The sequence below is a fragment of the Xyrauchen texanus genome, chromosome 11 (genome assembly GCF_025860055.1).
Source record: "Xyrauchen texanus isolate HMW12.3.18 chromosome 11, RBS_HiC_50CHRs, whole genome shotgun sequence".
Classification (NCBI taxonomy): Eukaryota; Metazoa; Chordata; class Actinopteri; order Cypriniformes; family Catostomidae; genus Xyrauchen; species Xyrauchen texanus.
The window spans coordinates 14,340,460-14,395,516 of record NC_068286.1 but is presented as its reverse complement, the minus strand read 5'-3'; the positions used below and the strand labels follow the sequence as shown (position 1 = coordinate 14,395,516).

The window sequence follows — 55,057 nt, the reverse complement described above, 5'->3', positions numbered from 1 at the left end:
AAACTTTCCCAATTTTAGTGTCTTGCTTCTGTACAAAGATGTGTATTTTCCAAATAAAAAACAAAACAACCCCCTTTTTTTGTTTTTTAACATGCACACACATAAATCCATTGTAGTCAGTGTGACACCCTGTACACAGATTAATAAATGCAGAAGTATTTGGAAAGCAAGGCAAATGCTTGAAGTCAATCCACAAGAGAGAGCCAGATGGCCACAAGATTTAATCATAGATTCAACCAGTCAAGACAGATGTAGGTCAGGAATTACTAAGGGCATTATATAGTTTACCTCGACTGGTCTTGCCTAACCTTTCCCAACCTCAAATTTCCAAACAGAATGCAATGATACAAAGCTTCCTTTAATATAGGAGTTCCCAGAGAATAAATCTTCCATCCACCTGCAGTGCAGTCAGGGATGTTCCAAAGCCCACAATCTCAAAATAACCCTTTATAGCACACATAAAACAAAGAATTCGCAGTTGTCACTTGTGATTATCTTTGACGGATTGTTAGGTTCATGAACGCACATACACCTGCACAGGTTCAGTTACTGTACGGCGTGCTAATGGGATTTACAACGCACAATTGTGTCTCGAGACTGGAATGAATATGTCTACATAATTCAAAAGGTTTGCGTTTTATTTGAAATGTAACTATTTGAGGCAAATTTATCATTAGCTATCTCGGATATTGTCTGTCTTGTAAGGTATCTGTCATCATTTACGTTTTCTAAAGTACAAGAGGAATTGTGTTGTTTTTGTTAGAGAGATTATAGCGCGCAGACATCGTAATCTGGATTAGTCAACTGTCCACAGAGTGCGCGCGCGTGTGCCATCACTGAACGAATTCAGTCTTGCCCTAATTTACATGAACACAAAATGACATTGGAAAAGGCTATATCGTAAATGCTAAATCAAATATAGGCAACACAACAGGTAGGCTATATTACAGATGTATTTTATCCCAATTTCTTTATACTGACTGTAAAAGTGATTGTGCATTTATCAAATGTAGCCTATGTTAACATTTTGCCTGTCTCTTCCCACAGTTGTATAAATCTCAGTCACACATAGCATAATGGACAGGTTAAGAGGGTCAAATATTTTGCGTTTTGAACAAAATTACAGTAGAAACCCAGAAGACAGTAGCATATACAAATTGTAATAACAAACATGCAACTATGCACTGGAACACACAATTAGCACATAATCCATGCTTCCTCATAATGTTTTCAACTGTGGATCTACAGCTCCCCCCCCCCCCAGAAGAGCATGCATTCTGAACACGTTGAGGGCTTGTTTTATCTCTAGCAAGCATATAATATAACTGGCTTACATCAGTCTCTTTCTGATCATAAATGAGCAGGCGGTAAAACACAAAATAAGGAGAACAAGATATTTACTTGGAGAGAAGGACATTTCATTCAAGATAGAGAGTAAGATACGGGGGAAACTAAAAATTGTTCTATCCGAGCGGACAGTTCAAGAGGTGTCGTGGTGTGGATTCAGAAGATGCTAGGATGTGAGGGAGCATCTGGGATGGCGGTGAGATACAAGGTGACTCTGGCTACAGGACTGCTGGAGTGCCTGTGTTTTGCTGGCGTTGTGTTTGGCTGGGCATCCCTTGTATTTGTCCTGAAGACAGATGGCTACTTCAGTGATCTGTGCATCAATGGGACAGATGCTAGTGGAGAACTTAGTGCAGGTGATGTCATTTACAAAGATGTAATTGTAATATATTTCATGTAATTTTATTTTAATGTTATATTTCTCAATCCTTTTCTCTTTAGATTGCAGTCTACAGGATGAGACATTTTCCTTGGTGTTTACTGTAGCCTCATTTATGAACAACTTTCTCACTCTGCCCAACGGGTTCTTATATGACCACTATGGCACCATGGTAACAAGATTTTTGGCTGTGTGAGTTGGTGCTTCCTAGCATGTTAAATAGAGGTCAGACAAAAATTAACTGCAACTAAGTCTCTCTGCTCTTGAGTCAAGACGTTTATCTGATTTTGAGTTGGGTGTGTTTCAAGTAGATAGTAGAAATCACCAGGGGCGTTTTGACTAGACTACAAAAACAGAGATGTGCATTGCAGCCCTTGAAATGGGAGCTCCTGAAATATTCATGGATAATGTCTTGAGAAATTGGAAATATACAGTATAAGATGTTATGCTCTTTTGTCACATACTGACATTGAACCAAATAGACAATTATTCTGCCTATTGAACATGGATTTTTTTTTTTGGATTGTTTTATAATTTGTATATACAGTAATTTAAACTGTAAGTCTTCATGTCCCCAAAAAACAAGAATGTTTTTGTGTGTGTGTGAAGAGCTCCAAATTAGCAACAAACACACATTCTCAAAATTTATTCATACTTTAAGTGCTGTATGTAGTTTGTTTAAAACTGGTTGACAGACAAACAGACAGGCCATTATGACATCAATGTGCAAAATATATTGTGTACCATTTTTATACTGATTCTAGTTGTACACTATTTTATTCATTTATTTTTTAGATTTCTTTATACCACTGGATCCTTGTTAGTAGCATTTTCAAATGAAGGTATGGACAACAATGGTTAATAATAATAATAATCACACACATGTTCTGGGCTACTCGGTATGACTAATTTTCCTCTCTTTATCCTTCAAATAGCTCTCTCTATCATGCTTTTTCCTGCTCTATCCTTCATAGCTGTGGGGGGCATTTTATTCCTAATGACAAATATGCAGGTATGATCATGAGCGTTTATAATCACTTGTTTGTGTTGAGCATATCACATATTGAGTTCACATAATAAGTGGGTCTGATGAAATAATTGCATGAGTTACTTATCTACATCACAGGTTGGGAACCTTTTTGACACTCATAGATCGACCATTATTACTGTCTATAATGGTGCCTTCGACTCTTCATCAGTGATCTTTCTCATCATTAAGGTAAGTTTTAACTGAGTTACACACTACTACTACTTTAATTGAGCTAAAAATAGTTTTGCTGATGCAGGAATAAAACGCACTGTATTCATTGTAAATCTTTCACAGTATTTTTAAACGGTGTTTATCATCAGTTTAGCATTGAAATGCATGATACACAACCACTCTACATAATCATTTCTGAAGGTGCTTTTTGAGAGAGGAGTCTCTCTCCGCTTCTCATTCCTCTTCCTCTCGGCCTGTAATCTCATTCATCTCCTTCGGACACTTTTCCTCATGCCAAAATCACACATTCCCTATCCCATCCCAAAGAACTACAAATATGGGTGAGTGAAACTATGAATACAATATAAATAAAAGAATTATATTATTTGTGATGGAAATGTTTTTTATTTTACAGATAAATAGTGCATCAAGTTTAGTACTGTTATTATAGCCTTAAAATGAATAATTCACCCCAAATATTAAAATATTAAAATTGTCAATTGTCATTTTCTCACCTTTGTATCATTTCAAACCAACATTATATGACTTTCTTTTGTCCATAGAAATTATATATTTAGCAGAATGCTTGCCCATGCAATGAAAATGTAGATGGATTTGCATTGCTGAGCTCCAAAAAGGACAAAAGGCACCATAAAAACTTGTGTGCTATAATCCAAGTTTTCCGAGACCATATGCAACACTGTAATAAGTGGTAACCTGAAATTGCTACCTTAAGGAGTATTTCTACCTTATCTAACTCTTAATATTAATTTCGTTTGTGTTACTTTAATTACTGTGTAATTTTGTTATAATGTATTGAAGTTGATTCAGACTAAATATATGTATATACTGTATATACACTCACCTAAAGGATTATTAGGAACACCTGATCAATTTCTCATTAATGCAATTATCTAATCAACCAATCACATGGCAGTTGCTTCAATGCATTAGGGGTGTGGTCCTGGTCAAGACAATCTCCTGAACTCCAAACTGAATGTCAGAATGGGAAAGAAAGATGATTTAAGCAATTTTGAGCGTGGCATGATTGTTGGTGCCAGACGGGCCGGTCTGAGTATTTCACAATCTGCTCAGTTACTGGGATTTCCACGCACAACCATTTCTAGGGTTTACAAAGAATGGTGTGAAAAGGGAAAAACATCCAGTATGCGGCAGTCCTGTGGGCGAAAATGCCTTGTTGATGCTAGAGGTCAGAGGAGAATGGGCCGACTGATTCAAGCTGATAGAAGAGCAACTTTGCCTGAAATAACCACTCGTTACAACCGAGGTATGCAGCAAAGCATTTGTGAAGCCACAACACGCACAACCTTGAGGCGGATGGGCTACAACAGCAGAAGACCCCACCGGGTACCACTCATCTCCACTACAAATAGGAAAAAGAGGCTACAATTTGCAAGAGCTCACCAAAATTGGACAGTTGAAGACTGGAAAAATGTTGCCTGGTCTGATGAGTCTCGATTTCTGTTGAGACATTCAGATGGTAGAGTCAGAATTTGGTGTAAACAGAATGAGAACATGGATCCATCATGCCTTGTTACCACTGTGCAGGATGGTGGTGGTGGTGTAATGGTGTGGGGGATGTTTTCTTGGCACACTTTAGGCCCCTTAGTGCCAATTGGGCATCGTTTAAATCCACGGCCTACCTGAGCATTGTTTCTGACCATGTCCATCCCTTTATGGCCACCATGTACCCATCCTCTGATGGCTACTTCCAGCAGGATAATGCACCATGTCACAAAGCTCGAATCATTTCAAATTGGTTTCTTGAACATGACAATGAGTTCACTGTACTAAAATTGTCCCCACAGTCACCAGATCTCAACCCAATAGAGCATCTTCGGGATGTGGTGGAACAGGAGCTTCGTGCCCTGGATGTGTATCCCACAAATCTCCATCAACTGCAAGATGCTATCCTATCAATATGGGCCAACATTTCTAAAGAATGCTTTCAGCACCTTGTTGAATCAATGCCACGTAGAATTAAGGCAGTTCTGAAGGCGAAAGGGGGTCAAACACAGTATTAGTATGGTGTTCCTAATAATCCTTTAGGTGAGTGTATATACTGCCTGACCCAAAAAAAAAAAAAGAGTCACATACTAATACACATATTTAGCTCTTCAGCACACATTTGTTGGGGCATTGTTTCGGGGGAACCTTTATTTTTCATCCATATTTACATACATTTTTATCTGAGATCTTGTATTGATGATGGGGGAGTCAATTACTCCATTGAGTCTTCTCTAGCACACCCCAAAGACTTTTAATAGGGTTAATGTCAGGACTCTGTGGTGGCCAATTCATGTGTAAAATATTTCCTCATGCTCCCTGAACCACACACACACACACACACACACACACACACGTTGTGTTTCCATGTTTTATGGGGACTTTCCATAGACATAATGGTTTTTATACTGTACAAACTTTATATTCTATCCCTAAACCTAACCCTACCCCTAAACTTAACCCTCACAGAAAACTTTCTGCATTTTTACATTTTCAAAAACATAATTTAGTATGATTTATAAGCTGTTTTCCTCATGGGGACCGACAAAATGTCCCCACAAGGTCAAAAATTTCGGGTTTTACTATCCTTATGGGGACATTTGGTCCCCACAAAGTGATAAATACACGCACACACACACACACACACACACACACACACACACACACACACACACACACACACACACACACACTGTGTAGCATATGTGTGGAGCAGACAGAGTCTATATAATCATTATTCACTGGAAATCTCCTCCACAGTATCTCTCAAATCTCATTTGTGCTTATTTATATATAATCTAATTTGCACATATATTCGAACTTGCCGCCCAAGACATGCCAGACAGGGTTTAAACTTTGATGTCTGAAGAAAATACACTTTAGAAGTGGTACTCTGTAATAACTCAAACACTCCTCAATCCTTCATACAGGATGAACTGTGCGAAATCAAACAGCTACAACGTTGAGGAATACGAGGTAAAGCGAGAACAGAGTATTGTCAGAGACAGTGGTGGAGATGATGAGCTACTGGAAAATGTAGACTCACTACAGCTCACAGAGAACACTGAGAAAGGTACTGCTTGCTTGGCTATCATAGTTCCTGCCATTGCAGAAAATGACAATGTATGATGATACTGTGTATGGTTCAAAATGGATTATTAAGAAATGAAAGTGCAGATTAACTAACATAAAGTTTGGTATTGTTTCTGTAGCCAGTTTTAAGAGCTGTGTTCTGTCCTGGTTCTTCCTGTGGCACCTGATATGGCTGTCAGTCATGCAGCTGCGTCATTATTTCTTTATTGGAACTCTTAATCCAATGCTGAACAGACTTGCTAACCAAGACCCAGCCATTGGTAAACATACTAATTTATAAATACATTTACATGTTGATTTCCTGTGTGATCAAGTTGACCCAATACCCCAATCTCTTTTATTTCTCTCTCAGTGAGCAAGTACACCAATGCCTTTGCTTTCACCCAGCTCTGTGGAGTTCTCTGTGCTCCCTGGAATGGCTTGCTAATGGACAGACACAAAAGAAAACCCCTAGAACAAGGTTAGTTGACTGAGAAACGTGAAGACTTCTAAAATCACGTTGTTTACCTAAGTTCTCCCATTCAGATATTTATTTTGGTAGGTGTGTCAGAACGGGAAGCAGACCTGCGCTCGTCCGTCCTGTCTCTCTTCCTCACCTGTCTCCAATGCCTCCTTTTCTCCATCTGTGCAAGTGTTCCATTCCTCCCTCTCCAGTACCTTACATTCATCTTTCAGGTCCTTAACCGTTCCTTTCTGTATGGAGGGAATGCTGCATTTCTCAGCCTTGCGTAAGTAAAGATGGAGAAAATATCTTGATTGTCGATGTGAATGACATCCTGTCCACTTAACTAAGTGCAATGAATCTCCTTATAGGTTTCCAGCCCATCATTTTGGAAAGCTGTATGGTCTTGTGATGTCCCTTTCAGCTGTGCTGTCATTGCTGCAGTATCCCTGCTTTGCCCTCAACAAATTTCTTGGAGGAGACCCCTTCTATGTAAATCTATCATCTCACACAGCTCGTTTTAAACTAGAAAATAGCTCATGTTAGAAGTTAGCACAGCTGAGTATACCTGCAACTGGGTTATACTCCAGTATACTACTGAAATACTCCCAAAATGTGTGAAAACTAAACTCTAATAAGTAACAAGGCTAATGGAGGATAAGGAGGATGCAGGATAGATACAATTATTTCTAAACACCAGAAGAACTAATACCTTTAATCAATGAGCGAAAGTGTCAAATAACATGATGGTTACTGAGATGAAGTGAATAGCATTCAGCTGGTCATGTGATTCTAACATGGCAGTCCTCATTTGCGGACCCTCACCATGTAAAATAAAACGGCTTTTATAAGATTACTCATTTTAATGTGAGTGGCCATAATTTCCTACATTAATTGCAAAACTATAATTCATGTCATTAGGAGTAAACATAAATGCATTTTTAATTTGAAGGATGGTGAAGTTAAAATCTACATTTGTCCCAATAACAAAGCTGCATCCCATGCGTGAGAGCTGCAAAGCACTATTGCTTATTTAATATGCCATGTGGGACATTTCCTAATGGCACAGCAGCATGAATGTCTCTTTTAATCTCAAAGTCCAGAGAGATGGGGGAAATTGTTCATGTAAAACAAATTATGACAAAGTTTTTTGGTGCAAAAAACTCGATTAACATTAGAAGTGGACCTTATGGAAAAACATGAAATGACAAAAACATCAATAATATAACCCCTCTTTAGATTGTTTGTAACTTCTAGAAGTGTTTTCCTCCACATTTTAGCCTAAATTGTGTTGAATTCCATTTATGTTAATTGGTTGTAATTGTTAACATGCATCCCGCAGTTTTTCTATTATCAGCACTGTATTTCTGTATTTCTCTTTCTAGGTGAACATTGCCTTGACTGTCTTGACTCTGCTGGCCTTCATTCATCCTCTCTATGTGTTCCTTCACTGTAGAGAGCTGGTGAAACAGAGAGAGAACTCAGCGAGCATGTCAGAATCCTCAATGAAGGAAACATCAATGTATTAATTTCAATTAAATCATCTATGAAAGTAATTTTGTTAAAAATTGCCCTCAGGTAAATATGAAACAAAATAAATTCATGGGATTTCACTGGATGATTATGTATGTCTATGGATGCTTCTGTAAGTTTCAAATGACATAGGGAATAGTAAATATTGATTATTGTTATACCACTGTATTTTAGAGATGAAAAAACTCATAGTCAGCAATTAAATTTACTTTGTATTGATTATTTACAGCCTTTATAAATAAAATACAATAAAAATATCAAACAAGTATTTTTGGATTTCACTGCAGTCGGAATGAACAAAGTGATATTTAGAAAAATAAACATTGGTTTACACAAAGATCAAGGAACATATGTTCTGTGGAGATTATATGGGTGTTAAAGACACAGGTCCACAAGGGAAGGGATCTCCAGGCAGCTGTGAAGTGACGTCCAGTTTTGCATGAGGATGAATACTAATACCACTGCTTCCGCAAGGAAAGCATCTACACAGTCCTATCAGCAACATTCAGGAACAAGACCAATTAGCCTACGGTCTACTGTCCAAAACACACATAATACTGTTATACAGTATTATCCCCATTGCACTGTCAGCCAACAATGACCATGCATATCTTCGATAATTTTGATAGTGACTGTCCAATTCTTTTATGGTGTCTTTGGATGGAGAAACAGCATGTTAGTTATTTAAAGGAGATGCGTATTACAACAATCTTCACATTAGGAGGCAAACTGATCGTTCTCTTCCTTTTTCAGATGTTCTCAAAATCAGCGAGACATCATTCGCACAAACTCTGTGAAGGAAAAAGTGAAAATAGATTTAGCTGTACAATACTTGTGCAAAATTCACTTCACACGTTTCACTCTTTATGTTAATAGAAATATTTTAAATAACTTATTCTAGACTAATTTTACATACATTACAAATCAAATCAATAAGCAATACCTATTAGGGGTAGAATGTTTTTGGCACAAATATCAAAAGTACTTCCGTAGCTTTACAAAAATAGATTATGTCTTTGCCAGAACATCCTCTTATAACTATTGTAATCTTCTAGAGTGTGCATCTATTACACTGTCCAGTGGACTATGTGTTTGGAAAGCTCAAGTAAGACCATTATATTTATTTACAAAATAGATTACTCATCCTGTAAGCATCTCATTCGAAGTCATTATATATATATATATATATATATATATATATATATATATATATATATATATATATATATATATAGATTCTATTAGATTCAACTTTATTGTCATTGTGCAGAGTACAAGTGCAAAGACAATGAAATGCAGTTTGCATCCAACCAGAAGTGCAAAAAGCAGGTGCAATGTGATATTCATGATATATATATATATATATATATATATATATATATATATATATATCATATATATATATATATATACATAAAGAGTTTCCATGAATGCATAAGCGTTATCTAGCAAAAACATGCACGCATTAAAGAAATTCTGTGAAACAAGACTAATTTGCAATATTGTCAGATTGGCTCACATCAAGTACTTCTCAGTTTTAGCTTCATCATTTTACTTGATTGCATTATGCAGAGAAACAAAATATACAAAGCCCCATAAGATATCTGTGGTAATTATTTTGCTGACTATAGGAACACTCCATTGCAAACTTTCCATTGGTCACAAAGTTTTAGCCTTTTCTCGTTTTGTGTTCAATAAAAAGGGAAATTCTCACCTTCAAAGTCAACCAGCCCATCTCCATTAAGGTCAACATCCCTAAGGATCTCATCAATCTCTCTGTGGTTGAGCTGCTCTCCCATCAGCTTCTTCATGGCTTCCCTCAGTTCAGCCAGACTAATCTGACCATCACCATTAGAGTCAAACTGAGAGACAGACAGATAGACAGACAGAGAGAGAGAGAGAGAGAGAGAGCGAGAGAGAGCAACATTGTTGTATTTATGGGACATAATATATTTATGGGACATTAATGTTACATTAGATAACATACAATATACTTAAGATAAACATATTAGATCAACAGGTCAGACTTGTATTTTTTTTCCAAGTTATTCAAGTGAAATCATCCAATTACTGGGAATTATGGATAAATAAGTAATATCATGGTCCATTTTAAGACAGATCAGTCCACTCGGCTCCTATCTTGGGAGCGTTCTCTGGCATGGATACAAATGGCATACAAGTACAGATCCTGTCTAACTGAATGAGGAAAGACTAGAATCTCCAAAATAGTTGGTCAAGATTTTGATCAAATAAAATCTGTCAACAATCTGTCCTCTTTAGCTCAGATGAAATAATAATAAAAAATAAAAAAAGATTTTTAAAGCGCTTTAAAGCTCCATAAATCACAGACAGTCGTAGTAAAAGTACGTGGTTAAAAGAATGTCTTCTAAAGCGATGTGATCACTTTGGGTGAGAAACAGATAAATATTTATGACCTTTTCACTATAATTGTTTACTTCCGGTTTATCTCCAATGCCTAATAATGGGAACCTAGCCATGGATTACTTTTGCTACAACTGTCTGTGATTTTTGGAGCTTTCAATTTCTGATCACCGTCCACTTGAATTGTATGGACCTACAGAGCTGAGATATTCTTCTAATAATATTCATTTGTGTTCTGTTGAAGAAAAAAAGTCATACACATCTAGCACATTTAACACATAAAACACAATAATGTCTGACTTAATAAGTTCCCTATCGATTCATTTCACTCGACATTGCATTTGAACGCTATTATTTTCCACAACCTAGTTGAAGCCCTTGTATCATAACAGCAATCTTATGATTGGCAATGGTGTTTGAGCCCCGCCCATTTAGGCACGCATTTGTCTCATATAAGCTGGCGCTCAAACAGTATTTCTTCAGAATTTTCATCCTTGAAGACCGACATGGTCTCGTCTTGACTACACATCTGGATCAACCCTCTCTTCACCATCAACGGACACCCACCAGCAGATGGGATTACCTCCCGACGCATCAGGATGTTCTTCGCCTGACTCTCTGAGCCTGCAGCGAAAGATTCACCTGTCCCCTATAGTGTTCCTGCGAAGAAGTCGCTCCACCTCGCCACCGGATTGGTTTCTTCGCTGAGTGAGTCATCTACCCACTTCCTGCAGCATCGAGGTTGGAGCTGTATCATTTGATATATATATATATATTATTTTTTTTTAATATTCCATTCAAGTGACAAAATCCTCTATAAAACAGCCGATTGTGTATACACGTCTTTTTAAAGATATTGTATCGCAAGTGTTCCTGTGAGTGACAAATCGCTCTGTCAGACCAACATGAGAGCTGCGTTCGCTGCCTGGGCCACACCCACGACGAAGCAGCTCTCATGGGGACAGACTGCCATCACTGTGAGGACATGAGTCTCAAGACCCTCTGTTCTAGGGTCAACCTCTTTCTGAGGGACGATTCCACCTCCAGTGCCCTCCTGACCACTTCCTCTGTGTTAAGTCTCGTGGGACCACATGAGGAAGCACACCAGGGCCACGAGGTAGAGATGAAAGAACCCGAGGAGGATCTCGTGCCAGCCCCACGAGCCCCTCGATCTTCCTGCGCAGCGTCTTATGGACCAGTGCAGTACGCACCTGTGCAGTACGCACGTGACGACATCCGGCCCTCTATGAATTAGCACGGTGTTGTCTTATTCAGCAGGTCTGATGACAATAATGATGCCGTGTCCCTCACAGCATCGGAGAATGGTCCACGGAGGATGTTGCTGCCCCTCCCCCCAGCGAGGGTGAGGAGCACTCACTGGCCTTTGATACAAGTTACTCCACATCATTGTGCAGGCAGTCGAGGAACTCAGCCTTGAGTGGTCGCCTCTTGTCGAGCCTGAAAGTTTTCATCTGAATGAATGAATCCTGCACACCGTCCACCGTCAAAAGCCTGTGGTTCGGAAAGCAGTGTCGTTCTTCCCTGAGGTTCACATGGAGCTTACTGAGACCTGACGTGTGCCCTATTCTGCGCATGCCCAGATCAGAGGCTAGCGTCCTCAGGCATATTTTTGCTTTTTTGTACTGTGACACAAATAGGCCTGTCAGTCCCCAGAAGGAAGAATCCCCACGGAAGTTTAGCTTTTCTAGGAATCTAGAGCTCCTGTCTTTGTCTGAGTGAGAAGCTGCCATCTGATAAGTGTCAACTCAGAGAAAAATCAACTCACACTCCACACAAAATGCTCCCATCTTTTAAACGGCAGCTCCCCTCATCTCACACACTAAACTCTGCACCCATCAGTGCATTACGCAGTCGCATTGGCACGCATAACTGAGCAATTCTCAGTGTGTTAAAAAATGGTAGTGTGCAGTTATACATTCCAGTTTGCAATGAGGCCACCTTGCTTTAACAGCATTCTATCGTCCACGTTACATTGTAGGACACTCCCATTCTGTGCTCCGAGGTAGTAAATCTCCTTGTGAGAGACGCAATAGGGGTCATTCCCCATACAGTGCTCAGAGAGAATGTCACAGCCATTATTTTAGCATCAAAATGCAGAAAGAAGGTGGCCTCCGGCCTATCTGTATCTGTGACATTTGAATTGAGCCCTCTTTGGGTTCTGTTCATAATGATCACATACAATTAATTCTCTCATTTATGTTTGCACGCTCATAAACCATACCGTAGTGTACTTATTAACTTAATAAGTTCTACCTAAATTAACTGAGTTCTTGAGAATTTGCCTTGCTTCCCTATTTCACACACTGTGCACAACCGCTACCCAATGGTGAGCGGCGCACTTTTACAATTAGTGTAAAATATAAAGTGCCCGCAATCCAGATACGTGAACACGTGGCGGGTGCTCACGGGCATGTCAGATTGGGTGCTCAAAATGATCAAACATGACTATTCGATCTAACTCTCATGCAGACCACCTCGCTTCAACAACGCTTTGTCCTCGATGGTTCCGTCATGGGACGTGCCTGTATTACGTGCAGAAATTCACAATCTCACAAAAGCGGCATCTACGGGACACTAAAATGGCGTGTGTTTTTGCGGACTGGTATCTCCATAATGGAGATCCTTACATTCCTTCAAGAGGAGTTGGATGCAGGTCTTACTCCATCAACGCTTAAGGTCTATGTAGGGACCATCTCTGCATTTCACGCCCCAGAGACTGGCTCCTCTATAAGCGGACATGATCTGATCATAAAGTTCCTTAGGGGAGCGAGGCGCTTGAACCCCCCTCGCCCTGCTACGGTTCCAAGATGGGACATAAATCTGGTGCTGAGGGCGCTCACGAGCCCGCTGTTCGAACCATTGAAATCCATTAAGTTACGTGTGCTCTCTTTAAAGACTGCACTGCTGTCGGTTCTGGCCTCAGTCAAACGGGATGGTGATATACAGGTTGACAGTTCATGCCTGGAATTTAGTCCGGGGCTTTTAAAAGCCACCATAAAACCCCCAAAACTCTATGTGCCTAAGGTGCTTTTCATGCCCCGTGTGGGCATTGCACACATATGTGGAGCGCACTCACCAGTTTAGACTGTCAGATCAGCTCTTTGTTTTTTATGGAGCATGCACAAAAGGCATGTCCGTTTCCAAACAAAGGCTCTCACTGGATAGTTGATGCGATCGTCCTCACTTATGAATCAAAGTGCGTGAGATGCCCTATTGGCGTAAAGGTGCTTTCAGCTAGGTGCATGGCTTCCTCATGGGCATGGATAAATGTCCCTACAGGATAAATGCTTTGCAGCAGGATAGTCTTCGCAGAACACGTTCACAAGGTTTTATAACCTAGAAGTGGCATCCATCGCTTCGTGAGTCCTCTCTGTCTAGAGAGCTACTATTCCATCACCCAGCGGGTGAGCACGAGCTCCTTATTACGGGTGGGCTACTATAATTTAATACACCCGCCTTTACTCCCATTAGAAGTCACAAGCACTTCCAATAGAATAAAACTTCCCACCCTACCTCTGGTTATGAAGTGGCTAAATTATTCTGTGTGTATTATATGACTCATATAGATCCTCAGATGAATAATAATTTCCCATCTGGTTTTCACCATGTGGCGTTATTCATTTTCATACACACTTAAAGACATATCATAATAAGTCACCACCAGAAGGGCCCATGACCTCATATACATATTCTTTTCAGTGTTTCTGCCCTGGTATGACTCTACTTAGTACGGCGGGATGGGACTCCGTTCCCGATAGCGCTCAAATGCAATGTCGAGTAAACTGAATCGATAGGGAACATCTCCGGGTTACTCAAGCAACCTTAGTTCCCTGAGATGAAGGGAACGAGACATTGTAAAACTTTGCCACAATCCTACTTCAGAGATTTGAGGTACGAGTATACGTTCTTGTCCATCAGTCAGAAATTTCTGAAGAAATGTTGTTTGAACGCCCGCTTATAGAGGTCAAATTCATGCATAAAAGGACGAGGATCAAACACCATTGACAATCATAAGATTGGCATTATGAAGGGCTTCAGCTAAGTTGTGGAAAAGGAATTCCCCATAGTGTTCAAAGGCAATGTCTCATTCCCTTCATCTCAGGGAACTGAGGTTACACGAGTATCTGGAGACGTTTTTAGTTATTATAAAGTGCTTAAAATGTTTTGTAAACAATTTTTGTTTTCAGAAGCATGCAACACAAACCTCTCTAAAAGCATCTCTTAGTTCCTTCACCCCGATCATGTCTGCTGTCTCAGCCAGCATCTTTGGGCCCATCAGGTCTACAAAGTCCTCAAAGTCCACTCTACCACCACCTATCGGAGAAACATGCATGTTCACTGCAAGTCTATTACATTAATAGTGGTTTTACTTCAGATGAGTGATTTATGTTCCTGTCCTGTTCAAATATTTATGGTGGCTTGAGTTTGTTCATGATTACAGCTGTGTTAATGACAATGCCAGTCTGTGTTTGTTTTTGTGTAAAAGAGAAAATGAACTATAACGATAAGATAGTTAAGTGTGTAACTCACAAATCTGCTGACTGAGTTCAATCAGCTCCATCTCTGTGGGCATGTAGCCCATCGTCCTCATGCACTCGCCCAGATCCTTACAGCTAATGAAGCCATCCTTATCTTTGTCAAACTCTCGGAAGGCTTCTTTCAGCTCTAAAACCAGAGACATTTTTGAAGTATTGAAGAGTGAGAGAAACAGAAAGTTTGTTGTTGTCTCGAAGCAAAGTGCAGCTAGAGGATACTGAAGGATAAGGGTACAGTGACCACTGTCATGTGTTCAGAGGACTTGGAGGAGACTGTACGTAGACAGTGGCTTCTAAAAGCATCTGGATATTTTAGCCACATTAAAAAATTTGTAAATGTCATAGTATTAGATCATTTCATACCAGTGACATTCATATATTTTTGTGTGAGTTAAGTGTCCAAATACTCACTGGGGCCACTGTATAGATACATTTATAGAAAGATGTAATGGCGAAAATCCATTTAGATGGAGGGAAAGGGGTAACGGACTCAATACGGGAATCACTGTTTTGGTTGCTGGGTGAATCTATTACTAAAAGCACTTAGTCTAACGATTTAAAGCATTTCAGTTATGTTGGACATCAATGTTGTACCTTCAACTTCCTCTGGCCGTAGATCTCTGTCCTGTTGTGAGTACAGAGACATACAGTGTATTAGGATGAACATACTGTATGTAGACACACACATACATGCAATAACACACATAACTTGTAAAAATATCTGATGTTAGGGTTAGGCAGTATTATGATTTTAGTATATGCATGGGTATACTGTATATATTGTGTCGATGACTGTATGTTCTAACCATAAACATAAACCATGCAAACATTTCACAAAAGGTTGTTATAATCTGTATTCAGCTCTGCATTTAGACTGTGCTGGTTAAACTTACAAGTTCTACTCCTAATACACCGCAGTACATTGTAACAGCGAGCCTCAAGCACAACTGTCGCCCAACTGTCGCTACTAGCCATACTGAAAATCAAAATACATAGGGTTATCAACTTCAGAAAGGGAGGAGAAATGCTTCCCATATCTTTTGCTTTTGACATCAAAGGCTGAGCATCCACTTAAAATCGATCTTAAAGCTTGCCAGATTCAGACAAATTCCAACATGGAGAGCATGACGTGTCCTCAAAAACCAAAGAGAAAACTATGCAAGGTAAAAGAAAATACGGCCCGACCATATTAAAGATGGGATCACTTGCAAAACAGATTTACATATAAACCACAATGTGTTCTGTGTAGTGAATTTTTGGCTACCAAAAGCATGAATCCAAATGCTCAAACCAAGCCTATGGCATCATTTGTATGTCACTAGAACTTGAATTTGAAAAATACTTTTTTCAATTTTGAATTTTAAATATTTGAAAACATTTTGTGTGATTTCACCTAAAAAAAATACAGGTTATGAAATTCAAGTTTTAATTATTCAAGTGGTGGATTTCAGCTCATGAAATTCAGGTCTCAATATTCAGGTTGTTGAATACAGTTTGAGAAATTCAGGTGGCAAAATATGAGGATGACCTCCGGGAATGCAAGGAAGATCAAACGAGCGTTGATGTTATCCATTACTCTCTTCGACAATCGCACAGCTAAACAGCTAAAAAGTAATTTTAAACAAATGTTACAACAACATTGTAAAAACACAAAAAGCTATACTCATCCCTAAAGTATATATATATATATATATATATATATATATATATATATATATATATATATATATATATAAAACTGTGGATTTTCTATTTATAGGTATGTGTTTGAGTAAAATTAACATTTTTGTTTTATTCTATAAATTACTGATCACATTTCTCCCAAATAAAAATATTGTAATTTAAAGCATTTATTTGCAGAAAATGACAACTGGTCAAAACAACAAAAAAGCAGTGCAGATTCAGTGTTTTCCGATCTCGAATAATGCAGTTAAGTTCATATTAATTTTTAAAAAACATATGTATATATATATATATATATATTTATACTACAGGGCTGTTGAATGCTTGATTCTGATTGGTTGAGAACGTTCTAAGGTGTGCAATTATTTTCAGGGAAACGCACGGCTAAAGTAGTTCCAGGCAGGTCTTGACCGCATTACAGTTCCATATCACTCGGCGTAGTCAACTGTAATAACGGAAAATAGGATACAATTCATAACAAGAAGTGACAGCGACAAATCCACTTCAACTTCAAGAGGAAAAAAATGACAGACTATTTTGATTTTCCGGAAGTAAATTTTAATATTTACGGTGAACATAAACATTTTAACAACTGGGCGACCGCAGTATTGGATAGCTCAGATGAAAAAACAAATAAACGGAAGAGGACATCAAAGGCAGCCGGCAACAACAAAAGACATAAAACAATCAGCGAAGAACAGCTAGACCGACTCGAGGGCTGAAAAACATGAAGAAAACACCAAAAAACAACAGCTTGGGCTGTCAATGTGTTTAACGTGCAGTTTAATTTTAATAAATAAATTTGTTCGAATTAACGAATGAATTATAACGTATGAATTAATAAATAAATTAAATAATATGACGCACATGATTTTCTGTCTCTCTAATAACTACACTAATAACTGCATTTGTCTGCTGTCAGTGGCTCAAACCTCCGTTACTAACTCTAAAATGACGTTTTGGAATTAGCAACGGAGGCAGATTAGATGCGTAAGAAATTAGTCCTACATACAAGAGCGTTTTAATGACAAAAACTTGACAAACGTCTAGAATCACATCATCTGAACAATGTTTCGAGGTGTGGTAACTGTAGTATAAGCGGAATAATTGACTCCGGGCGTTGAATTATTAGAAAATAATGCACACCGAGGTGTAACGGCCACTCCGCTTCGCGTCGTGACCGCATTACCACCCGGTGTGCATTATTTTTCTAATAATTCAACGGCCCGTTGTCAATTATTCCTTACATATATATATATATATATATATATATATATATATATATATATATATATATATATATACTGTATATACACTGGTGGCCAAAAGCATGGAAAATGTAGAGATTTTGCTCTTATGGAAAGAAATTGGTACTTTTATTTACCAAAGTGGCATTCAACCGATCACAATGTATAGTCAAAGAGTTTTCATCAAAAAATCCTCCACGTGCAGCAATGACAGCTTTGCAGATCCTTTGCATTCTAGTTTGTCCAGATACTCGGGTGACATTTCACCACACACTTCCTGTAGCACTTGCCATAGATGTGGATGTCGGGCACTTCTCATGTAACTTACAGTCTAGCTGATCCAAAAGCTCAATGGGGTTAAGATCCATAACACTCTTTTCCAATGATCTGTTGTCCAATGTCTGTGTTTCTTTGCCCACTCGAACCTTTTCTCTTTTTTTCCATTTCAAAAGAGGATTTTCTTTGCAATTCTTCCCATAAGACCTGCACCCCTGAGTCTTCTCTTTACTGTTGTACATGTAACTGGTGTTGAGCGGGTACAATTCAATGAAGCTGTCAGCGGAGGAAATGTGATGTGTCTAGAGACTCTGATGTATTTATCCTCTTGATTAGTTGTGCATCTGGCCTTCCACATCTCTTTCTGTCCTTGTTAGAGCCAGTTGTCCTTTATCTTTGAAGACAGTAGTGTACACCTTTTAATTAAATCTTCAGTTTTTCTTGGCAATTTTAAAGGGTAAATAAACCCTAAACCAACTTTTTTTAGTTAATGATCTGTAAGAATGGGGCTTTATTAGTACTGGTCATTGATTCAAGTAATTGTTTTTACATTTGTGTATGAAGTGTTTTAATTCTACAATATATGGTGTAAAAAGGTCTGAGTGCTGCCCTCTTCAGGTTGAACGATGGCTACTGCAGTTGAATTTTCCTATTGGCTGTTTGCGGTACTTCGTGACGTAAGTGGTGACAGCTGACGTAACAGGTTCCAGCTCACCACGCCCTTGGTACGAGCTACCACGCCCATGGCAGTATAAAAACCATCTTGTTTCGTCAAAAACCACTGTAGCGAGTCAGGAGTTGGAATTGCGAGTATTGAAAACGATCAGGATAGAGTATTTTAGCATCTATGTAGCATAGCATTTATATAGTTATTTAGATTATTTTGTGTAGCCTAGGTAGTTAATTAGCATATTTGTTAGTGTAGTATTGTTAGAAGCATAATTAGTTAGTAGCATAGTATTGCGTCAGTTAGGATAGCTTCAAGTTAGCGTAGATTATCTGTATTTAGTACAGTGGTCAGGATGGTAGGTAGGTGTAATGTTGCTGGTTGCAACAGCACTGCTGGACTGTATTGCTTTCCATATAGACTTGGAAATTAGGCGCCAGGGGTTGCACGTCCTTGTTCTGGAAGACCGCGAGTTCCCGCCTAGAGCTGGAGGAGTGTGCAAACTGCATTTTATGCGGGATTGCTTCTCCAACGCAATGGAGGTGGAAATGGGTTCTCCAAACAGCTCGCGCTGAAAAGCGACGCAGTGCCAAACGCTGCTCCTCCTGCATGGACTCCACCACCTCAGCGGCGTCTTGAGGTGAGTGATCATATATATTTGAATCACAATTTATGGTTAGGCTAAAGTTAATCCTTTGGGGCCGACAAACGCGCGTTCGCGATGCGGGAGTGTTAAACGTATTGCACCCTTATACATTGTATTACGGTATTGACTACCTGTATAGTTTTATTTGGAGATATGGTTTTGTACATGATGAAGTTACGCTTTACGTCACATTCTTTCTAAGTCGAGAGAACAGCTAACTGATGTTATGTTCAAGTGAAGCTTGCTAAATAAAAATCCTGCTAAAAGGATAAACATCACTGAACAGCGTTTCGTTTGTTTTTCCTGCACGCGAGTGAAGGTGAATGCGCACTCGGATGCTCAACAGGGAGTTAAAACCGCAGTTTGAGCCAGCGGCTCGAATTGATATGGCTCGGCCCTATGTCCACAGACAATTCACCCTCCTCCACTTCAGGTGAAGGTGGGGAGAAAGGTCCTCGACTTCAAAAGACCGCTCCGTGGCAAAGCTACTTGCGTCACTCTAGTCACTCTCCATTTTAGAGTCTGACAGCAGCTGTCAATTAATCTGTCACTACGGGTCTCAGGTGCACGCCCCGCTCATCCCCGCCCTCGGTTCGTCCCCTCTATCCCCGCTGGGGTCTGCCCACTTTTCGAGCATCTTTCAAATATTGCTAGTGGGTGGAGTCAGACTCTGAGCAGGGGTTTAGTTACCCTTTAAGCATTGTAAAGCCGTCATTCATCAAAACAATGATTGACTGACGAGTTTCTAGAGAAAGAGAAAGAGTTTCTTTTTTGCCATTTTTGACCTAATATTGACCTTAAGACCATTGCATATTTTTTATTCTTGTTACCTTTTTATTAATTGCTGAATTTGTTGTGTAGTCTTTTACTTAAAGGGATACTTAACCCAAAACTGAAATTTATCTCATTTCCTCACCCTCATGCCATCCCAGATGTGTATGCCTTTCTTTCTTCTGCAGAACACAAACAAATATTTTTAGAAGATTATTTCATCTCTGTAGGTCTCTGTAAATTCACAAAGGCAGTTTAAAAGTAATCCACAAGACTCCAGTGGTTATATCTCCACTTTCACTTCCAGATTAATCTTCTTTTATTTTTTGGAGATTTACATTCTTTGTGCATATAACCACCTACTGGTCGGAGCTGGTCAAAGGTGGGATTTATATAAAAAAAAATGACTTAAATATTTATCTGTGTCTCATCCACACCTATTATATTGCTTCAGAGTCTTATTGATTGCCTTTATGTGATTTTTGGAGCAACAAAGTTCTAGCCAATATTAAATTGGATTATGTGGACCTACAGAGCTAAAATATTATTCTAAAAATATTTGTTTGTGTTCAGCAGAAGAAAGTCGTACACATCTGGGAGGGCATGAGGGTGAGGAAATGATGAGAGAATGTTTATTTATGAAAAAAAAAAAACAATAATGTGATTTCTTTATTATTAATACATTGTATATAATAATAACAATAAAATATAATAATATGGTATATTTACAGGTAGTTACTGTGCAATTTATTTTTTACAGTAATATACCTCAGCTACCAATTAAGTAGCAAGTAGCAAGTAGCAAAGTAACAATTGAAGTAGCTTAACAGTACCTGGTTTTTACAGTAAGGCAACAGTGTTGTTACTGTAGACAAACCATGGTAAGGTTTACATTTACATTTACGCATTTGGCAGATGCTTTTATCCAAAGCGACTTACAGTGCACTTATTACAAGGACAATCCCCCCGGAGCAACCTGGAGTTAAGTGCTTGCTCAAAGACACAAAGTGGTGGCTGTGGGGATCGAACCACCGACCATCTGATTAACAGTTGTGTGCATTAGCCAACTACGCCAACACCACTCCTTTTTACATAACATTGTATGTAATATATATATATATATATATATATATATATATATATATATATATATATATATATATATATATATATATATATATATATAGCCTACATCATTGCTGTCTGATTAAAAACACAAATCTCCAATTTTTACTTTTTACCATAGACAGAATACACAGAACGACGTCTTCATACTGTTCGAATTTTGCATCGAAATGACCAATGAAAAGATGTTTAATCAGGCTGTCTGTTTAACACATATCTTGTAAGATTGTTTATGAGAAAAATAGTTTTTTGGAGATTTACATTACATTTATGCATTTGGCAGATGCTTTTATCCAAAGCGACTTACAGTGCACTTATTACAGGGACAATCCCCCCGGAGTAACCTGGAGTTAAGTGCCTTGCCCAAGGAGACAATGGTGGTGGCTGTGGGGCTCAAACCAGCGACCTTCTGATTATAGAGATACAGTTATGTGCTTTAGCCCACTACGCCACCACCACCACTCCAGATAGAGATACATTTTTTTCATCAGACAACGACGATATATTCATTTAAAATTACTCTTGAGCTGTTTCCATTGCTTTGCGATTGTCCGAGAGAGAGATGGATTACATCAACACTTGTTTGCTCTTCCTTGTATTCTTGGATGTCATCCTCACATTTTGCCACTACCTAAATATTGTGACCTGAATTTCACAACCTGAAATCCAGCACATGGAACATTTTTTTTCAATAAAATCAAATTAATAATCTTTTCAAGATCATGAATTCGGAGGCTTTTTCAAATTCATGTTCTGGTGATATAAAAATGACTCCATAGTACTTTGTATGGTAAACAATTATGGTACTTACACCACTTGATGTACAATGTAAAATCTGGGTCCCGATGCAAAACAAGTTGGGAAGCAGTTGCTATGACATTATGGACTGAACTTATCATGATAACAAGGAAATAAACTTGCTGCCTTCAAATGTTGATGTCCCCTGAAATCAACCCAACACATTACTGACAAGCACCACCACCATCTCCCTAATTACTGACAAACACCATCCCCATCAGGCAATTTGACATAAACTGAAAATTCTGGTCCCATGGAAACTAAATTGGTACTAAATTGTGTTCTCAAAAACAATGGTGAGCACGATTTGGAGGATCCTCATTTTGCTAAAAGTACATTTTTACTTCACTGACCATACGGTTCCTGGTTGGGCTTTGGGATAGGGTTAATAAAATATGCTTGCCTGTGAACTGTACATAATTTACAACTAAAAGTGTAACTCTCTTTTGATGTCACTTTTCAGCAAAACAACACTTCTAGCTTTGGTCACTCAGGGCAGTGGTTTGAATTTGGGTAAGCACAGATCGATTTTTGCAGCATAACTTTCAACCTCCTTTTGCAATTCACAGTGTTCAGCCAACTGTATTTGTAAATGATCAAAGGATAAAATAGCACACACATGGATTTGCATGTGTTGTCATACATTTTTGTTCATGGAAATACAGCCAATAAAACGTCATTATCAGATAAATAAAAGCTCATCTGAACCAACATTCACACGTTACATAAGTAAGATAATAACAACAGGAAGGGTGACAGATTTTGTTTTGGCAGTGGCCAATGAGAACATATTCACACAGCTGGAGAGTATTTAGTCTGATTAATACCATGAATTGGCAATCATGATGCAAGCAGCAGTAGGAAAGGGTCACTACAGTGAAAAAGATTACAAGAGTTTGGATTGCCAGGCCCAGGCAACAGATGGAGTCGAATGGAGTTCATTTGTTTTTCTTTTTTTGAAAATCAACCATTTTAGCGAGAAACCCAATCACCATTGAAAAAACATGGATTGGCATGTCCTGGTGTGACATGCTATACTCCAAATAAAACTATATTAAACTGCATTTTGCTATTCCTTAATTAATATGAATGCAGATTTAAAGAGCTTGCATTAAACGAGAAACTACATGGAATAATTGTACTTTTAAAAATGTATTTCTCACACAAGAGGCCATTTAAATAAAACTAGTGAAGGTGAAAAGATTTATTAAAATGGTGAAAAATGTAAATAAACATATGTACTTTTGCTTATATTCATAATAATTTACACCTACATTTTTTATTTAAAAAACCTCAAGGACACTTTATACGCCAGGATCCATATACAGTATGGTAGTAGGTAGTTCAACACAAATGAATTATATGTGCAGATTGACAATACCAGTCAAAATTAATAATAGTAAATGAAAATAACTGGCCAGACAAAAAAAGACACAATTATCACACAATGTCAACAAAGGAAAGAGGTACAACTTTTAGAGAGGTGGAAAGATGAGAACAAGATCGTAGCCAGGAAATTACTTTTGGGTGGTCCCAATTTAAAAAAAAAAAAACAGAATTTATGCCTGTTGTAAGTATTTTATTAATGTATATTTGAAGTCAAAGAATAATCTCTAATATTCTGGGCCTGGGTCTAATTTGGGTGGGCCCAATCCCACCCCAGCACCCAGCCCACTCTTCACTATGCCATTGGATAAGAATATCATTGTGATAATTATTGTGCAGGATTCTCAATATAATAAAATTGGGAGTAATACTCTCTCTACGCAAAAAGATTCTGCGATTTCGACAGAGCTGACATGAATATGAAACATTAAGCTACAATAACGTTTTTCCTCCATGTCCACAATTAATAGGGAATGTCAGTTCATAATGCATGAACTAATGTTAGTACAACTTTTAATGAAATATTAGTATTTGTTGAAATTAACATAAACCAAGATTAATGAGATGGAAAAAGTGTTGCTCAATGCTACCTAATATAGTTAACGGATGTAAACAGATACAACCTTAATGTCATATGTTACATGATTGTATTTAATTTAATACATAATATTTGTTTACAGTCATTTGCTTTTAAGTATTTGCTAAAAAGATGCTGCATCAACTGCTGCTTACAATTTAAAATTGAACATCTACATGAAATCTGAACAAAAAAACGTTTTTCTCCACTGTAAAAATGCAATAGACATGGCTTTTTAACTTTCAAAAAGTATTGTGCACAGGGTTCCATTAATAAAAGGGAAACTCACATTGGATGGTGATTGGTGGATGATGGCTCAGTTTACTCCTATAACATGACTCAGACAGTGTGGGAGGTGATAGGTCATTATGGAAGTGATGGAGAGGACTGAATGGCTTGACTCAACACAGATTAAAAGGGCATGACTGGAGATGGACAAGAGACTAAATTACAACAAAATTCACTGATAGGAATTTTCTGCATATCTAGATCATGCATTGTCTGAGAAAGGTGCATTTGGGTACATACGAGTTGAGCCTGAGTGAAGCTCTGCCGGAGAAAGATGCAAGCGGGGCCCACGATGTTATGCAGCATGGTACAGTTCTGCACAAGAGCACATATGGGCTCCTCAAACTGTCGATCGGCCCCCAACTCTTCATCATCCTCATCATCAGCTGCTGTATCATCACTGCCCCCTAACACAGCAGCTGCCATTGGCACTCCACTGCCCTCAAGGGTGGGCATCCCCTTTGCAAGGAACAATTTTATTATGGACCAAACAAACTGCAGACTGACAAGCAAGGTCTATTTCTGAAAATACACTATGCTTAAATATAATGGATCTCTATGTTTAAACGTCTTCAAGAGTCATCAAAAATCTGCTATAAATGTAATTTTATAGGTTTGATCAAATATTCTTCAAGATAATTGTCTCACTGGACAAGTTATGTATAACTGAAACTTTTCTGGGTAAAATAAGGTTTTTCAAATAAATTAAGGTAATTATTGTCCATAAAACACTAATTATGTTTTCAAAGTGTAATAAGAGGCTTACTTAAATCCCTTCATTATGATCGCTTAAAGGGACAGACACCTAAAAATAAAATTTCTGTCATCTTTTACTCACCCTGTATGATATTCTTTCTTCCGTGAAACACAAAAGTAGATGTTAGGCAAAATGTTGGCATCAGTCACAATTCAGTTTCATTGGGTAGAAAGAAGATGCAGTGAAAGTGACAAGTTTAATTTCGCCTAAAATACATTTTTGAGTTCCACAGAAGAAAAAATAAAATCTTGTTGGGATACAATGAGGGTGAATAAATTATGACCCCAGTTTTGGGGTGAACTATCCCTTTAACTTATCGTACCCTAATGCATAAGGCCCAGCAAAAACATGAATAGTTTAAAGTAGTTTCTGAAATCTGTCTCACCAATAAATACAGTCTACAATAATCTCAGACATTATCATCTACTTACATATACTTTTATATAAAACAGTAACCTTACCTTCTTCACACTGATTCTTTTAGATGGCTTCGCTCCCATCATTTGTATTTCTCTCCTTCTCTCTGCCTAAACTCTTTCTGGTCTTCTCTGTCCCTCCCTCTTCCCCCTCCCAGTTTATCTCACTCTTGGTCCCTCTGCTCAGATATTGCATACATTTTAGGACACCACGCACCCTTTTGCCAATACAGTCGCATATCCCAAGGGAGGGCGGAGCTGCTTAAACAAGGTGAGAGGGTAGTGATAATACCTCTAAAAACAGCCAAACGCACATAAAGTTTTGGCAGAAGAGAGATCCGTTTCTACACTCAGCAGTATTTCCCTTTTTTTTCTGAGCAAACTAATCCTGACACTCTCATCTTGCTTTTGTTGTCCATTCTCTCTCTCTCTGCACACATCCCTCCCTCCCCTCTCTTTCTTACAATGTTGTTTTGCATCCTCATTACGCCTTGTGATTGTAGCAGGAATCACACAGTCACCCAGCTATGACATAAAAAGGGAGGGAGGTGGAGAGAGAGAGAGAGAGAGGCAGAGAGGGAAGGGATGGGATAGGCCTTCATAATCCTTAACATTCCAGATTACATGGTGAGTGTAGGCATCTGGCAGGGCTGATAACATAATGTAGGATTGTAGAAAGATAGAAAGCTGGTAGATAGCCATCAGATGATCTTTAAAAGGCAGATGAGCCGCAAAGTTCAAAGGGGCAGCACGGAGGGCGAATAGATGAAGCAAAATCAGTACATATTGTACTGACTGTCAGCATAGACAAGACAGGAACAATTATGGGGATATAATGTCACACCAGACTGATCACACTATGAAATCTGCAACAGGATGTTAATATGTCTTAATGTTTTAGGAAAAGTCAAATTTTTTTATTGCCTTGCAATTCTGCTCATCAAACAGTGTGCCTTTTATGTTCATTCACTCCTGACAAGAACCAACTACTCAGACAAGAAGTACTGACTGACATGTAAACTGTTGAAGAATTACATACAATTGAGCCAATGAGATTGAAACATTATGGATGAATTCCTCAAATGCTTTAGACGGTTCATAGGTGTGCACTTGTCTTGGTAAGGAGATTTATTAGTTAGAAGATACAATTCAGTTAACACATGTTGGCTTTTTGGGCCAACATGCCTCAATAGCAGGGTGTCACGAACCCCGCTCCTCTGCCCCCGCTTCGTCGCATACACACTCACTCCTCAAGCTCGCACGCTCGTTCCGCCCCCCTCGAGCTCACGCTCGTTTTGCTCCCTCGACCTCGTTAGCAGGTCTCTCTCCTCGGGCTCACATGCACGCTCCTATGGCCAGAACATTATGACCACCTGCACTCGTCTCAATCACCCCTTTATTCGTTTCACCTGCACTCGTCTCATCACCTTTCATTGTTTACACCTGCACCTTCCCCTATAAATACCACAGCACATCCGTTTCACGGGTGTTGGTTATTGTGTTCTAGTTTACCCCGCATCTTCGCCCCCCGCTAGTCTCGTATAGTTTTGTACTCCTCTCGTTTACCCCTTAGCTTGCCAGCCCCCCTTGTTCCCCTGTCTTTTCCTCTCGCTTGTCTTGTTTGTATATTGATTCCCCGGTTTCGACCTCACGCTCCCTTTGACTACTCTCTCCCGGATTGCCCCCTTGTTTATATCTTGATTCCCCGGCTTTTGACCTAACACTCACCCTGACCATTCTTCACTGGATTTGCCCTTGTTTTGTACTGTTGCCTGCTTTTATTTTAATAAAGCAGTTTTTACACCGACATTGTGACTGTCTCAACTTGTATTCGCTACACAGGGCATGTTGTCAAATTTATGTGGTGTAATCTGTCAAGTTGTGACCTATCGTTAAATTGTGGCAAACAGTTAAACAACTTTAATGCAAAACTATTCATGAAACAGCAAAAATGTAAACGATAACATACAAAAAATATCAAATCATTGTTTTGAACAACAGTAAGTTTAATAAATGCACAGTATACAGTGAAGTGTGCCAAAACACAGAAATACAAATCACACTCAAAAAGTGGAAATCAGTCATTTGGAATAATTATCAAATCATTATGAGAACTAATTTAGTGATTGACACTGCTTTGTGTTTTGCTATAACATGCTTACATCAACCCCAAAAATATATATAAGCCTCCTTTCAGGCCAAAGATCTTGTTCTTGGGGATATATATATATATATATATATATATACATATTTGTAAGAAGTGTTAATTATGTGAATTGTGATGTGTTTTTAGATTGTATATAGAGAAGACTGGAGCTTGCTGTCACATGTGGAATTTAACAAGGACTATATCTCAGTAACTACAAGGTTTTGGGTCTTAAGTTGGTTAACAAATGTTTTTTTTCCCTAGCAGTATAGCTTTGTATGTTTTATGTTGGATTGAAACTCCAAGTTCAGAAGCCTCTTAAATTAGAATAATTTCTGTGAGCTATAGGCTCCTCCAAACTAAAATTCTAATATCAATCATATTTTTGCTTTAGCTCTTGGTCAAAAAGTTAACACAATAAACTAAATGTATACAAGTTATACATTTGTACAATTTACTAATTACAATATTTGTTGACTAAGGCAAGGATGTGACATTTTGTATATTGTTTTTCATTAATTGCTTTCTTTCAAGCATTACAGGCACCTCTAAAAATCAGTTCATTTTTTTCATACATTAGGAAACACATCCATGTTTGTTTGTTTATCTAAAATATGGCTTTTATTTTAAATTGTATCACTTGTAGAAATCATGAAAATATTATTGAAATGATAGGAGCTTTTGCCTCAAGGTATTTGCCTCGAGGTCCAGCCTCTTAAAAGATTTTATCTCCCAGGATACAAAAACCTTTTTAGGGTTAAATGTTCAGATATTCTAATGTGACAACTTACCCCATATAGTGTGACAAAATGCCCTGTTTTGGGGCATCAGTGTGACTCAAACCAAGGAGTGAAATGAAAGATGGTCAGTGTATGTCTTCTCAGGTAACTAAAATAAAAATGTATCTAAGTTTAGAAAAACATTTTATTTATAGTGTTATTTTATATTTTACATTTAACAGACTATAAAAATTTTGCATTATTTACCCTTTTCAATTTCTTCACATATTGCAATATGCACATCTAACCATGAGGGGGCACCAAACAAGTATTTTTGAGATCCAATGCCAGAGATGCGTCAACACACAAAATTGCACATTGTTCATTGAACGTACACTACACAATTAAATTGAATTGTAAAGTTCTTACAACTATTTGACCTAAACTTGATTAAACATAAAAATAACTTAAGCTGATAGCTTTTTTTCCATAAATAAAAAATAAATCTTTCTCACCTTCTGATATTTGACAACATTGCTAGAACTTGTTCTCTCTTTTTATTATTTATTTTTATTTTTTTTTTAACAGTCATACATGCCGGTTGAATTTTTTCTCTTTTTTTTATATACCTAGGAGTCTGCCAGAGCTAATGCCACTCTTCTGAGGAAGAATATTGTGTAATGCAGTGGTTCTCAATCAGGGAGTCGGGACCCACTAGGGGGCTTCAGCACACTTCCAATGGGGCCTCAAGTTGACTTTAAATGCATTTAACTTAATTCAAATGCTAAAAAATACTGTAAAGGGATCAATGGAAAGGAGGAGGCGAGAACCGGCTTTTCAATATAAATAATAGGTTTAATGATAAACTTAAAAGACACTACAAACACTCACATGACGGACATGTCCGCTAACGATCTCTCTCTCCCGCACGGCCCTCTGCAGTCAGCCTTTAAACCTCACAGAGGCATAATTAGCCTAATATGAGACCGGGTGTGTAGTATCACGACCCGGCCCCTCCCTCCGCCCTGCCACATTCCTCCCTCGTTCTCTCAGGCTGGGGAGCCCCCGGCCTGACGTACATCCCCCCCTCTTTCCCTGGGGGAGGGCGCGCCTTCTGCGCTGTCTGCCGGCAAGTCATCCCCATCTACCTGGACGAGGGAGGGGACAAGGGGAGGGAAACAGAAATAATTAAAATGGGGGGTACTTCCTGTAACAGTGTAGTAACCCCCAAAAAACTGTAAAATTTAAAAGAGGATAAAGGCCAACGCACAGCGACAGTGAGAGAGAGAGAGAGAGAGAGAGAGATGAAAAAAAAAAAAACTCTTACTCGCCAGTTCTCCGATACATCGCAGCTTGTTCCTCGGCCACTCCTCCACCCTTTATCGGACGATAGCCGCGCCTCTCTGGGCGGATCCGAGGCAGTCCTCCAGCCCTTGGCGGACGGAACACCCCGCCGCATTCTCGGGGAACAGAAGGGGTCTCCCCCGCCCCTGGCAGCGGTCCTCTCGCTCCAGGCGGTCGCAAGTGAGTCCCTTCCCGCTCGCGGTCGGCGGTCTTAAACCTCACTGCGTTTCAGCGGCCGTTAGGCGACTCCTGCGCCCCTGGCAGCGGCCCTGACCGCTCCAGGCGGTCGGCTAGGAGCCCCTTCTCCCCTCGCGGTCGTCGGCCATCGTCCTCGTTCAGGCAGCTGGGCTCCTCGTCCCCCAGGAGATGGCTGCGGCTGATTCGTCACCAGTGTAAAGGGATCAATGGAAAGGAGGAGGCGAGAACCGGCTTTTCAATATAAATAATAGGTTTAATGATAAACTTAAAAGACACCACAAACACCCACATGACGGACATGTCCGCTAACGATCTCTCTCTCCCGCACGGCCCTCTGCAGTCAGCCTTTAAACCTCACGGAGGCATAATTAGCATAATACGAGACCGGGTGTGTAGTATCACGACCCGGCCCTGCCACAAATACTTTAAGATGTATGCCTATTATAATTATTAAAATTATAAACAGACTCTTTCTGAAACTTCTAGAATAAAAAAATATCCATGATTACTTATTTTAATCAGACACATCTATTTACGGACGAAGGTGCCTTTAAATATTGTCTTTAGTTTTCTAAAGTATCACTTTAGAAAACTTTCATGTAACCACTGGAGTCGTATCGATAATGACAGCTGACTGTCTGTGATTTTTGGAGCTTCAAATATGAAATCACCATCCACTTGCATTTTAAGGACCTACTGAGCTGAGATATTTTTCTAATTTTCTTCAAATGTGTTCAGCTGAAGAAAGAAAGTCATACACACTTGGGTCATCATGAGGGTGAGTAAATAATGAGAGAATTTTTATTTTGGGTGAATTATCCTTTTAAATTAAATTTATACTCCACTGACAGTTAGGTTAGGGTTAGGGATTGGGTTAGGGCACATGGTTAATAAAATATGCATTCCTGTTTACTGTTACATCATGTACAACTAAAAACAACTTGCTTTATAACTAATATTTGGTGCTACCACCTAGTAATAAATTCATATAATATAGCAAAATAGTTGTCTCAGAATGTTTGAACGCACTGTAATAATATTCACTGTTATTATGCAATACTAAAATGGACTAAGCACAGTGCAGAGAAACTCCTAATTAGGTTAACATGGAGACCTAATCTTTGATTGGTATATATATAATTATATATAATTTGTCAGACAGCCAGACCTCCGATCAACAGATGACAAAAGATAGAGCGTCTCGTTTCTTTTGATACAATTACAGTGTCTGTACTTTGTTGTGTGTGTGCTATAGATGAGGTTTGGGTTGTCTGCTGTACATCAATGTACTGTCAATGGATTAAGGCCAAAGCTCAGGAGAAGAGAGAAAGCAACAGAGAGACAGGGAAAACAGAGAGAAAAAAATGACAACCAAAGGCCAAATGATTTTTTAGACACACGATCACATGCACCAATATACAGAATACATCCATTATATTAATGGAAAAATGTTAAAAGAGTGACAGTGGAACAGTCATTTCAGTACTAGATTTACTGCTGAAAGGTTTGTATTTACAAATGTTGTGCCTTATGTACAGTTTTAAACTTCTGTCATCATTAACTCCAATGTTTTTCCAAACCCATATGACATTCTTTACTCTGTGGAACACAAAAGGAGATGAGGACAGAATTCTCCCCTTAGCATACTATCGATTTAGTGCCTATTTGAGACATGGATGTTGCCATGATTACATTTAGTTGAGTAGTAACTAATGGAGTGTCGGCATGTTATTACGATGCGTTCAGCCTAGAGTTCTTGTGACTAAATCTGTATTTAACAGGATCTGATCTCTTCAGTCGTTAATCTCACCCATATAATCTCTTCTCAATCAATCCCTCTCTTATTCTTTTTCTTTTGTCCCTCACTCTCTCCTCCCAGTGCTTCACTCGTCCTCTTTTCCTCCCTCTCAGTGTTGTTGTTTTTCTTTGCTTTTTTATTTATTCATCCCTTTTTCTCCCAATTTGGAATGCCCAATTCCCACTACTTAGAAGGTCCTCGTGGTGACACGGTTATTCACCTCAATCCAGATGATAGCCCATGCTATTCTCTGCAATCTACGCACATTTTACCACTCGCCCCATTGAGAGCGAAAACCACTAATCACAATCATGAGGAGGTTACCCCATGTGACTCTACCCTCCCTTGCAACCAGGCCAGTTTGTTTGCTTAGGAGACCTGGCTGGAGTCACTCAGCATGCCCTGGATTCGAACTCGTGACTCCGGGGGTGGTTGTCAGCATCAATACTCGCTGAGCTACCCAGGCTCCCAATCTGTTGCTTTGATGGAATGATATGACCCAAGATTCAATCCCTACACTGTAGAGAAATAACCTTTGCTCAGACTTGTTACTGTTGGATTTTAAGTGCAAAACTACTGTATATGTTTGTTTTTAGAACATTCTAGAACACAAATACATTTAGTTTTTTGCTTAAATGATTATAAAATTCTCTGTATTTTGTAGTTAGAGGAATATTTAAATAAATAAAATAAAAAAATCAGCATCCAATATGTATTCATGCAGCTTTCTTGGTTGTATCCGTCTATTCTTAAAGGAAAGCAACCATGGAAAAATCTAGCCTACATTTCAATACATTTTCAAAAATAAATAAATAAATACATAAATAAATAAATGATTAGGATAAGTATGTGAGTTTGTACAATGTACCCTCTTCACATTTCCATGTTTGGAACATGAAGTAAACTACAGCTGAGTAAACGCATGTAAATGAGTGACCACAGTAAATATTATTTTTGCATTCCATTTGCTCCAACAGCAAAATAACAAAATTACACAGCTGTATTACTGTAATGTCAGTGCAATATACAACAAATAATAATGTTATAGATTTAAACTAAGTCATTAAAAAAACAATTATGTTCTTGAAAACAACTTTATAATGCTTTATAAAACACTTTATAATGAAAGTCGAGGGATTTAAGAAACTTGGTCATGAAGTCAAATGTCATGAGTTAAAACATGCAAGAAAGTTTTTAGATATAAAAACAAATGAATGACAGAAAATAAACAGTAATTTTAGATAAATTACATTATCAAGTTTTAGAAGTTGTGATAAATGAAGACTGGAGCCTTAAACTGAGGCATTTCTCAGAATGTGTATGAGCATAACATTGAATACACATATGTCTATATTCCACATGAATATAGACATGATTCATGTCTAAGCACTTAAGAGCTGAAAGGGAGTGAGAATGTCAGTGTCAGTTAGACATTAGAGGTAAAGGGTACTATCATAAATTTGAAGTCTGAGTTAAATAGATACAATATAAGGGAAGGCTATGCTAGTATTGCATGAAGACCAGTCATTATGTTTGGTAAAACAAGCTTGAAAGCATCTGGCGTAGTGAATAATAGATAATACCTAATGCACTATAACCTCCAACACTAACACAGTCCCAAAATCCCTTGAAAGCAAAGAGATTTTAGTCAAATGATTATCATGATTAATATTGTGTGAATAGACTGATGTCTGGAATGAGCACATATGGGGGAGTGAAGATGAATAGAACAATTCTGTGTTTCTGTGCATATTTATCTGTAGATTGTAGCAGTAGGCTGCCATGATGACATGCTTATTCGGTGGCTATGATGGCTTGCTGAATGAAAAGCTATGCTTTCCTACCTCAATCAACCTGAGATTTGGTGACAAATTGCATTTCTGAAAACCTATTTGGGGATTTTTTTTGTTACAATCCTTAAAAATAATAATTCATTGGAAGAGAGAACTCAAAACCTGAAACAAACCAAAGCTGCTTTTTTTCCCCTCATAAGACCATATCTATAAAGACTACAAATTAAATTCCTCTGGCCCTTAAAGAAATCCTGAGATTACAAATCACCTTGAAGTGTAAGACCCATCATGTAATAGTAATAACTCAACCCAAGTGATTTCCCACAATTAATCAGAAGGTAAGCAATTATTCATTTTACTCATCTCAAACCAGACACATAACCCATATGATACAGAATCCCAGATACAGAGTCTTGTCATTGCACAATTTTGAAGTGCAGCGCTTATGAAAGCTGCTTTCATGTCACAGTAGCTGTTTCCATCAATGTTGTTTAAGCATTTTGGGATATCACACAAAAACTGCTGGATGCAAAATACCAAGATGCGAATAAATCTCCAAAATAGGCATTAAAAAAACGATACGCTTGCTTGAGGTGGATACATTTTTTATTCGATATGAAGAAATACACATAAACTATGATGGAAACACATTTACCGAATAAACTCCTTTTGAATTAGGAATAAAAGATGCTCATCAAAAAGGTCATGTGACTGAAAAACTCTTTTATTATTGGACTCACCAGCAGACAATCATCACCTCTGAAATGTTGCTCAAGTCATCCTGAACTAATGGTGCCTAAAAAATCCAAAGCCAACAAATAGCCAGAGCAAATAAGTCGAAAACAAACTTGAACTGTGCAGAACAGAAGGTTTATTGACACTTTTGAAAAACATCTGATAGATCCGCACGGTATAGTCATAAGAATGAACGGACATATATAGCGCTACCAGATGTCGCTTCCAAACATGAGACTTTTGAGTGTTTTGAGTGTCTGCGTGCTCTAAACCGGCAGTATTTCATTTATAAAACACTCACAGTTGCTACAATTTCTATGGCCTTGGATGGAAACGTGGTTTAATTTGCACTTTGTTTTTGCGATAATGTGTTTTTTCGGATAAATAAAATCCGCAAATTGGGAAATATAGCTAAAAATTGGCTGCCGCCCGGTGTTTTCCACTTCTCATTTGTATACATTTGAAAATTTCTACAAAATTTGACACTGCCAGCCGCTCTCCACACTTGCTTTACACCACTGTCAATCCCAGAATCCCTCTCATGAGCATAGCAGTTAAAGTAGCTTTTAGCCAATTGTCCATGGCTCTTTTGCAATGTACCGTAATACCTGACCCATTTTTGGGTTGCGTCCCACCAGTTGGGAACCACTTGCATGGACTACAACATAGCTGGGCAAATTCCACTACCTGCTTATTTCAGAACTGTGTAAAGAACTTACTCATTGACATCATAAATGCACATTATCTGTCAACATTTTTCACCATGTAACAGCAAGATTTCTTATTTGTGTATTTGTGCGGGTGTTTCTTTATGTAGCCAGGTAGACCGAAGGAGAGGAGGGGCTGGATAATAGGCCCACAATTAAGTCTCGTCATAGTGATTAGGTGAAGTGATAGAACAGGCAAGATTGGAAGACAGCAGTAAGTGTTTTGCATATATCCTGCCCGGATAGAGTATGTGAAGTGTGTTTGTGTATCGTTTTGAGGTTTTACATTGGTGTTCGTGCTGGTGAATTTAAGCCATGTTTTCAAGCACACCATGACATTGCGAGTGTATAAAAACACTGCCTGATTGAACCTCATTTCTGTTGCCAGTCATTGTTCTTTTCTTTGACCCAACCAGCCCATTAAAAATTAACCAATGTTTTAAATGATTTATTTTTTGTTTTCACAGAATAAAGGTATTTATTTTAATATAACTTTGACTGTCTGATTACTAAAGTTCCCCTCAGCTCTAAGGATAATTCAAGGGGTGGCATAGTCCTGAAGCACCCTTTGGGCGTTACATTCTGGCATAGTCAGCAGGGTTGAATATATTTTTTATTTATTTATTTTTCTTTGTTGTCTATTGGGAGCAGTATAGCTAAGATAAGGTCTTAGCGGCTGGCTAAGATACCGTCTCAGGGCCTACAGAGACTTTGGGCTCAAGTGGAGCATCTCCAAACAGAAAAACAGAGACTGTCTTAAGAGAGAGAGTGGAGAATCTTGGAGACATTTCTGACACACGTAGGGAGCAGTTTATTTCCCTAGAGAGGGTAAGTGCCCGAAGTTCTCCGGATCCCTTATTGGTGGGGCTTTCTTGGTTGAAGTGTGGATAGAAGAGGCTTAGAGTTTCATCGGGTTGAGGTATAGTATGTATGATTTGGACAATATAATTTAATTTAGATCATCTACAAGGGGAGGCCAGAAACAAAATTAAATATGGGCCTCAATCTGTAAGGGAAAGCTAAGACCACATTTTTGAAGTTTTAAAAGAAGTATATGTATGTTCAAAGTCTTTTTTCACATGCTTCACATGCTTTAATGGCATTAATGAAGAAAGTGAAACAGTGTAAACCAAATGCTATGTTAAAACAGAGGTTGTTTTAAGAGATCAGTTTTGTGAAATCATTCATAATCAAATGCTTCGTAGGGAAATGAAAAGACTTGTATGGGGTAGGGACTAGTGTTGTCACGGTACCAGAATTTCAGTAGTTGATACTGATACCAGTGAAATTTCATGGTTCTCTATACCAATTTCTATACCACAGCAAAAATATGCTAATATGATAATGTGCTATTGAACACACCAGTTTAGTTATTTTAAATTATTTACTAACTATTTGAATAATTATAGTTTAATGATTACAATTTAATAACATTTTATCACCAAAATAGTGTCTTATCAATAAATTCTTAAAACTCTTAACAAGTGAAAATAGAACTTTTCAACATATCATTGCATTTTTTTATTCATTTTGATTAATTATTATTATTATTATTACTATTATTACAGTGAATATTAAATTTGACTCTACAATTGTAATATATTTTGATTCAATTTCAGGCATCCAGATTTTATTTTTAAACGTGTTTTTATTATGATGTGTGTTTTTATCAGAAGATTCACTTTCCTGGATTAACAGTTCATGACAATCGGCTTAGTGTGATAATTGAAGACTTTTAAGTCACATTTGAAACCTCATCTCTTTGGGCCTTTGGGCCTCAGGCCTTTGTGTAGGACACAGTTTTGGAATGTTTGTATTTTAGATTACTGTTGTTTGTGTATGTGGTAATTTTGAAATGTTATGTTTTAAATTTTATTAAGTGAAGCACTTTGGTCAACTGTGTTGTTTTAAATTTGATATAAATAAAGATGAACTGAGATTAAAGTGCAAATGCTGTGATTTTAATTATATAAATATATATTTTACATGTGCTGCACGGTTCATAATGGATAAGTACTCTGCTCTGTCATCTGATACAATGTGAATGATTCTCAATGTCTGTGGAGTTTATAGTGGATGAGCGGTCAGATTTATTTAAAGTACGCAGCTCTTCCACTGTAAAATTGCAGCCTTTAGTGGTTTAAGAAATCACATTAGGACATGCCACATTGTCATTTGAAATGACATGTCCATTTCAGTGTACAAGGAGTTACAGAGCAGGTGTTCAAAATAAGCCTGTGAACATTTTAAAGCTGTCGTGTCTAGCCATACTGTGCGCTGGTACTGGATTGAGACGGTGCTCGGTACTAGTACCAGTACTGCAGTAACACTGGTCTCGTTACATCTTTTTTAATTTTATTATTGTCTCAGTACCAAAGTACCGCTACTTTTGACAACACTACTAGAGTCACCATGTCACTCCTGGAGGTACGCCGGGAGGCCATGTGATGAGTTGAAAAGCCAAACACAGATAAGAAGTTACACCCTTTTCCCCAAACATGCAAAGCTCAAGTTACTGCTAGTTGTGAGGCTACTGGGGTTCCGCCATCCTCAGAGCTTGCTGAACTTCAGAACATGTTTCTTAAGCAACAAGTGCAGCTCGATATTTTGGTGAAACATTTACAGTAGGCCCTTATAATAGTGTTAGTAATAGGCCTCCAATCAGAAGCAATCACTTTAAGTGTGTGCCTGATAGAGAGCCAATTTGTATAAGTACCGCATCTGCCTGGACATATAGCACGGTATTGTCAGACTACTCTAGCGTGCCTACTAGGGAGGTAGCAAGGCAGTCGGAAAACTAGAGACCCCCAGCGTGCAGAGGCACACACTGGGAGGGAAGGTAGGTGGCTCCAATGCTAATTCTTCTGCACATGTCCAATTAGTGGGACAATGTCCTACATTAAGTCTTAGGTTGGGTAATGTTGATGTTCCATGGTTGGTAGACACAGGTTTCAAGTTGACAATGGAAACTGAGAGTTTCTTCCATCAACATTTATTCCCATCTGAAAAGACACCATTAACCGTAAATGGCTACGGTTAAAAGCCACTGATGGCCTTGACATCCCTTATACTGGTTACATTAAGTCAGTTCTTAACCAGTGTATTCCAAAGCGTGGCATTCTGATCGTTAAAGTCTCCCCAAACCCATAAAACTGCTAACCTTGTTATTTAGGGATGAATGTCCTCAGCCATTGTTATCAACAGTATTTTTCAGGCCCCATCAGTACAATCGGCAGTCCTTCTGTTTAGGCATGCACTCCAGGCAATAGTCAATGCACTAGTGGCCTTTAAAGTAAAAGTGCAAGGTGACTGATCCACTCACATTGCTGCTGGAACCCTACTTGCCCTCAATTCCCTTTGGCAGAGTTTAGAGCCATTAGGTGCGGTTACGAACCCCCATTTAAATTAGCCAAAAAAGGAGAACATAACACAAAGGAGGAGACATGCTACCCAAGTACGGTGCATAAACATTTATTAAATAAACAGAACTATCCATAACACTAAGGAAATGCATAGCAAAACAAGACTTGGTTTCTGGTGAATCTCTCCTTCTCCTCTCGCTCTGCATCGTCCTTAATATACGTAATCAGCAACGCATTCAACGAGATGCAGGTGCAAATGGGCGGACCTAAACAATCTCTCAATAAGAGAAAGAGTATCAGAGTCATGAGGTCACATGCTGGAGAAGAAACACAAAAGGCACGGGCCGTAACAGGTGCAGAGGATGGTAACCTTCCAGAAGGTCTGCTTGTTTTGCCTACCCTTTTGCAGGTTGAATATGATGTTTTTATGCCCCATTACTAATGTGGGCAGTTAAGATGTCTGGCTTACTCCTCGGCGGGTAATGGGTACAGTCCAAGTAGCTTCGGTGGCCTTTGATGTCACCACTTCACATGATTTTTCTATTGACTGGTCCACCCCAGAGTGTACGGATTTTATATCTAAGCAGCAAATCTTGCCTTGTGGTACAACAGAGGGTTTGAAATGCCATGTCTTGATGGGTTGTCTGAGGACTAAACAGCCAAAGCTAAATTCCTCCTCAAATACTGCAGTTTTTTTTCTAATGATGTAAGTGATCTAGGGTGTGCAAAGCTGATTACCCACAAGATCCCATTGATGGATGATGTTCCTGTTTGGCATATCTCCCACCACCTTGCCCCGTCCCAGTATGACACATAAAACAGTTGTTGGACAGTCAGATTTTCAGGGAGAGTAGCAGTCCTTAATCTTCCCAGTTGTGGTGGTTACAAAAGAGGATTAATGCATAAGATTATGTGTGCTTTGATAATGGACAATTTAATGCAAATATACCAAGGATGCCTACCCCCTGCCTCAGATTGAGGAGTCGTTAGATACATTTTCTGGGGCAAATTAGTTTTCTACCCTCTATATTTTTAGCGGCTACAGTCAGGTGCTTGTGGTGGAGAAAGATAAAGCTAAGGCTGCATTTTGCAATCCATTTGGCCTGTTCAGATTTAATTGTATGCTTTTTGACTTTCTTTGTTATGCGCCAGGCACCTTTCAGTGCCTAATGGAGCACATGTTTGGTGATCTGTATTACCATTCATGATGATGCAATTGGGTTTTCCTCTTCGGTCAGTCAGCATCTTGAGTGACTGGAAGAGGTGTTTTACCGGCTCCAACAACAAGGTCTTAATGTTAAGCTGTCAATGTGTCAAAATTTGGACATGTCTGCTAAGGGAGTGGCTACTGGTCCTGGTAAGGTGGAGGTTGTATGGGAGTGGAAGTGCTCTGCCCATTTAGCAGAGTTGCATTCATTTCAAGTTATTTTCACTGATTTGTTAGAGGTCTTAGAGCCTCAGTCTTGGTTTATGCGTACTTTACAAAGCCATTTGTATTTTAAGTGGATGCTAACCATGGGAGGCTTGGGGCTGTGCTCTCTCAGGAGTATGAGGGCCTATTGCTTTTGCTAGTTGAGGCCCACGGAAAGAAATATGGATAACTACAGATCTATAAAGCAGGAGCTTCTGGCTGTTAAATGGGCAGTAACAGGAAAGTTCTGGGAATATTTGTTGGGTAGTAATTTCATAAATTTCACAGACAATAATCCATTAAGCCATCTTCAGACAGCCAAATTGGGGGCAGTGAAAAAGTGGTGGGCTTCCAACCTGGCTTCTTTTAATTTTACAATTGTGTACTGTACTGTCCAGGATGCAGTAAATGTAATGCAGAGGCAGTACCTAGATTGGTTTGCACCAGGAACACAAGTTCCATCTACACTGGTGAGGCAGTGTTCCAAGTCTGTGCCTGATGCTGCAGATTTCAGTTGCAATGAGACTATTAGGCAGGCCGGTCTATTAGGGATTTGGCTGTGTTACAGGAATTGGATCCAGTAATCGGTCCAATATTGCAGTTTTAAGAAGGTAGGCAGTCTGGGTCAGAAGAGAGAGATGCTTTGTCGACTGGAAGTAAGGAGTTGCTTCATCAAAAGGAACGGTTGGTAAAAAAAGAAGGAATGTTCTACCTTGTGGTTCATTTGCCTGTGGAAAGTAAAGAAACTTTGTAGTTTGTGCTTCATCAGTTCCTTCAGGAAGAAGTGGATAGGAATGGATAGATATAGTAGAACGATATATAGAGAAAATTGCCCCTCAAAAAAGTCAGTAAGAAGCTTTTTCTTCCCGATGAGTGGAGGTTTATAATTCTCCATGTTTTGTATTCCTTGCATAAATTGGAAACATTTAGGCTTACTCATTTTCATTATTAATAGGCCTGGATCTATGGGGTGCTAGATATCACGATGAAGAGGAGTGATAGCTTTTTAGTAATTATAAAGGGAGCGCTCGTTGTGCTTTCAGAATTTTTATAAAACTTGTTTTTCATGCTGGTAAGAGGAGGACCAACGGCCACGTAAACGCTTTTTCAGTTTCGGGAATTACATCCACATATAAATGCGGGATTCAATCTTGAAATAGCAATGATTGACATATTGATAACGATAGCATTGATTGTTCCTGAATAAATCAGCCTTTCTGACTGAAATGGTTGAATAGTCGGCTGACTGACTCACTCATAAAAGTAATTTGCCACCACCTACTGCCTGTTAACAATGTAACTGCACTGAAATAGTTGCAAAATCCCCACCAACACTAACACAGACTGACAGCCTTTCTTGTCACAATTTATATCTGATAAACTAGTTAACTAAAGTCTTTTGGGACAAACTTTATAATCACAAAGTGTTACATCAATCGTCCATTTGTTTTTAGGCTAGTAAATACTGCATTGGTTAATAATGCTAGAATTATTCTGTTGGATGTACACTACTGTTCAAAAGTCTCTTCTGCTCACCAAGCCTGCATTGATTGATCAAAAACACAGTAAAACAGTAATATTGTGAAATAATGTAATTTATTCCTGTGATCAAAGCAGAATTTTCATCATCATTACTCCAGTCTTCAGTGTCACACGATCCTTCATCAATCATTCTGATATTCGATGCTCAAGAAACATTTCTGATTATTAGCATTTTTTTTAGGATTCTTTGATGAATAGAAAGTTCAGAACAACATTTATCTGAAATAGAAATATTTTATGTAAGGCTGTTTAATCAATAGTATATAGTTATGCATATTATGATCAAATAAATATATTGTAGATTATGTATAAATTGTATATTGTGAGACTAACCCCCCATATGGTAGGAACCCCCATTAGACTTGATTCAATTCAAGCACTGCCTAGGTGTACAGTTTATAAGTAATCTATAAGCAAATACCCTTGCACTCAAATGCCTTACTCTTCTCTAAAATGAGAAACCTTCCACCAAATCATAAATTATTTGTGTTGGATAGTTTAGCAAGCCAAAAAAGAGGTTGTTAAATTCAGTGACCATGAGTGAAGATACAACAGCTCAAACAATTTAGCAGATAGCGCAGATCACCTCAGCACAACAGTGCATGAATAACAACACCAGTTCTTACCTGACCAAAGACAGATGCCACAATGGGTCTGAGTTTCCTGCGCTCGGTCTCGCCTTTGAAGGGTTCCTCCTCAGGGTCAGTGGGCGAGTTTAGGCTGAGGGTCTTGGTTTTAGGTGGCCGTTTGAAGCTGCCACCTGAGGAGGTGCTCCATCTCCTCAGCTTCTCTATCTTCTTCCTAAAGGATCCCTATATTAGAGTAAGGAGAAAATAATTGTAATGACTGAAGTAGGGTACAGTGGGGATAAAGGCTCCATGGGGTAAAAGGCTCCTTTGATTTTATTATCGCCAAAAACATTAAATAGCATCAAAATCTGTATTTTCCTATCTACCTGTTTGTCACTATGCACCGCAAAATTACCTTGTTCCATGAGATAATTGTGTGTAATTTCTAAAGTTTGTTTTTAAGGTTATTTGATCTACTATTTAATATTTTTTTTTAAAATGTTGTAAATTTGTGTAGCTAATGAATGTACTGGAAAATATTATTTTCTATTTTGTTAAACATGATCATATCAATACATTTTCATTACCTGTCCAGTAAGTGAAAGGATAGTAGCCTTAGAAAATATAGTAGTCATATTTGGTGAGAATAGATTAGATTTGAACATTTTTCAAAGTGGGCTCACATTGACTGATCCAATCACAATGGAGATTAATTTGTTTATAAAATACTTTAGATGTGATGAACTGTCAAATGTGATTAAAATTTTTTAAGTGGTTATTTTAAATAAACAATATCTTAATTTGTTACTCAAAAAAGCATCTGTCTCAAAACATACGTGAATAAGTTGACACATTGTGCCCTATAACTATTGCCCTGGAATCTACATTATATCACTATAACCCTGGAGCCTTTTAGGCTACCCCAAGTGAGGGAGTCTTTTACCGCAGGTGTGGGGTAAAAGGCTCCCTTACCACCTTTTTTTTTAATTTTTTAAATGAATTTTATTCAGAACAACCGTCTGTTGTAATTTTTTTTCACATAAATCTTCCAAAACCTAGTGAGCGTCCTCCGGAGGCAGCATTTTAAGGCATCACAGGCGTGCTTCCGACGCGAATGCTGCTCCAAAATGTAGGTAACTTAATTATTCTGCCTTTAATTTTAATTAAGCTTCGTGCGTATCCTTTACCGGGTAGGCGATCCCAGAATGCACCGTGATGCGCTCGGTGGAAAAAGAAAATCCAAGATGGCAGACAAAGCGAGAGAAATTTGATATACTAAAAATTATCAATGAATAACAGTTTAATATGACACAAAACCAACTATTTTATTCAAAATATGTGTGTGCCATGCATATTTAGGCTCTTTAGAGGATCGCATCGTTTCTCTCATCGTCACCTATACTGAAATCAGTTGCGAGTCGAGTGTCCCATGCGCTGCGCGTGAGGAGCGCTATTTGAATGATGCGTGGAGGTGCCGCTTACGTAGAGCATTCCAAATCGCTCTCTTATGAGGCGTCATTTTAGTAAGGATGCTGCCATAGAAGACAGCCTAGAGGTAGACTAGTAGATTACAGAATGTAGCATCTTTACTATGGTAAGCATCCTTACTATGACAGGCACAGACTTAAGGCTCCAATATACTTAATACAAAATATTACAAGAACATGTCATGTGTTTTTTTTTTTTTTTTTTGTTTAATTAGTGTACAAAAGGAATAAAATCTACTAAAATTACTCATGTGCCACCTGCAGTGAAAGCCATTCATACATCTGCCCACAGGAAGACATGACTCTCTTATCATCATTCTTCGTCTTGAGCATCCTCATATTTAAATATACCTCTAAATGCCTCCCATGTCGCAAACTGTATACAATTGCTTGGCTGTTTCAAACTTCTTTTTACCCCTGAACGAACAACAAAGAAGAACTTCTACGGAAGTATATTGGGGCCTTTAGAGGCTACAAGAGTAAAAAATACCTAAAATCCCAGATTCTGGTTATTGTTCAACCAAAATCTCAATAATAACCAGAAAAATAAAGCAAACATTTGGTGCATAATGCAAGAGTTTTAAACAAACACGCATGGGACTTTAATTTTGAAACGATGGAGACGTGGCTCCATAACATAACATTGCCTAAATATTTACCAAATTAATGATTAATGACTTAAATAACTATATATATATATATATATATATATATTGTACTGTGCAAAAATCTTTTAGCACATAAGTTGTTTGTCTTAAGATGTAGCTGTAGTGTATCAGTAGGTAATATACATTTTAGACTCTCAAACATTCCTTCTGCAAATAGAATAGAATGGAAGAACATGTATCCCTGCAACAGATGGCATGGTCCCACAGAGTCAGTCTGGGATTACATGAAGAGATTGAAGCAAATCAGAGAGCCTAAATAGATAGATAGACTGTGGCGAATTCTCCAACAAGCTTGGAACATCCTATCTGCCAACAGTCAAGAACAACTGTGTCCCGGTATCCCTAGGAGAATAGTGCTGTTTTTAAGTTTGTCACAACAAATATTGATATAGCTTTTTTATGTTTACTAGACTTTGGATGATGTTAATTTAAAAAATAAAACTTATTATGGCAGTATTTTTGAAGAAATATTCACTATGCAACATTTTTCACAAGTGCCTAAAACGTTTTTACAGAACTTTTTTACTGGTTTAGTTTCTTATTTTTTCAGAAGATTTGAAATTGGAGATACGATGATATATGTGGTGATGGGGCACATTCATATATAGTTACATTTTACTTTACATGCCCTTGCTTCAATTTAGAACACTTATCTAATCAGTACAACAAAATATGCTTTGAAGTAAGGATAAAATATCCAATCCATATAATTTTCAATGAGGAAAAATGTAGATGCAGCAAGACCCACACAAATGTTTTTATTTAACTTCAAGAGGCTGCGGTTCTACTGTAGAACCAAGCAGTTCTAATTGTAGAATCTTGAAGTGCTGGCCACAGAGGAGCACAGAGAAAAATAAATAAAAAATTAATCGACTTTTGCCAAAAGGATAGTTCCAAAAAGCAACGATTGGCACTGATCGATTGATCGAAAACCGATATATGATTCTAATTCTAGACTGAAGTTCAATAGCTGTCAAAACCCCTGATACACCTGATGTGTTTGTCTGTCTGTAAAGACCATATAGCCTTCAAACTTTGTAAGCAAAGTTTAACATTTAAAGCTTGACTTAAAAAAACTTTCTCTTTCTGGTTAAAAATTACACGAAATGCAGTTGATTTTCTTTGAATTTCAATTATTTTTAATTACATTTCCTTAAATTCATATTTGAATTACAATTTTGTGTGACGTTTGCTACCTCTTTTCCAATTCCGGATTTGAACTGGAATTTAAAAGGCAATCTCAAATCAATTCTGAATGGCACACAACCCTGTAACAAACATATGAAAACATATTTTCGGGTCAATCTGCCTCACTGTACATTTTCAATACATTTTGTTGTGCTCAGCCACATATCTACTGTTTATACTGCAGAAATGCGTAAACGCACGTCAGTTCAAAGGTCACGTACCTTTTTGACAATCTTGTCTTGAGGGATATCAATGGATTCCATGCTGCCAGCTTCCGTTGACATTTTCTTCTGATATGGGCATTAAGGTCTTTTCTGTGGCTCTATGTTCCTACCTCCCACACTCTTTTTAGATCCTGCTGCAGAATATTGCTTTGAGGATCTCAGTCTCCTGAACATCTCTCGCTCCACCTCTCACTTCTCTCTCTCTCTCTCTCTCTCTCTCTCTCTCTCTCTCTCTCTCACACACACACACACACACACACACACACAAACTTTATTTCATTCAGTCTCCCACAATCTGAAATATCTGTTGTTCAATTACTGTTTTTGTTGTCTCATCAGACATGTTGTGATTACAATGTAGATGTGGAAAATTGTTTCATTGTCTCATTATTTCTCCTGGTTTACATATGATTTAATCCTTTATCCTGTCTCCTGACACTTTCAAAATCCTCTTACATGTTCATATACTTGCCTGCAATTTTTCATCCTCTATTCCCACTCAACACCATTTATTTATATTTACACACATACAGGTATATGGGTCATTGACAAATAATACAGATGTGACTTTTATTTTAATCAAGATTAATGATAAATGGTGTCCTAAATTAATGTTCAGGAGGCGAATGTTCATCTAATCTGTCATACTCAAAAAGAGAGATTTGACTATATACGACTATATCGATGGCAAAATTGAAAATAGATCCCGATTAGATAATGTCATTTTGTGTGGTATTTCTATCAATGTTATACATTTTTATGTTTTTTTTTTTTTTACATTATAATTCATGATGAATGTGTCTGTTAATGATGGCAGACTGGAGAAGGCAGGATCCAATTGCAGCTTTTAATGGAAAAACTCAAAGACACACAAAACACTAGAGAAAGCACTAAACTTGAACACAAAGCTCTATTACTGACTGGCTAAACAGAACAAGAACCAACAATGAACAGAGGAATACACAGGGATTAAATACACAGAGACTAATGTGAAAACAAGAAATACCTGGGACCAATGAACACAAGAACCAATGAACAAAGACAAGGAAAATAATTACAAAACCTACTCAAACGAAAGACACTAAGTGAACAATAAACAAACATAGCGACCCCTGGTGGTAGCCAGGGCAATCCTTACAGTGTTATGCCTGCCACAGGACAATTTTTACATTTAAAATACATTTGAAATTTGCTGGAGGAAAAAATTAAAGACTTTGAATAAGCCTAGATCATTTTATGTTTTTGACCAAATATGCAGTCTTTGATGCATGCAGCCAAATGTTAATAATCTGAATGACAAAAATACATACAAGTCAATTCAACCTTCTGCATCCATCTTCTGAAGTATTGAATTAGGGACCAAGTGTCATGACAAGCAGTAGTTTAAATAAATGGAGGTAAGCCTCACATCACATAGAAGAGCTTTTCTTTAGAGGTGTTGAAGTTAATGGCTTGTTCTGAGACAGCCTATATGGCCCACACATAAACAATAATGTTATGTAAGACCAGATGGGGAAAATTCACTGATGCAACTCAACTGATGTCCCTAGAACATTTAGTTCTGATCTCAAGGACCTTCTGTCACACCCATAAAGATGTTAGAGAGCCATTAAATTGATAATATTATAAAACCAGCATAACAATCAAGTTGTTCAAGGGCAGCTTACTGTAATTCAATAGGAGCCATGTTAAAGAGCATAGAAATTAATATGGATAAGTATTACAAGGCACATGATAGTGGGTATGTTCATAGAGTATAGTCTGAATTAGGCAAGAAATTAAGATAAAATGAACAAAATTTGTGTTTTTTCACTAAAGATGACATTGTTATGAAAGTTTAGATAGATGGATGGAAGGACAGACAGACAGGCAGACAAGTAGATAGGTAGATAGATAGATAAATAGATAGCTAGCTAGCTAGCAGTGTGTAGGTGCCCTGAGATGATACATAGATAGATAGCAGTGTGTAGGTGCCCTGAGATGAGCATCTGTGAAGGGTGAAAGAAGTGTGCTTTTGTGCAAAGATCCACAGCACACATTATGCTGAGCGTCCACTGGTTCATGATGAGCGAAGTCAAGCAAGCGTTTTCAATTAATTCTAATGGGATGCAAGGATGTAACCACATATTCAGGATTGGGGGGACCAAATTTAAGAATTTAACAACCAATCATGGGAAAACCCATATCAGTAGATCACTATTATGAATATGGTGGGGGACATGAGACTATTTACATTAACCTAACCACCATAATAAGGAGCCATCCATAGTCTTACCTGTGTTAATGGGCTTATATATTCTACAGCTAATTAGTTGATTAGATGGGCAAGTTCCTCCTGAACCTTCATTTATTTACTTTATTATGCAGGTAAACTCCATGGCTACTTAACTCTTATTATCCCTGTTACTGTCAGTAGTCTTCACTGTTAGGACTGACATAGGCTATAAATATGTATGTACACTTTAATTGTAACAATGTGCTGGCACTGGAAATTATGAAGACCATGACGTGAAGATGAAGAACCCAAGTGCAGTTTATTTACATACGTGAAGTCCAAAACCCTAACTATAGACATGAACTAAACTAAATATAAACATGAACAATTAACGTGAACATAAACTTGACTTAAAATAGACTTAGCAAACAAGGTACATTAACAATAGGGGGCTGTGGTGACTTGATGTTCCAGGTGTGAATGCTGGACCGTGGAGCAGAGGTGGGCCTGGACCATGGAGCTGAGGTGGGCCTGCACCGAGGAGCAGAGGCGGGCCTGGTCTGTGGAGCAGAGGCGGACCTGGACCGTGGAGCAGAGGCAGGCTTATGACATGGCATGGAGCAGGCCGAGGCGCGGCTGTGCTGTGACATGGCATGGAGCAGGCTGAGGCGTTGTTGTGACATGGCATGAAGCAGGCTGATGCGTGACATGGCATGGAGTAGGCTGAGGCGTGGCTGTGACATGGCACGGAGCAGGCTGATGTGTGGCTGTGACATGGCATGGAGCAGGCTGGGGCGTGGCTGTGACATGGCATGGAGCAGGCTGAGGCGTGGCTGTGACATAGCATGGAGCAGGCTGAGGCGTCACATGGAGCAGATTCTGGAGTGGCTGTGACATGGCCTGGAGCTGACTCTGGCGTGGCACTGACATGGCCTGGAGCTGACTCTGGCGTGGCTGTGACATGGCCTGGAGCTAACTCTAGCGTGGCTGTGACATGGCCTGGAGCTGACTCTGGCATGGCTTTGACATGGCCTGGAGCTGACTCTGGCGTGGCCGTGACATGGCCTGGAGCTGACTCTGGCGTGGCCGTGACATGGCCTGGAGCTGACTCTGGCATGGCTGTGAAATGGCCTGGAGCTGACTCTGGTGTGGCTGCCATAACATGGAACTCAGGCTTGGTGGCCATGATGTGGAACTCGGGCTTGGCAGCCATGACGTGGAATTCGGGTATGGCCGCCATGATGTGGAACTCTAGCTTGGCAGCTATGTCATTGAACTCGAGCATGGCAGCCATGAAGTGGAACTCAGGCTTGGCAGCCATGTCGTGGAACTCGGGCATGGCGGCCATGACGTGGGGCCAAATCGTGGAAGGCGGAGCTGTGGGAGGCTTGAAATTAAGTGTCCTTGATGACTGGGAAAAGACCTCAGTGGTCGTGAACATGAGCAGAGTCTTGGGAGCGACCTCTGTGGTCGTGGGTATGGACTGAGTCTTGGGAACGACCTCTGTGGTCGTGGGCATAGACAGAGACTCGGAGACGACCTTCGTGGTCGTGAACATGTGAAGAGACTTGGAAACGACCTCCATGGTTGTTTACATGGGTAGGGACTTGGAAATGAAAGCCTTTCTCCTCCTCCACCTCATCCTCCGGGAGGCCAAAGTTGGCAGCGCAGGCTCCGGGACAGACGAGGCTGGCAACGCTGGCTATAGGACGGATGAGGCTGGCAATGCTGTCTCTGGGATGGACAAGGCTTTCAGCTCATTGGCCGTAGCAGGCTTGGGCATTGACTTATTGGCCGTGGCAGGCGTCGGTGTTGACTCCTTGGCTGGGGCAGGCGTGGGCGTTGACTCTTCGGTCGTGGCAGGCGTGGGCATTAGCTCGTCAACCATGACGTGGGATGCTGGCTCGTTGACCTTGACGTGGGACGCTGGCTCGTCGACCTTGACATGGGATGCTGGTTCGTCGACCATGATGTGGGACGCTAGCACATCGACCACACCGTTGGGCTTACACCAGTTTGTGACCCTTCCGTTTGGTTTGTTTGGAGCCCCGGCCACATTTCAGTGTCTCATGGACAAAATTCTAAGACCACATATAGCAAATGCTGACACATATTTAGATGATATTATTATCTATAGTAATGACTGGTGGCTGGACATGCAATACCTGAGAGTTTTCCTGAGTTTGCTGTGATGGGCGGGGCTCACGGCCAACCTGAAGAAGTGCATAATTGGGCAGGTGGAATTTCGGTATCTGGGGTTCCACTTGCGCCACGGGTAGGTACGTCCCCAGGTTGATAAAACCGCAGCGATCGCAGCCTGTCCGAGGGCCAAGACCAAAAGGAAGTGAGACAGTTTCTGGGGCTGGCTGGCTACTACTGAAGTTTTGTGCCTAGTTACTCTGAAGTCAACAGCCGCTGACTGATCTTACTAGAAAGGGAGCCCCCGATCCAGTCCAGTGAACGATGTCATGACACAAGGCTTTCCTAAAAATCAAATCTGCGCTATGTGGGAGGCTGCTTTTAAATGTTCCTAATTTCTTTCTACTCATTATTTTGCAGATGGATGCATCTGACAGAGGGCTGGGGACAGTGCCTTCACAGAAGGTGGAGGGGGAGTAGCGACCGGTGAGTCTTAAGCTCTCGCTGAGAGAGACTAAGTACAGTGCTGTGGAGAAGGTGTGTCTAGTGATCAAGTGGGTCATCCTCACTCTCCGCTTCTACCTGCTGGGGTGGGCCTTCACCCTCTGTTCAGATCCTGACTCCAGTGGTTCCACCGCCTGAAGTATATCAATGTGCGGATCATCATTGTGTAGTTTGACAAAATACGATTGTGAATTGTGTTTAAAAATAAGGAATGAAATAATAATTGTATTTATAACCCTAGTGAGCAAGCCAAAGGTGACTGTGGCAAAGAACACAAAACTCCATAAGATGTTGGTTAATGGAGAAAAATAACCTTTTGGTAGAAACCAGACTCACTGTGGGGGCCAGTTCCCCTATGGCTAACATGAATATCATGAAAAGCATCATGAAAAGCAGCCTAATTGTGAGTTGAAGGATAAATTAGGTGTATGCCTAACTAAATAGATGAGTCTTTAGTCTAGACTTAAACTGAGGGAGTGTGTCTGCATCTCGAATAGTGTTAGGGACTTCCGGATGAGCATGTAAGCGAGAGGCATGCAGTGGAGTAGGCTCCCAAAGCTATGAACTACATTTTCTACAAAACCTATATTTTCCCACTCTAAACGCACTACTTTCAATTTGTAAGACTTTTGTTTTACTTTATCAATCATCGATGGCGGTCAAAAGTCGACGGAACGAGACTAAAGCTACTTCTGCTACTCCTGCGGTCTGTCCTGCTGCCTCGGATGGTAATGGCTCCACTGCAGGGTCTCTCAAGCTGCCTGTTGACCTGGAAAATCTCCGCACGGTTCTGCTGTCAGAGCTGACAGCAGCTATCACCTGTCAGCTGAAATCTGCCATTGATACCGCCCTTGCACCCATCACTGGATCCCTAGAGGGTTTACGGCAAATTTTGAAGCTCAAGACAACCGCATAGCTGAACTGGAACAGCACCTCAATGTGTATAGCGACAGCATCGTCTCGCTAGAAAAGGCGGTTAAAGACCTAGCTACATCCAACAAGCAACTGACCGATAAGATGGAGGACCTCGAATCACGCTCCCGCCACTGCAATCTGCTTGATATCGGCATTCCAGGGGGTGCCGAAGGACAGGACACTGTTGTGTTTATGTCCAGTTTCTTCTCAGAGGTGTTAGGACCCGATGTCTTTTCATCCCCACCAGTCCTGGACAGAGCTCATTCCACCGGGAGAGGAAAATCTACATCTTTCCGGACTATAACGCTAGCATTGCAAAGAAGAGGGCTGCCTTCTCCCATATGAGACGCTGTTTATGTGATATGGATGTGCAATTCTCCTAAAAGCTACAAATGGACTGTCCAAATAAAGCACAGAGACGGTTTGACGACCATTTCCCATCGGATTGAGTGTTATCTGTGTCTGGGTGGGGTGACACTAGTAATTGTTCTTGTTTTCTACGTTGTGGAGCCTCTATGACTATGAGAGGTAATCTGTTTGACTTGTTTAGATGCATACGATGTCGAGATGTGGTATTTGCCTGCAGTTTCCCTTATTTGGGAAGGGAAATTTAAGGTTTGATGAGGGAGGGGAGGGTAGGGGGGGATGGGACATGGTCTTGTCTGTCTTTTTACATGTATGATTTTTTTTCCTTTATCCTCTTCTTTTATTTACTTATCTTTGCTTTATGTATTTACCTTGTGTGGTTGTTTTGCCCCTACAGTCTGTCAATCCGGTTTGCGCACTGTCCTAATGGCTGTAATGTTATCAAGTATCTTTTTTCACTTTTCCATGCAACCTAATCTAAGCCATGGTTGATAGGTGCAGAAATGGTTCCTCCTTGAGATTTCTGAGTTGGAATGTAAAGGGAGGGAATAGTCCTGTGAGGAGATCCAGAGTGCTTTCACACTTGAAACAGCTGAGGGTTGATGTGGCCTTTCTTCAGGAGACCCATCTGCGCATTAAAGATCAACTTATACTGAAACCTCGATGGGCTGGTCAGTATTTCCATTCTAATTTTGATACCAGAGCTAGAGGAGTAGCTACCTTAATACATAAAACATACACTTTTCCTTGGATAAGGTTCCTTCTGATAGGGCTGGAAGATATCTGATTGTTGTGGGCTCGCTTGACTATATATGTTACGAATGGGCAGCGAAGGCAGACGAGGAGATGCGGATCCAAATGCAGTTAAACTTTATTACATAAACAAACAGGCAAAACACAAAGGAAAACCCTCAATGGGGAAATAAACATAACATAGAAAACACGGGCAGGGAACACACACACCAGGCTAACAACATTCAACGATAGACAAGGAGTGAACAAAAAGCAGGGTTTAAATACACAGGGAACAAACAGAAATCAAAGGCAAACTAACATGGGACAGGTGAAAACAATGACACAAAATGGCAGTGATGATGGCAGGTGGATAGTGGGAAATGTAGTTATTTTAAACAAAAGACTAGTGAGACAGTGGAGCTAAACAAGGGACAAAAGTGAACCTATGGAGTGCAAAAAGAACAGAAGCGAAACAAGACAAGGTAGATGTAACATAGCCCCCCCCCTCAAGGATCGGATACCAGACGATACAGAAACGTAAAACAAAACAAAAAATGTCCATGACTGGGGAGGGAGCTTGAGGTGGGCAGACAGACCGAAGGGGCAACAACGGGCAGACAGGCAGTCCAGGGGGCAACGAGGAGCAGACAGACAGTCCAGGGGGCAACGAGGGGCAGACAGGACAGTCCAAGGGGGCACAGAGGGCAGGCAGGAAGTCCAAGGGGGCACAGAGGGCAGGCAGGAAGTCCAAGGGGGCACAGAGGGCAGGCAGGAAGTCCAGGGGACAACGAGGGGCAGATAGACAGTCCGGGGGGACACAGAAGGCAGGCAGGAAGTCCAAAGGGGCACAGAGGGCAGGCTTGGGGAACCTGGGAGGAGACCACTGGACAGGGACTGGGTCAGGGGGCCTGGGAAGAGGCCACAGGACAGGGACCGGGGCAGGAGGCCTGGGGGGAGGCCACAGGACAGGGACCGGGTCAGGAGGCCTGGGAGGAGGCCACAGGACAGGGACTAGGTCAGGGGCCCTGGGAGGAGGCCACAGGACAGGGGCCGGGTCAGGAGGCCTGGGAGGAGGCCACAGGACAGGGGCCGGGTCAGGAGGCCTGGGGGAAGGACACAGGACGGGAACAGGGTCAGGAGGCCCGGGAGGAGGCCACAGGACGGGAACAGGGTCAGGAGGCCCGGGAGGAGGCCACAGGACGGGAACAGGGTCAGAAGGTCTGGGAGGAGGCCACAGGTCAGGGACTGGGTCAGGACCCCTGGGAGGAGGCCCTAAAGGTGGTGACCTGGAAGGCTCTGGCGGCGGAGCCGTAGGAGGCTCTGGAGGCGGCGCCGCAGGAGGCTCTGGAGGCGGAGCCGCAGGAGGTTCGGAAGGCGGAGCCGCAGGAGGCTCAGGAGGCGGAGCCGTAGAAGGCTCAGGAGGCTTTGAGGGCGGAGCCGTAGGAGGCTCAGGAGGCGGAGCCGTAGGAGGCTCATGAGGCGTAGCCGTAGGAGGCTCAGGAGGCGGAGCCGAGGGAGGCTCAGCTGAGGGAGGCTCTGGAGGCGGAGCTGAGGGAGGCTCTGGAGGCTCAGAGGCCTCAGGAAGGCTCGAGAGGCTTGAGAGGCAGAGCCCTGGGAGGCTCAAGAGACTTGAGGGGTGGAGCCCTGGGAGGCTCAAGAGATTTGAGGGGTGGAGCCCTGGGAGGCTCGAGAGGCTTGAGAGGCGGAGCACTGGGAGGTTCGAGAGGAGCCCTGGGAGGCTCGGGAGACTTGAGAGGCGGAGTCCTGGGAGGCTCGGGAGACTTGGCTCGCTGGCTCGCTGGCCGTGGAAGGCGTGGGCTCTGGCTCGCTGGCCGTGGCAGGCGTGGGCTCTGGCTCGCTGGCCGTGGCAGGCGGAGACTGGGGAGCAGAAGCCTTTCCTCTTCTCCTCCTCCGCCGGGCAGACGAAGTGGACCGTGCAGGCTCACTGACCAAGGCAGGCGTGGAGGTACGAACCACGGGCGAGTGGAGGGTTATTACTGTGGGAGGAGTGGCAGAGTTCTACTCGATGGCGCCCACAGTTAACGGCGAACCGCAGGCCAGCAGAGTCTCCTCCACGAACGCGCCTAGTTTTGAGTAGACAGACATAGAAAATGTTTAAATATGAGCTGATTTCGGGTAAAAGAGAGACGGTTGGCGTATCAACACGTGAAAAAGACCGCACTCCATTGTTGTGTACCCCTGTGTGCGAAAAAAGTTTGGTACTGCGCCAAAATAAAATCTTACTGAAAGATCGATTTTTGAGATATCAATCTAAAATTTGGAACACAACTTCTTAAGATTTTTTTTTAATTTAACTTCTACAATAATCTGGCAAACGTCTTCTTTAAAACAAGACCAACCATAGGTCTATATTCCAAAGCATTCTTGAATTACAACCATTTAAGTTTGGATAGTGATTTTAATATCTATGAGAAAATAAAAGGTGGGGGGACAGTTAAAGGGTTAACATCTAGCAATACATTGGTGTGGGTTCACCTTTGCTGTGTACACTTTAAGTCAAGTGGTCAATCCTAAAAGTGTCACAACTCTGTTTAGCACATATTTTAAAACAACCCACTTGAAGGCCTCACACTATAATGAGATATCAACAAGAATAAGACAGTTCTTAGAAGTTATTGTTTACTGATAATTCATTTTATTACAGTGTGGAAATTGCAGTAACTTGCAAAAGACA

General features: G+C 39.9%; 2 protein-coding genes across 3 annotated transcripts; one reads left to right on the top strand and one right to left on the bottom strand.

Annotated features, from left to right (window-relative positions):
* Positions 1 to 634: 634 nt before the first annotated feature.
* slc43a3a (solute carrier family 43 member 3a) lies at positions 635 to 8,034 on the top strand. Its single transcript, XM_052137869.1, has 12 exons — positions 635 to 1,703; positions 1,789 to 1,918; positions 2,522 to 2,568; positions 2,662 to 2,738; positions 2,853 to 2,945; positions 3,129 to 3,268; positions 5,885 to 6,027; positions 6,167 to 6,307; positions 6,400 to 6,507; positions 6,589 to 6,775; positions 6,861 to 6,981; positions 7,875 to 8,034. The coding sequence occupies exons 1-12, from the start codon at positions 1,511 to 1,513 to the stop codon at positions 8,016 to 8,018; spliced, it is 1,524 nt and encodes a 507-aa protein (XP_051993829.1). The 5' UTR covers positions 635 to 1,510; the 3' UTR covers positions 8,019 to 8,034.
* Positions 8,035 to 8,677: 643 nt separating this feature from the next.
* On the bottom strand, positions 8,678 to 45,521 carry LOC127651841 (calcium-binding protein 2-like). 2 transcript variants are annotated; one of them, XM_052137876.1, is made up of 8 exons: positions 45,486 to 45,521; positions 41,979 to 42,164; positions 24,665 to 24,883; positions 15,555 to 15,585; positions 14,956 to 15,090; positions 14,630 to 14,739; positions 9,737 to 9,884; positions 8,678 to 8,813 (listed from the first exon to the last, which is right to left on the bottom strand). In XM_052137876.1, exons 3-8 carry the CDS (start codon positions 24,878 to 24,880, stop codon positions 8,788 to 8,790), a joined length of 666 nt encoding a protein of 221 aa, XP_051993836.1. In that variant the 5' UTR covers positions 24,881 to 24,883; positions 41,979 to 42,164; positions 45,486 to 45,521; the 3' UTR covers positions 8,678 to 8,787. The 2 variants fall into 2 exon arrangements, with proteins under 2 accessions (XP_051993836.1, XP_051993835.1); XM_052137875.1 differs by lacking the exons at positions 41,979 to 42,164; positions 45,486 to 45,521 and adding an exon at positions 25,643 to 25,703.
* Between the last annotated feature and the right edge of the window lie 9,536 nt (positions 45,522 to 55,057).

Excerpts from the sequence above, each read along its gene's own strand:
- slc43a3a (XM_052137869.1), top strand. The coding sequence starts at position 1,511 with ATGCTAGGATGTGAGGGAGCATCTGGGATGGCGGTGAGATACAAGGTG. Across the intron at positions 2,739-2,852 it reads TCCTAATGACAAATATGCAG|GTTGGGAACCTTTTTGACAC; the intron begins GTATGATCATGA and ends TCTACATCACAG. Across the intron at positions 6,776-6,860 it reads GCTGCATTTCTCAGCCTTGC|GTTTCCAGCCCATCATTTTG; the intron begins GTAAGTAAAGAT and ends ATCTCCTTATAG.
- LOC127651841 (XM_052137875.1), bottom strand. The coding sequence starts at position 25,684 with ATGATGGGAGCGAAGCCATCTAAAAGAATCAGTGTGAAGAAG. Across the intron at positions 14,740-14,955 it reads TGAACTCAGTCAGCAGATTT|GTGGTGGTAGAGTGGACTTT; the intron begins GTGAGTTACACA and ends TTTCTCCGATAG. Across the intron at positions 9,885-14,629 it reads TAAGAGATGCTTTTAGAGAG|TTTGACTCTAATGGTGATGG; the intron begins GTTTGTGTTGCA and ends TCTGTCTCTCAG.